This window comes from Psammomys obesus, unplaced genomic scaffold, assembly GCF_907164565.1.
Source record: "Psammomys obesus unplaced genomic scaffold, mPsaObe1.curated_primary_1811, whole genome shotgun sequence".
Lineage (NCBI taxonomy): Eukaryota > Metazoa > Chordata > Mammalia > Rodentia > Muridae > Psammomys > Psammomys obesus.
In genome coordinates this window covers 157,520-220,433 of record NW_026590341.1, presented here as the reverse complement: position 1 = coordinate 220,433, position 62,914 = coordinate 157,520, and the positions used below count along the sequence as shown (strand labels likewise).

The 62,914-nt window shown below is 47.0% G+C and overlaps 3 protein-coding genes and 1 non-coding gene across 4 annotated transcripts in view; 3 read left to right on the top strand and 1 right to left on the bottom strand.

Annotated features, from left to right (window-relative positions):
• The window catches only part of LOC129676484 (mucin-5B-like), a 29,677-nt gene extending 21,799 nt beyond the window's left edge, over positions 1-7,878 (top strand). The window contains exons 33-46 of the mRNA XM_055606860.1: positions 261-1,409; positions 1,615-1,796; positions 2,094-2,262; positions 2,940-3,196; positions 3,472-3,658; positions 3,765-3,990; positions 4,090-4,268; positions 4,362-4,431; positions 4,615-4,715; positions 6,177-6,214; positions 6,671-6,787; positions 7,359-7,445; positions 7,541-7,663; positions 7,807-7,878. Coding sequence (XP_055462835.1) covers positions 261-1,409; positions 1,615-1,796; positions 2,094-2,262; positions 2,940-3,196; positions 3,472-3,658; positions 3,765-3,990; positions 4,090-4,268; positions 4,362-4,431; positions 4,615-4,715; positions 6,177-6,214; positions 6,671-6,787; positions 7,359-7,445; positions 7,541-7,663; positions 7,807-7,878 — 2,957 coding nt within the window. The remainder of the gene's footprint in view (positions 1-260; positions 1,410-1,614; positions 1,797-2,093; positions 2,263-2,939; positions 3,197-3,471; positions 3,659-3,764; positions 3,991-4,089; positions 4,269-4,361; positions 4,432-4,614; positions 4,716-6,176; positions 6,215-6,670; positions 6,788-7,358; positions 7,446-7,540; positions 7,664-7,806) is intronic.
• Positions 7,879-8,099: 221 nt separating this feature from the next.
• Positions 8,100-9,307, top strand: LOC129676483 (bursicon-like). Its single transcript, XM_055606859.1, has 3 exons — positions 8,100-8,124; positions 8,410-8,518; positions 9,118-9,307. The coding sequence occupies exons 1-3, from the start codon at positions 8,100-8,102 to the stop codon at positions 9,305-9,307; spliced, it is 324 nt and encodes a 107-aa protein (XP_055462834.1).
• Positions 9,308-21,200: 11,893 nt separating this feature from the next.
• LOC129676521 (small nucleolar RNA SNORA17) lies at positions 21,201-21,328 on the top strand. Its single transcript, XR_008720089.1, has one exon. It is a non-coding gene; the product is annotated as a small nucleolar RNA SNORA17 (small nucleolar RNA).
• A 1,357-nt stretch (positions 21,329-22,685) lies between these two features.
• Positions 22,686-42,475, bottom strand: Tollip (toll interacting protein). The gene is made up of 6 exons (XM_055606856.1): positions 42,330-42,475; positions 34,241-34,390; positions 33,428-33,610; positions 32,142-32,294; positions 30,960-31,050; positions 22,686-25,659 (listed from the first exon to the last, which is right to left on the bottom strand). The coding sequence occupies exons 1-6, from the start codon at positions 42,360-42,362 to the stop codon at positions 25,445-25,447; spliced, it is 825 nt and encodes a 274-aa protein (XP_055462831.1). The 5' UTR covers positions 42,363-42,475; the 3' UTR covers positions 22,686-25,444.
• Between the last annotated feature and the right edge of the window lie 20,439 nt (positions 42,476-62,914).

Below are 62,914 nucleotides of genomic sequence, written 5' to 3'. Positions count from 1 at the left end.
CAGTACCAGCCACTGCCAGGGCCCCACCACCACTGGGCCGACCCCGGCGCCAGGAACGGCCACTACCCCAAGACTCTCTAGCGCTACCACAAACATTTCTTGGGCTACTTCCACAACCCTCACCAGCACTCCAGCTGCTTCCATGCCCACAAGTCCTCCCAAGGAATCTCAGACCTCATCTCTGTGGAGGACCAGAACCACAGACGTCCCCACTCTGTCTTCTACTTCCACCGGCTGCAAGCCTCGGTGTATCTGGACAGACTGGCTAGACCAGAGTTTCCCCATACCTGGGAGCTCTGGGGGCGAGTTTGAGACCTATGCCAATATTAGAGCAGCTGGAGTTGCCATATGTGAAAAGCCCCTGGACATAGAATGTGTCACTGTGGATCAGCCCAACGTGCCTCTGCAAGTGGTCAACTGCAGTCTGGAATTTGGCCTGGTGTGCAGGAACCTGGACCAGGAGGGGCCCCTTAGTACGTGCCCCAACTACCGTATCCGTGTGCTTTGCTGTAATGACTACAGCCACTGTCCTAGCACCTCTCCCAGCACCATCAAATCAGCCCTGCCCTGGTCTACCAACACTCCCCTGATCCCTTCCACAGCCTCAGTGTCCTTAAGCCCTGAGACCACCTTTCAGACCAACCGCCCCTTCAGCACTACAGCGCTAAGCACCCAAGCATTCACATGGACCACATCTCGTCACTCGGGCTGTGCGCCTCGGTGCACGTGGACAGACTGGTTCGACGCAGACTTCCCTAACCCTGGCCCCAGGGGCGGAGATTTCGAGGTCTACGCAGTGTTACGTGAGGTTGGCTTTGTCTTCTGTGAGCAGCCCAAGGACATCCAGTGCCGCTCCGAGAAGGAGCCAGACCGACCCCTGGAAACCCTAGAGCAGGTGGTCCTGTGTGACGTGCGATTCGGGCTGATATGCAAAAATATCAACCAATCGGGGCCTTTGCAGTACTGTGACAACTACCACGTGCGCTTCCTCTGCTGTGACAACTACAGCCACTGCACCACGTCACCTCTGGCCACCACCTCCATGGCTGCCACTCCTTCCACCTCTCACCTGTTGTCTAATCGCACCACCACAGTTTTGACTACCATGACTTCTTTACCTGTGGTCACTAGCTCCATCACGCTCCCCTCCTCCTCCCCGGTGTCTACTCACACCTCTCCAGTTTTGACCACCGAGACTTCGCCTGCAGCCACTGTCCCCACTGTGGTCCCCTCCTCTACCTCAGGGACCACTCACACCTCTGAAGTTTCCCCCGGCAGCCAGGTGACCTTCAGTGTGTCTACTGAGTTGCCCTCAAGCCTCAGTACCCTCAGGCCTACTGTCTTTTCCAGCCAAGCATCTTCCCCGTCCCCCTGTTTCTGCCAGGCATTTGGACAGCTGTTCTCACCTGGTGAGTAGACAAGTCGATGTTCTCCTCACCTCATATCCCCTGTGAACCTGAGTCTGTCAGCTTTGGGAGCTATGAGACCTCTCATGCATGCAAAGTTCAGTCCATGCCTCTCTCCCTCAGGCTACCCCTCGTGCCCTATGTCTCCCCTGGCCCTAGCCTGCCTCTTCAGCTGGGGTATATCTTCCTGTGACCTTCTCCTTCACAGGGGATGTCATCTACAATAAGACTGATGGGGCTGGCTGCCAATTCTATGCCATCTGCAACCAGGACTGTGATGCTGACCGCTTCCAGGGTACCTGCCCCTCCTCTTCACCTCCAGTGCCCTCTACCCCTTCGCCTTCGTCTCCCCTGCCTCCTGGCTGTGATGATGCCATCCCTCCCCGGAAGGTGGGCTTCCTTGTCCCTCAACGTTTCTCTGATGTGGTGTGGGTTTGGGTTGTCAGGCACATTTGGATTGTGCCACGGCTAATGGTCAGCACCATCCCAGCCCTGTGGTCTGTCTCAGTGACCTGTCTTCCAGTAGCTCCTGCTGAGAGAGGTCCCTGGGCTCTGGGGTCCTGATCAGCAGGCACACCGGCTGCCTTCTGGGATTCAAAGCTGTAGGGACCTGGGGCTCCAGGCAGGACAGGGCTTGGGGTCTCCACATGACCTCCAGGTGACCACCCTCCATATCTTCTGCCTCAGGTGAATGAGTCTTGGACCCTGGAGAACTGCACAGTGGCCGTGTGCCAGGGCAACAACCAAATCATCCTCCTAGAGCCCGAGCCTGTGGATAATGTCACCTGTGTCAACAAGCACTTGCCCATCAAAGTGTGGGACCAGGAGCCTTGCCACTTCCACTATGAGTGTGAATGTGAGCAGAGGGCAGGCACGGGACAGCTCAGCAAGATGGGACAGGACCAAGGCATTTGCTATCAGTGTCTGTCAGTCTCAGAAGGCACATGTAAATGCTGTGCTTGCCTGCAGGCATTGGGTGCACAGGGAGTCTAGGAACATGGGTGTAGCACGGACATGGACTATGACCAGGGAGGGGTAGGGTGCAAAAAGCCATGATATGAGTTCTTTCCAGTGGTCCTGATGACAACTTCCATTACTGAGTGTTAAATGACTCAAACTTGGGACTTAGAATAGCAAACTATTAGGGTCCCCAAGCTAGGTCAGATCAAAGCAGGCAAGGCCACACTCCCTATGGAGGCTGAGGAGGATCCTTTCTGCCTTTTCCAGCTAAGGGCTACAGGAGTCCTTGGCTTGTGGCTTCATTACTCCACTCTGCCTTCATCTTCTTATGGTCTTCTGCTCCATGTCTATCTCTCCTATCAGTTATAAGTACACCATCATTAGGTTCAAGGGACACCCAGGTACTTTGGAATGGTCCCATTTTAAGACCAGTGGTGACATTCACAGTAGATATGTATTGGGAGACAACCTATTTTATAAACGAAGCAACTGTGTTCCCCCGCGGTAACAGTTTGAGAGGTGGTGCTGGGTAACAGGGCTGGGAAGTGAGCTTACAACTGTAGTCTCCTGTAGGCTTCTGCAGTGGATGGGGGAACTCACACTACCTGACATTCGATGGCACCTCCTATACTTTCCTGGACAACTGTACCTCGGTGCTCATGAAGGAGATCCACCCTCGCCATGGCAACCTGAGCATTCTTGCTCATAGCTACTACTGTGGGGTTACCAGCAACGTCACCTTCTGTCCCCGTGCCCTCAGTGTGTACTACAACTCCATGGAGATTGTCCTCACCATCACCACCACTGTCAGTGGGAAGGAGGAGGGCCTGGTGAGTCTTGGGATAGGCAGAGCCCCCACACCACACTGCAAACACGAGGCCTGTGTGTGGTGTGACACAGGCAAAGGGGGGAAAAGCCCCGAGGACCAAGAACATTCTCGCCTCTGCAGAAATGGCCTGCAGGAGCCAGCCTAGGCAAAGAATAAACTCTCTCTAGATTGAGAACACAGGGAGTGGCCCTGGTGTTTGGGAGGCAGAACTCCCAAAGCACATGCCCTGCTGCCTAGCTGGCCTCCTGATTATTGTTCTCCTCTGGACATCCCCAGATTATCTGGGACCAAATGTGGATAAGTTCAGGCTTCAGTAAGAATGGTGTGACTGTGTCCTTGAGTGGGGCCACCACGATGAGTGTCAACATTTCCACCATTGGCGCCACCATCACCTTTGATGGGCACATCTTCCAGATATGGTTGCCCTACAGATACTTCAGCAACAATACTGAGGGCCAGTGTGGTGAGTGGGCATGACCTGGCTCATTCTGCTTCTATAGATGGGGTGGAGGTAACTGGTCTATGGAAAACAGTGAGAAGACGATTATAATCCCCACCCTACTCACCAGGTACCTGCACAAACAGCCAGCCAGACGACTGCCGCCGGCCTGACGGCACCATAGCTTCTAACTGCCAGGACATGGCCAAAGACTGGCTGGTGCCTGGGAAAAGCAACAATGACTGCTTAGCTCAGCCTAGCCCTTCCCCAAGCACCACTCCCCAGTCCCTAGTGTCCAGCACAGCCACCTCCACTCCATGCCCCTCTGTACCACTCTGTGAGCTGATGCTGAGCCAGTAAGTTGCCCTTTGGGGTGATGGGCCTGGGCAGCATTCCCCTTGGCTAGCCTACTTGCTGGGCTCTGAGATCTCAGCCCTTTCCACTTACTGTTATAGGGTTTTTGCCGAGTGCCACAGACTCATCCCTCCAGACACCTTCTTCAGAGCTTGTATCAGTGACCACTGCAATGACAACTCCACTGGCACACTCTGTCAGAGCCTGGAGGCCTATGCAGCACTCTGCCGGACCCAGGGCGTATGCACTGACTGGCGCAATGCCACTGGAGGGCTGTGTGGTAAGTTGGGAGCATCCAGCTTAGTCAGGGCTTCGGCCTCCTTGGTTCCTCCGAACCTGCAAACCTGTCTGATGACATTCTGTGTGCCCATAGACCTCTCCTGTCCATCCACTAAGGAGTACAGGCCTTGTGGACCTCTGCATCCAGTATCCTGCAGCTCCAGGTGAGTGCCATCTGCATGCCAGTGAGCATATTAAGTAGCAGCTGGCCTCCCAGGCAAGTCTGAAGGGCCCGAGCTGAGACTGTGGGTACCCCTAACTCAGGACCCCCTGTGACACCCACAACTGATTCTTGGAGGTACCACCTGATTTCTGACCCTACGCTCTGCTGCTCCTCCTCACACTAGGACCCTGAACATTTCAACTGAGATGCTGGCGGAAGGCTGCTTCTGCCCTGAGAATCAGCTCCTCTTCAACTCACGCATGGACATCTGTGTACCAGAGTGCCGTAAGTGCCATCCACCTACCACGGGACAAGCCCTGCCCCACCCCTGTCCCCCACAGGTCCATCCTCACCTGCCAGACCAGGATCTAACACATCTGCAGACCCTGTTCTGCCTGAGAGAGCATGAGAGAGGATCCTAGTGAGGCCACGAGTCCTGCAGATGTTGAAAGGCCTCCTGACAGCCTGCCACCATTAAGTCTAAACTCTACTGCTTGGGCCTGGTCAGAGAAGCTGCCTCCCCTTACTGCATGAAGAGCTAGCCTCTCAACAGCCAACCTCAAGCACTGTCTCAGAATTCCCTAGGACCTTCTGCTCCGTCCTAGAAGAAGATAGAGGTCTTGGCTGGGGGTGCATGTGGACAGGGCCAAGAGCACAGTTCTCTCAGCCAATGACCCCCTTCTGCTTGGCCTTGAGCCCCAACATCTTCAGTAACAACTTCACTCATTTCTTTCCAGCCTGCGTGGGACCAGATGGGCTACCCAAGTTTGTAAGTGGTGGTGTTCCCCTGGCCCCTGCTTGAGCTAAAGAAGAGCAGAAAGGAGGGAGGGAAGAAGGGTGGCTGGCTTTTCATAGCTCAGGAGGCTGAGGCAAGGCTCCTGGGCTCCTGTCCTGCTGTCACTCTGGGCAGCAGAAGGCTAACTTGCTCAGGGTAAATGATGACTTAATGTTGAGTTCAGTTAGACAGACCAGGATCTTGAGGGCCTCAGGGCCTTTAGAGATCCCAATTTGGCCTGTTTCAGCCTGGAGAACACTGGATCAGCAACTGCCAGACGTGTGTATGCGAGCCCAGCTCTGTGTCAGTACAGTGTAAGCCAGTGAAGTGCGAGAGCCAGGATGGGCTCACACAGTGCACAGAAGCTGGCTTTGTGACTGTGACCAGGCCAAGTGCAGACAATCCCTGCTGCCCTGAGACACTGTGTGGTGAGCATCTACTGGGGACATAGGAGAGTCAGACTCTAGATTAGCTACATTGGGCCACTTAGGTGGGGATGCTCTCAAAACACTTCAGCTTTTCACTGAAAAACAAAGCTGGTGGCCTCTGGTCTAACAAAGCAGAGGACTGGTGAGGACTAAGGGAATGAAGAGTGAGGGGTCTTGATGAAACCCAGAAAAGCCAGGAAGCGTACTGGGTCCCTAGGAAAAATGACACCAGAGGCCAGTATGTCCAGGAGGGAGGAGATAAGGGGTGGGCAAATGGGCAGTATTCTGACAGGACCACCTTCTCTCCAGTCTGCAATGTAAGCACCTGCCCCAATAATCTTCCCACGTGTGAGCCAGGCCATGAGCTGATCCACACCCATGAGAATGGCAGCTGCTGTCCCAACTCCAGCTGTCGTGAGTAGAAATGGGGCTCAAGTACCGGGGGAGGGTCGCTGAGACTGGCTGCAGTGGAGTTCAGGGACTGGGAGGAGCAAGGGGTTTTGCCCCACCGCCCAGATGCACACCAATGCCCTTTCCTTTCAGGACCCAAGCTGTGCACATACAATGACACCATGTATGGGGTAAGGCTCAGCCCAGGCAGGGTGGACAGCAGAGGTAGGTTGAGGTGGATGGGAAACCTGTGTCCCCCAGGTCCTGGTCCTTGTCTCAACATGATTGTCACAAGGACAGATCTGAAGAGGGGATCTGGGCCCTTAGAACACAAGACATAAGGGTGTGAGTGTGTGTGTGTGTGTGTGTGTGTGTGTGTGTGTGTGTGTGTATGCATGTGTGTAGCTGTGGAAAGAGGCTACCACATCTGCCACATCTGAGTGGTCAGCTTCTGGGTTTCCCAGCTTACTGCTGTCCCTGCCCCATGGGTAGCTGTGTTCAACTAGGGGAACAATCACATCTTGGTGAGGGTGGGGGGTAGATCTGGGCTCTATGGCCCCTGCCTGGATACAGTGACAGGTCTTGACCTGATGTGCTTGCCCCAACCCTTCACCTTCTCTCGGTGCCTCTCTTCTCTTCTGCTCTAGGTTGGTGCAGTCTTCCAAGGGAATGCTCCATGCCAGACATGCACCTGCTCCTCCGAGAGCAACCACGAACCAAAAGTAGAATGTAGAGAGATCCTTTGTAGCACCACCTGTCCCAAGGTGAGCCTGAGACCCATCAAACACCCCGAGAGGCTACCCATGGCACCCCATCGTTGAGAGTCCTCGAATTTACCATAATTTTGCGGTCTTGTTCATTTCCGAAGGGAAAAATAGGACTTGTGGGTTGATGAGCTGACTAGAAACAGGTCTAATACAGTACCAGTAGACCAGTGGTTCTCAACCACTGACGGTCAAGTGACCCTTTCACAGGGGTCATATATCAGATATCCTGCATATCAGATATTTACATTATGATTCATAACAGTAGCAAAATTACAGTTACGTAATTACAATGAAGTAGCAACGAAATGATCTTACGGTTGTGGGTCACCACAACAAGAGGAACTGTATTAAGAGGCTGCAGCATTATGAAGGTTGAGAACCACCACAGTAGACAAAGAGGGGCTCAGAAGCAGAGTGAGCTAAGCTGTGAGACCTGGGAAGGGTATACAACACAGCCAAGACATGACCTCTCTGCAGTTCCTGTTAGAGAGGCCCAGGACCCCTAGAGTGTGCTCAGAAGGGTGGCTGGGGTGAACGAGAGAGCCAACCACCTCTCCTGTCCCCACAGGGCTTCAACTACAAGCTGATGCCAGAGAAGTGCTGCGGGCAGTGTGTGCAGGATGCCTGCCTCACACCAGGGGGTCAGGCAGTACAGGTAATAGGCGTGGGCATAGGAAAACCTTCCCTTGAGCAGGCCTCAGCCACAATTGGATCCCTGCCCGGACCTCTGTCGTGTGATTTGCTTTTCAGCTCAATGAAACCTGGGTGAACAGTCAGGTGGACAACTGCACTGAGTACCACTGTAGGACTGAGAATGGAATCTATGTTCTGACCCCAACCCCTGCACCTTGCCCTGATGTATCCAACTGTAGGGTATGTGCCGGGGAGGCCTTGCCTTTGAGTGATCCACCCTTATCAAGCCCCTGGAAGGATCTTCCCCAAGGAATCTGTGTCTCTACGGCTTGTACCCCATATTCTGACTCTGCCCCAGTCCTGTTCTATTCTTGGCTCTGCAGGGAACCCTAAGGAAAACCGGTTGCTGTTACTCCTGTGAAAAAGAGGGTAAGTTGAAGACATCTCTCATCTAGTTCTCCAGCTCCACCCAGTTCCCACCAAAAGCGATACAAGTTGATCTCACTGAGTGGCAGATCCCACCAGAGTTTCAGGATAATAGAAAGGGTTTGGTCACCCACGAAAGGTCTGTCAGTTACTTCTCTCATTGCTGTGACCAAATACAAAATCAATTTAAGGAAGGAAGGATTTATCTGGCTCATGGTTTGAGTGTACAGTCCCACCATGGTGGGTAGACATGGCAAGAGGAGCAGAGGCAGATGGTGAGATGTGTCTGCAGCCAGGAGGCAGAGGGAGATGAACGCTGGTACTCAGTTCACTTTCTTCTTTTCATTTAGCCTGAGACCCTAGCCCATGGGAGGTTCTGCCACATTCAGGGTGGGTCTTCCCTCAACAATGAACTTAATCTCGAAAATCTCTCAGAGCTTTGTTGCTTAGGTGATTCAAGTTGACAGGCAATATTAACCATCATAGAGAGGCAGCTTTACCAGGTCTGGGGCCTCTGAGGGAGGGTCTAGGGTTTCTGTACTGGCCTGTCTTCTTTGTAGACTCAAGGACATGTCAAGTGCATGTAAACACAACCATCTTGCGGCATAAAGGCTGTGAAAAAACCGTCAACATCACCTTCTGCGAGGGTTCCTGCTCTGGAATGTCCAAGTGAGTGGGTGCCCCGCCTCCCCTGAGAGAAGAGCAAAACCAGTTGCTACCTTGCCACCTTGGGTCTCATGGAGACTGTCTCCTGCTCAGGATCAGGAGGCCGCACACAGCCATCTGACTAAAGCATATATAGCCCATCTCCCGGCCAAGCCAGGGACAAACCTGGTTTAGGTGCACAAAATAGGGTTTTGGCTGGGGGTGGAGGGACTCGTGTCCAGAAATCTAAATGTATTTAGGGGCTCAAGCAGCATCAGATCCCTCTGTGGGCCCCAGGTGATCCTGGGCTGTGGTCAGATGTGAACAGGAGTGGCCAGAAGGCTGACAGTTTGTGGTTAGAAAAGGCAGGGGTGGGGGGACGGTCTTCAGGGCTTAGGGAGGCTGTCCAGAGGGAAACTCTGAACAGGGTCAGAGGACGGATGGAAAGGGAAGAGAATCACAGGAGGCTATGAAAGATGGAATAGGATTTAAAAAGAGCCCAAGAAGGGTAAAATTTTATGTTCAAGAAAGTAGCCAAGGTGGACAGTCAGGTGGCTGTCAAGAGCCCAGAGAGGACCATGAATCATTATCTTGCTAAGATGAACACCCTCCCGTGTCCACAGGTACTCCATGGAGGCCCAGGCCGTGGAGCATCAGTGCACCTGCTGTCAGGAGAGCAAAGTCCATGACGTAGCTGTGACCATGCAGTGCCCCGATGGTACAGCCATCCAGCACACCTACTCCCACATCGATGAGTGCAGCTGTGTCCTGGCCTGCAGCTCCCTGCCCATGACTCCCAGGAGCACTCCCTAGAGCCCACTGCTGGAAGGCAATTGTGTCCCCCAACCCCTCACGTCCCTCCACCTGGAGCAGAACCTGCACAACTGACCATGAAAACCTTAGGTAGGCATTCTCCATGAGGCCCACAGCTGCCCTCTGTGGCTCCCACTGCCTCTGCTCCACCCTCTGCCTGCCACTCAGTGAAACCAGAATCACGGAGGGTAACGGGACAATTAAGATCCACTTGAGGAGGGGGCCAGGTGAGGATCTGGCCCTTGGAGGACCCTGTCTCAGCCTCATCTTCTGTGAGAGAGCCTGTGGCTATAGGGTTCCCCATAGCAAACCTGTGTGCCCTCTGTAACTCAAAGAAAGCCCTCTGACAGTCATCTCAAGTTCACAAAGGTAGATGGGACTGTCCAAGAAGGACCAGCTACCAGGGAGCTGTGTCAGGCAAGGTATCTTGCCTGCTAGAGGGGCCCTGGGATCTGGGGTTGGAGAGGGGCCTGTGCTCACCCATCCCTAAGCTGTAATAAACCCTGGCACTGTGTCTCCTCCTGGTGTCTTTTCCTGCCCTCTCTGTCTCCCTGTTTGTGGTTCTCAGTTTCCAGGAACAGAGCTGGAGCTATCAACAGGAACATGAGGGATGCAAAGGGAGCTAAGAGGAACAAATATGGGAGAGTTACTCACCACTGGCTGGACACTGAGAGCATGGGCAGGGGCAAGCCAGGGAACCACACACTAGCCTAGTGGTCGCTGAACCCAGGGGCATCATCAGGACAGACTAGACAGACAGAGGAGCCTGTGGGCTGAGGAAGCCATCCTAGCCCCCATCAGTGTGGTGGCTGCCATGGGCAGAAACATGAAGAAGGGGGCTCTGCACTGCTCAGATGCTGAGAGGCTGTGGCTGGAGGGGTGCGGGGTCTCAGGTCCTGCTCTGCCTCATTGGGTTAACTAGAATTAAGATACCTGTCACCGATTGGCTTACTACATAAGAGACTATCATTGGCTCCTTAACTTCTCCTCCCCCTGTCCAGAGTAGAGGACACTCCATAAGGGTGGCAGGGAGTCCTAAGGGACAGGGATTGGAAATGTGGAGCTCTATGGCTTGGATTCCAGAGGTAGGAGTGGCGGGAAGGAAGGCCGTCAAGGGGGAAGCTCTATGTGGGACAGATAATGTCCCGGCTTGACTGTGGAAGAAGGTACAGATGATCCCCAACTGTACAGAATGTGGTCAATGGTGAGGTTGGGACCTAGGAAGATAAAGACACAGTGGCTAGCTAAGGCCCCAAAAGCTTCTGGAGAAGTAAGCAGAGGGGTCCCGCTATGGGCTGTGGGCTACCCTCCTCCCCAGAAGTAGATGCAAACAGACCCAGTATGGCAGAGCTTCCGTGCCTGGGCTAGAAGGACCCAGCTCCTCACAGATGTGGCCAGGGAGCCTTCCTTTCCTATGCACTTGTTGAGGTGTGCCTGGCAGACAGCCCACTGGGGACCAGCAAACATGGTCCAGAGACTGATGAGGCCAGCAGGTGTGCTATGGGTTAGCAGGAGGCTACTGAAGCCAGCTTCTCTAAGCTCACCTTTGATCTCCGAGTGTGGCTTCTAGGACAAGAAATTCCATGTTCCTGTCCTCATGAAGCCACAGCAAAATGCTGTTTCCTCAACCCCAGTCACTCCCATGCACGCTCACTGGCAGTCAAGGGCATCACTTGGCAGGGACACTCTCAAATGTTGAGGTCTTTCATGTCAAGGGGTGCTCCTACTTATGGACAAATATATAGTGTCTGCTGTCACTGTCCCACTTTACCTATTGGGAAACAGAGGCACAGAGAGATGGAAAACCTTGACAAGGCCTGCTCCAGCCAGGGCAGCGGACTCAAAAGTCCAGTCTTAAAATATAAGGCCTGACCAGGGCCCAGGGAAAATCACAGTAAGACACAATGAGTAAACAAACAGCTCTAGGTACACTTTAAGTATATTCTAAGAGGGATTTCTGCTTCCTGGATGGGAGAGCGGATATCTCTTCCCCACAGGCAGTGACAAAAAGAAACTGCCATCACAAAGTGGATTATGTGGAAAGCAGACAGACATCTTTCTGAAAAGACATTAGCAACACACCAAAATGACAGGGAAACCCAGGGGTCCATGTCAGGGGGCCCAATACTCTTCCATATAGGGAGTGAGGGAGTGTGCACTTAGCTCCTAAATCACCACGCCTCTGGATCCCCAGCTGAGGAAGAGTCAAAACAAAAGGGATCAAGCAGCAGGCACTCAGGTTAACAGGTGAAGTAGGATAGTTTTAAAGAAATGATTTAAGATTATTGGTGATATATCTGAAGTCCCACCAAAGGAAAGAACTGAAAGGGAGCTGGGTGTGGTGGCATATACCTGTAATACCAACCCTCTAGAGGTAAAGGCATGAGGTCCACCAGCTGGAGTCCAGCCTGTGCTATATGGTGAGACCTTGTACAAAAGAGAGAGGGAGAGACAGAGAGACAGAGAGAGGCAGAGAGAGACACAGAGAGGGGAAGTGGGAAGGAGGGAGGGAGGGAGAGAGAGAGAGAGAGAGAGAGAGAGAGAGAGAGAGAGAGAGAGAAGAAGGCTGCCTGGGGATGAGTTCCAGGATGTTCTTGCTGGAGCTACAGTCATGAGGAAGGAGGGGTGATGCCCAGCCTGGGAAAAGCTGTATCCTACATGCTCCCCTTCTGTCTCCCCATTTCCACCCCATAGATTTTAAATAGATCTTGGCTGCAAGGGCCCTGTTTCCATAGATAGCACAACAGAAGTCTGCAGTTCAAAAAGATGCCGGTAGAATTGTCTTCAAAGAGGGGTTAGAAAGATGCCGCAGTGGTTAAGAGCATTTGCTGTTCTTCCAGAGGACCCAGGTTTGATTCCTAGCAACTATATGGCAGCTCACAGCCATTTTGGTGACTCATTCTTAGGGATCTGACGCCCTCTTCTGGCCTCTACAGGCACTAGGCATTTGCATGGTATACATGTGGGCAAAATATCCTTATACATAAAAATAAATAAAAGTGTAAAAACATATAAATGAGGGGCTGGGGCAGAGCTCAACAGGTAAAGATACTTGTCACTCAAGCCTGGCTACTTGAGTTCAATTCCTGGAACCTGAATAAAGGTGGCAGGAGAGGAATGACTGCAAAAATTGTCCTCTGACCTCCATATGCACAGGATGCCATGCCCATGACCACCCATACACCATACATTCACACACAATATTAAAAAGTGAAAGTTGAAACTACATGGGGGGGACTAGGGAGATGGCTTGGTTCTTAGAATGCTTGCTACATAAGCACAAGGATTTGGGTTGAACCCCGGAACCCACACGAGAAGCAGGACTTGTCCTGAGTGCTTGTAGTATTAGTACTGCAGAGGTGGAGAAGACAGGCAGATTCCTGGGACTCACTGGCTAGCCAGCCCATTCTACTTGGTGAGGTCCAGCCCAGTGAGAGAGACCCTGTCTCAAAAATCAAGGTGGGCAGTAACCTAAGGTTAATCACTAACCTTCACATGCATGTGTATAGCACACACATGTACACACACACACACACACACACACACACACCAAAAATAGAAATACAAGGAGTCGTGTTGATCTTTTGCCTGAACTTACAATGAATGTGCTTTCTCCTAAGCACCAGGGGAGTCTCAAGGGCCCAGCCTGCTAAGCAGGAAGGTAAGCACTCCAGGAAAGGGTGCTTGGCAACTCTGCCTTGTGTACCTGGGGGACCTGCCCAAGGCCCTGCAGTGGAAACAAAGTGGATACTGTTCCTCCCACAAATAGGACTTGGGGAATGTGATGACAAGGAGGCTGGTGTCTTGTGAGCTCACAGGCATGGCTGGGTAAGGTCTGCTCCACCAGAGGCAGGGAGGAGAGAAGGGAGGGAAGTGTCTTAATTACTGTTCTATTGCTGTGAAGAGACACTCTGACCAAGACAACTCTTAATAATGGAACATTTAATTGGAGGCTTGCTTCTTACTTATAGTTTCACAGAGTTGGTCTGTTATGATCACAAAAGGAAACAGATAGGCAGACTGCTATGCTGGAGCAGAAGCTGAGAACTACAGGCAGCAGTAGAGAAGAAACACAGGCATAAGCTTTTGAAACCTCAACATTCACCCTCTACACACACACACACACACACACACACTTCCTCCAAAGGTCATACCTACTCCAACAAGGCCATACCTCCTAATCCTCCTCAAATGGCTACCAACTGAGGACCAAGCATTCAAACTCATGAGCCTATGAGAGCTGTTCTCATTCTAACCAACATCTGAAGCTAGGCAGAAGGAGAAACTTGAGTAAGAAGGAGCCTAAGGTGGCCCTACAGGGACAAGTGAGCAAATTTAGAGGCCATGAGGACAGCGTGACAAGCACCCACATGCAGAGGATTGTCGGGATCTCTGCCAGCCACAGAGACGAAGAGACCAGGAACTCGGGCCATGAAGGATGTGGCACTGCCTGAATAGGTTCAGGATAAATGTGGAGCACAGAATGGGATATAGCTGTCAGAGGACAGAAACATGAAGCCAGCACCCCGACCTTAATACAGGCTCTTACTCTGCCTGTGGTCACAGGATATTCCCAGGAAGAACTGCCCTAGATCTCTGCTGCTCTCCGGCACTGTTTATTCTTCCCGATGTCCTGGATCCAGTGATGTCTAGCTCTCTGTGTCTCCACAATATCTGGCTGACTGTGCCCTGCCTCCTGGAACCTTCTTCCCAGATCCTCCACTGTGGATACTCTGGGCTGACACCTTGCTGAGCCTGCTCTGTACTTTAGAAGCCAGGTGGAAACTCTCCTTTTCTCTGGCATTTCAGCTGGAGCCTGAGGCACACAGTGACATGGTGAGTCATTTAGCCATCCTGTGAGGCAATGTGGCCTCTTTGGACGTGGCTGTTCCTGCCCTACTCTTGTTGCCCAAGCCTTGTCAGACCTCTGATCCTGTTGTGGTTTGAAATATTCTCTACAGACTTGAAATATTTCATGGACTCGTGTGTTCAAATACTTAATCTCCAGCTGTTAGCACTGCTCGGAAGGTTGTAGAATCTCTGGGAGGTAGACATTCAGAGAAAGGCACTGGATACGGGTCTTGAGGTTTTGCTCTCTGTGTGACTTGTGTGGCCAGCTTCCTTATGCTCACTTATGCCTCCCTCCATGATGGCCTTAAGCTACTTCTTGTCAAGTAGTTTGTCACGGCCATGAGACAATTAACAAATGTTAAGTCTTTTCTATTCTCTCCTGGTAATCTCATCCTGGCTTGGTGCTTGGAATGAACCGGTCATTATACCCCTTATGAGTGAACCAGTGAGAAATGGGTACCACCTCTAAATTCAGCTCATGGGATATGGCCACTTTCCAAGAATCTACAGAAAAGCCAGACAGAGAGACTAGAGGATGAGTGCAGAGAGCAGATGCAGATACTGCCAACAGGAGCCTGTGTTTTCACCTGCCCCAAGGCTAAACACTTAGGAAAGAAGATGAGGTTAAAACCTCCCAAGACAGCAAGATGAAAGTGTGATAAAAGTCTAGGTAACAATGGAAAACAAAGGTAACAGTGATGCTCAAAGCATGCTTGAGGATTGAATAAACAGAAGACTGTGTGCTGCAAAGGAGGGCTTGCTTCCTAACATGTTGATTATATAAATTCCAGCACAATGTCACCATGCTTTCCCTAGAAACTTATCTACTATGAAGTGTGTAGAGGAGTCTTTAACAATAGCTGTGTTAGGGTTTCTATTGCTGTGAAGAGACACCATGACCACAGCAACTCTTATAAAAGAAAATATTGAGACTGGCTTGCAGTCCATTATCATCATGGTGGGAAGCATGACATCATGCAAGCAGACATGGTGCTGGAGAAAGAATTGAGAGTTTTACATTTGGATTTTCAAGCAGCAAGAAGTAACAGCCACACTGGGTGTACAGAACGCCTGAGACCTTAAAGCTGGCCCCTACTGACACACCTTATCCAACAAAGCCACACCTACTCCAGCAAGGCCTAACAGTGCCACTCCCTACGGCCCTATGGGGGCCATTTTGCCCAAAGTACCACAATAGCTGAGCCAGAACAGTGAAAAGCAAAGTGATGGCACAGCCCAGGCCTGCTAGATGATAAGAAAGAAAATTAAAGTGGCAAGGGCCTGTAGACAGAGCACAGGCAAAGGAAAGATGCAGATCCTGTGTGTGTAGAGCTTCAGAGTACAATAACATGGAGGCTAAGGCAAAGGAGACTTGCAGCTAACTGGATAATGGCCAAGAAATGACACCGGGATCTATTCTTCCAATTCTGTCTTCTCGTTGTCATTTTTGCAGTGGGTGATGAATGGACAGGCTCATGCATGCTAGATGAGCACTCTGCTGCTGAACCACACATACTCTGGGGAACAGCAATTGGATTGGCAACTATGGAGATCTGAATTAGAATGGCCCCCATAGTATCATCTATTTGAATGTTTGGTTCCTGGTTGTTTACAAAGGATTAGGAGGTGAGGCCTTGTTGTAGGTGAAATGTTACTGAGGGTGGGCTTTGACATTTCCAAAGCCCACGCCAGGGCCAATCTCTCTTTTTCTCTACCTCCTGCTTTCAAATCAGGATGTAAGCCCTCAGCTACTGCTGTAGCACCAAGCCTGCTAGCCTTCTTGCCTATTACCACACTCTCCACCATAATGATGGTGGAACCTTCTGAAACTGCTCCTAGTTAAATATGTTGGTTTTTTGGTTTTGTTTGTTTGTTTGTTTGTTTGTTTTAATAAGCTGCCTTGGGCATGGTGTCTCTTATCAGCAATAGAACAGTAACGAAGACAGCAACTCAGACAGAGGTAAAAGAAGTTAAAAACTATGCATTAGGAGAAAAAAAATGTAAATTTCAAAACCTGAAAGTAGAAAATGCTTTTGCAATTGTGAATAAAAAATGTGGAATAACATAGAAAAGTTTAGTAAACTTGGCTATATACATATATACATATGTATGTATATGCTCCTTTTCATGAAATAAAATCAACAACAATGTAAAAAGATAAGAGATGGGAAGACAAAGCACCCATAGCCCCTGTCAGAGTTAATGCCTGTAGCATGGAGCTGTGGTTTGGTTTCTGTGGTGCTGAGGACTGAACCTAGGGCTTTGTGCAAGGCAAGTACTCTAGGACTGAGCTATTGCACCAGCCCAATGCCTGTGACACAGAAAAAGAAATTGAGAACAAAGGAGAGACCAACAGCCCCAAATGAGACATGACCTAAGGCAAGAAGAGACCTCACAAAAGAAAGCAAATGTTCCTCAAATGCACAGAACCTGCTCAGTCTTGCTCCAAGTCTGAGAAATTCAGGTGACAGCTGAGCTGCTGGAGCCCATCAGGAAACCACAGGACATGAACAGGTATGTACTTCCCAGGTCTATCCTGGGCTTAACATCTTGTCATCCAGAGATCTGTCCCAAAGGTAGACATGCCACAGTCATGTCACTAGGGAAAGATCCCCAGGAACAAACACTACAGTGGTGTGAGTTGCAACTGAAAGGAGGATGTCTGTGAGGCAGCTGGGGTCTTCTAATTAAATATGCAGGAGATGGAAAGAGGCTGAAATCTGTATGGCTTGCTATACTCAGCATATACTGTATCAAGGAAAGGCAAACAAAAAAGAGCTGAGATGGGCACCTATAGCATCTATGGCCTGAGCGATCGGTTAGAAGAAGTCAGTCTTTGTGAACCCACCTTGTTAAACTCTGAATCAAATAGTTTACATGATATAGAACAAAAGCAAAACTAAAACCAAGGAATATTTGACAATCAATATCCATAAATATACCTATGTCACCAAATACACAGTGTTTATAAAGATGAAGTGACTTCAAATGGCTTACATGCAGAGAAGGGATAGACTCCAGTGAAGTCATGTACCCCCAAAGAGCTAACTGCAAGACAGCCTGCTAAGGACCCTGACAGACAGCCATGTGTCCTGAGCCCCAATACTGTTCATACACTACCTGGTCCCTGCATTTTCCTTCCTGAGTCACACCTGGGAGAAACTTACTTAAGGGACTTTGCCCCCACATGCTAAGCTGGAAGTACCTAGAATGTCTCCCCTTAAGGAATCCTCAATCCAAGGGCTGGCTGGGATGGGCTCTTGCCTTGATCTGCAAATGGACAAACTGTGTCCCTGCTGAAAGGCCTGAGCAGAGCCTTTCTCTGAAGTAGCAGTTGGGCTGGGTGGTCCCCTTCCTCTCCCCATCCCTGTCCCCATCTCTAACATCTACTGGGAGAACATCCTTAATGACTCACAAGCCGAAGTCCCTTGTCTGGGTGTTTCTGGACAGTTGTCCTAGAGAGTAGGTGGTGGCAGTGGGGTTCTAGGAAGAACCTGGATTGCTTGCAGCCAGATGGCAACAAGGGCCTCAGGTGCTCCATCTGCAGGTTCCTGAGATGGCCACCTGTGCTGAGTCAGGACAAGATGAAATATGAGGAGGTGCAGCACGGTCCCCTGGCCCAAGGACACAGGTGGTATCATGGTATATAAGCCACAAGTCTCCCTATGAGGTTAAATATGCTACTATCTATATGTGGAGCAAGATGGTTCTAAATGCTGGATGGGTCTAGGATCAAGAGTCTAGACCCAAGAGTCCACTTGAAAGCCAAGAGCAAGTAGGACAAAGTACAAATGCCTCAGTGGGCCTCATTTAAGTTTCTGGGTGGGAGTACAGCAGGGTAGATCCAGGAGCTCGATGACAAAACAAATGCACTCAGCACTGACCTGGTGTGCTGCTGGCTCCTAGGAGCTGCGAACAGTGTCCCAGTAGAGACCCCAGAACTGCCTTACGATGGTGAGGAGAGAGACCTGTGGTCAGGTCTTGGAGTATGCTTTTCTTAAGAGAGCAGTGAAGAATTACGCAGAAGATGAGCTGTCTTATATAGGATGGTCTTTGAGAAGGCATTGCAAAATGAGGTTCTTGAAACAGTAGGGAACAAAGGGACACAGAGCTAGCAGAGAAATAGAAAACCTCTGCCAGAGGCCCTGTGATAAGCTCTAGGCCCAAAGGCATCCCTGGTGTCTGGCCAGCAGAATCTGTGGTGGCTGGTCCTGGACCATGTAATTTTCAAGGTCAAGTTGACAAGAACATGTACTCAGAGCCAAGCATCAAGACAGCAAAGGTTGAGGCCAACCTCCTTAGTGGAAAGCTCTGACTCTCACCCATTTGCAAGCCTCAGGTTGACATGGAAGCACAGCTGAAGGACAGGCTGGGCTCCTTTGAGAGACATCACAAGGCGTTGAGTCTCCAGCCTCCCAGGGCTGTGTATGCATGTGTGTCCTAGTGTATGCATGGGGTGAGAAGGCCAGATTAAGGGTGTTAGTGCAAAGGCGAACCATTGCTGACACTGGGGTCAGGTGACATAACACTGTCCCCATGCTAGGTAGGACTCTGTGGAGTTAGGTGCTAGGTCTACCTCTGTTCACTCTGACAGAACTCTGATCATTTCCCATGATTCTGGATGCTCAGCAGCTGTTGTGCATCCATGGGCATTTGGCCCGTTTAGTAAGTACTGCAGCTGACAGGCCCAAGCAGATAAACCAAGTCCACTTTGGGTCTGAGATGAACCAGAAGAGCTGAGCTCCAGAATCAAGATGTTCCAGTCCCTATACAGACCATAACTGAGGGTGCAGAATTGGAAGGCTGGAGTAGGGCCACCCTTGGGGTAGAAAGCTCAGAATCAGGTGGCCCTCACTTGTCTTGCATAGTTCATCTTTCAGGCCCCACAGAATCCACAGGGGACATGTAACCAAGACTGACCTTTAACCTTCTGTCTATAAGACGTCTGATGGTGTGGACACACACATTATAACCACTGTAGAGCCCTGAAATGGCAATGTTGGGATCTTGCCATTTCAGCAGCTGCTCTGAAAACTTAACATGCTAGCTCACACACTCAGGCCAGTCATCTCCTGTTTTGTCTCTAGTGATTCCCATTTTCATATTACTATTGCTAGACATTAAACACTATGGCTTTGTGCAGGTCACACAGGGTTTTTTTTTTTTTTTTTTTTTTTTTTTTTTTTTTTTTTTTTTTTTTTTAATGCTTTGGGCTTCTCTGAAACCCCTGCATCTAGTTTTCTGCCACTGTCTTTTAACATGCGGCTTCCCTCCCTAAACGCTGAGACCCCATGAAGGGCTAGGTATCTTCTGCTGGTCTCTTTTTTCATTTCCTTTTAATTTATCTAATCACATTACATCCCAAACCCAGCCTCTCCCTCCTCTCCTCCCAGTCCTGCTCTCACACCATCCCCCCTCTCCTTCTTCTCAGAGAAAGGGAGGCCCCTAAGGGGTGACAACCTTTTCTGGCACCTCAAGTCATAGCTGGAATAACGCATCTTCTCCCACTGTGCCTTTGAATCTTCTCCTCTACTCACACAGTCCCTCCTCTGGGTGACTCCATTTTCCAGCTCGTTATTCAGTCTTGACCAAGCTATGTAAGTGAACTGATCATGAAGCAGTTTATCCTACGGCTTAGTTTTCACCTCTCAATGTTCAACACAGTTCTTGCCATTGTTGTGTACTTTTAGTAGTCTGTTGATTTTTGCTTACAATGCTTTCTCTCTTGTTTTTAAAACATTAAAACAAAAACAAAACCAGCACACATCCTTCAGCAAGGATTCAGAGGCATTGCCTGCTTCCGCAGACCCCAGCTGACAGCTTGCTTCTCAGTGCTCCTAACTTTCCATTGCACTTACATATGGGCACTGCTGGATGCTGGTAGGTCTGCATCAGCCCCTGCTTCTCCGGAAAGAATGTTCCAGAAGGAATATTCCTATGCACCTCAGACAGATTCTGGACTACATGACTGTAGACCACAACTGAAGACAGAAGGGAGAAGTGAACCATGAATTCCTGTTGCTCATCCCTTGCGTTGTTCTTGTCCCTGTAAAGTCGGCTTTTCCCTAGCTTGAGCTGGGGATGAGAACATTACTCTTCTAACAACCGAGACTGACAACAGTTTCATTCTTGAGCCAAGGCTGCAGGGCTGCCATCAAACACCCTGACCCTGGGGCTTCAGACCTGCGTCCTTCTACACGTGCCCAGCACTGTGCTCCATTTTGAGGAAGAGCAGCAAACAGAATCCAAATCCTCTTGGCCTGCTGAAATCTTGTGCAATTTCCACTCCGCCCGGAAGGTGTCCCCACTTCCTGATGAGCACTTAGGGAAGTATCGTTTGTTATAGAAAAGCTTCTGAGAACAAGCACCCCTTATCAGCATCGTACCCAGTGCCAGCACACAACTTCTGCCAGCCGTCTGGAGCATAGAATAAGGGCTGAAGATGACACTGTGCAGTGTATTGCTTTCAGGATGAGGTCGGAGACCCTAGGTGGGACAGCAGTGGCACTCATTCCCCAGGGTGGCCTCACCTGTGGTGCTCACTGCCTAGGGTGCCTTCCCCATCTACTTACCTACTTCAGAGAGTGCACATATAGCTTACAGCTATCATGAAACAAACATCCAACATGACCATGAAGCACCATCAGGACCTTCCTACGTGGCCCAGTGTGAAAAGGGGCAGGTAAGCTGTATGCGCCCTACTTGCCCTCGGAGTTTAAAGACAGCTTGAGACAAATATCACATGGGGATGTGGGGAGATACAATGGGCCCTCTGACAAATGGTGGACACTCAGAATGGCCTGGAAAAGAAAAGCTTAGAAGTACAATAAAGCCAGGAAGTGATACTTTCACAGAGGAGCTGGTAACACAGCCAAAGCCCATGCCTGATGCCACCCCTGCCGAGCGTTGCTTCTCACTGGAAACACCCGCACTGAATGCCTGGTTCATGGTGAGCCTCAGGCTTGCCTTCTCAGTCACCATCAGTGCTACTCAGCCCAACCCTGTACTGGGTCATGAACTAAAAAAAAAAAAAAATTCAGGAGCTGCCCTTACAGGCATAGGTATAGCAGGTGTGGCTGCTGTGTCACTTGTGCATTAGCAGGTGGCAGAGAGGAGAGAGGCTATGTCTACCTTCAGTGTTCTGAACATCTGAACGATGGTCCTGAAAAAAGCAAGCCTGAGATGACCAACAGTCTGGCACCAGGGAGCCAGACAGGGATAGCCTGAGATAATGACCAGTTCAGCACCCTGTAGGCCTGGACAGGATCCCAGGGAGCGGCGCTGGCCAGGGAGATGAAACACACCAGGAGCTGTGTGGCCCAGCAGGAGCAAGCTGGAGAGTAGAAGAATCCTGCCCGGGACCATGGCCCCATGTGGGAGTGAGCTGGAGACAGGCAACCCCTGCATGGGGCTACATAGTCGAGCCTGGTGAGGAGTAAGCTTGGGACTACCACCAGTCCATTGCCATGGGGCCTGGACAGGAGCTAGCCCGAGATGACGACCTTAACACATAGATGGGGCATAGCACTCCTGAAACCACCCGAGAAGACCCCAGACACTCAGAAACCCTGAACGCCACTAAAAGGAGCAAGCAAGTGGTAGAGAAATGAAAGAGAAAGACGAACAGAAGGATATGGGCACAATGAAGAGAGGCAGAACTGGAGATTCCAGGGTAGTGAAGAACAGCCTGATATGAGTAGCCAGTGATGGCATCTGAGACCATGGTGGGGTCCTGGTCTATGCTGCCACTGGGCCCAATGTCTGGGTGCATGGCCTACAGCAGCAGGGGTCTGTTATTACCAAAGGCCAGGCAGATATCCTGGTCTGGGCTGCTGCCAGGGGACATACTGATATCAGAGGACTATTCAGAACTGGCCCCACCCCCAGTCTGGGCACAGGAGAGCTATCCCTTCCCCTCACCAGCTACAGCACTCATAAGAGTGAACCCTACACCTTGCCTGGGCAGCAGGGCCAGCCCTGATAGTGTGGGTGCAGATGAGTCAACCCCAAGGGCACGAGAGCAAGAGAGCTGGCTCTGCCCATTGCTGGCAGCAGCACTGGGTGAGCCAGTCAGGGCAGGGCAGGAGAGCTCACCTGGTGGTGTGGGTACAGGAGAGCTGGTGGGCTGACCAGTTCAGATACCTCCCAGGCTCAGATCCAGGGCTTTAGATCAGCTCAGCCCAAAATCTGTCCCATCATTGAACTGCTGCAATGCATGAAGGGGCCTAGAGAGCCACAACTACAGGGCAACAACAGAAGAGTTCCGGTAAGCCTGCAGTATCACAGAAGCCAGAGGCCTTGTACCAGACCAACAACTCACTGCAATGAACATTTGCAAGCAAAGAAGTGTGGACAAAAGGGTGTATTGTGGGACATACTGTGACACACTACACCTCTATTGGGGGGAGGTTGCAAGGGTAAAGAGCAGGTATGAAGGGAAGGAGAGATGAGTGGGACTGGGGTGCATAATGTGAAATTCACAAAGAACTAATAAAAAGTTTAAAAAAATACTCAGGGACAAAAATGGTAAACATTTCCTTAGAGGACTTTATTTTTCTATTTTATATAGACCACTTATTAAATTAGAAGGCTGAAAAGTAAAAATATATCATATAATCAAAGAAAATTCTGGACATGGATCTCATCTCCAAGATAACCATAGACACAGAGTTCTGAGAACCAATCCCATCAACCTCCAGACAGTGCTCAGATGACACCAGTGTCTGTAAAGAGTGGCCTGGGAGGGAGAGGGCAGAACCCAGTCACAAACATGTCTCTCAGTCAGGTAGGCATCACTCACATAGTGAGATGAAAGCCACAGGCCATGTCACACCACAGGCGTGCAGTGCGTTACAACTTCAGCCAACCACAATGTCCAGAGAAGAAAATAGCCCAGGCCATCCCCAGACCCATGGCCACTAGAGCTGGCTTGAGAGCAGGCGCTCTGAGTGGCCACCTCATGAAACGTTGCTACCAACTGAATCTTCAAATTTGGCAAGAGCAGCAGTGACACCCAGTGAGAGCCTGGCCTTCACCCGGAAGCCTATTACATCTGCTGTGGCCTCAGCCTTTGAGCTACTCCTTCCAGGTGTGCCAACTTCTCATCTCAAGAAGACCCAGGATGGGATGGAAGGCCAAGCAAGCCATGCTCTTGATGCCTAGGCACCTAGACGAGCATGACAAGCACTGTCTCTTTCCTTGCACTAGATGGACTCTGACATGAAATTCCAAGACAAAACAGCACAAAACTTAGGAGAGTGAGGTGTCACTCAGGCCTTATAAAGTGTGATCTTTCTTCAATCTAAAAAAATAAAATGCTCATGGTAAAGGGAAGAGTCTCTGTTCAAACCTTAAATCTGTCTTGAAATCATCACTCTTCCACATCTAAACAAGCGCAAGTTTGAGAACGCTGCCTCTGAGTGCTATGGAAGATGCTCAGGGGCTGCCAGCAAATGTTGATGCTCCCTCCAGAACCTCATCCGAACAAAGTGCTGTGCTCAGCCCATACCTCTTGAAGGCAGAAGCTGATGCACAGCCATACCTGAGACCTAGAGACAGGGGCTCCAGTCTTTAGTGTGCTGGTAACACTAAGTGGCCCCCTTATGGAGGTCCTGTTCTGCTTGGCTCATCCACCCTGGAAGAGGGCCTCTGCTTACCAAGCACAAGACCACACAACAGTCTAGAATGGAGACTCCAGTGTCTGCTGCGTTAAAGTGAGTGGTTGAATCTGTTTAACAAACATTGGTCTTTCTTCTCCATTTTGCAGTTAAAAGGTTTAAAGACCTACAACTAAAGAAAAGTGCTTGTTACCACATCCCGTGCTCGCCATCAGCACATACTGCCTTTAGGCTTACAAAAATAAACACTTATGGACAATACATTTGACAAAAAGCACCCCCCATGAATGACAGAAAGTAGTATATTTTAGCTGACATTAAAACTTAACCTGCATTTTGAGAGGGGAAAGGTCAAAACCGAATCATTAACTTTCATATTTTAGGTCCTTCACAAAAATCCAAACTGCTAGGAGCTACCTACATGCCATATTTGTGGGTCACATATTCAAAGGCTGGGTGCAAACTCTCGGAAAAACAAAAAGCAACTGCAATGTAAGGCAAAACTGTAACACCACAAATGTGTGACAATGCTTGATAGCTTCTTAATGGAACCTGTTCAGTGTATCGATTCTGAGAAAGCTTTCAAGGTTCTGGATCTTAGGATAAGGTGTCAGCCATTCTCTCTCTTAACATATGTACAGCCACCTCAGCCCAAAGGTTTGCAACCCCAAATACAACACACAATATCCACTAGGCACATCTAACTCAATGGAGTTTTAATTTAAGCATGGGATTTTTAATCACTCAAGCCAAGCTACAGTATGGGTCCACACAGTCTGCTGCAGGTCAGTAGTGTCACGACGGCTGAATGCCTTTTAATAGTAAACACACAGTGCCATACCAGCCCATCTCCTTCACTTGACTGGGCTCTGTGATGAAGACCTATTAGCAAGAACAGCCCTGGGAGCAAGTCCCACAGTGCTGGTACTAAACAAGAGGAGGTGGAAAGGAACCTCCAGCTTTGAGGGCCAAGGAGGGGCCTGGCCAGCCAAGCACCAGATCTGGACACCTTCAGTATTCAAGTTGGATTTCTGTAGCTGAAGCCTAGCCAGACAGTGGCAGGTGAGCTAGACAAAGAGGTCGGACCTGCTGGATATGGCTGGAAAGTATATCTCACTGGCCCAGGACTAAGTGAGGGGCCCAGGTTCACACACAACATCAGAGGAAGGAAGGAGCTTTTAGCTTAAAAGTTCCAAAAATAACCTGCAAGTAGGTGCACATGAACTCAGTGCACCTTCAACAACCATCCCAGTTAGGCTGAGTAACTTCATGCCATCCATTGACTCAGAAGGATGCTGTACAAATTCTAATATCCTGACAGATGCTGCTGCTTTCTGTTAGAATGCTTTCCAGAACAGGGTAAGGAATGGAGATGCAGGTCCTCAAACAATAGGACCACTAGTCTGTCCAGTAATAGGGCCATGCCATCATCACCCAGCTAGAGACAAGGAGAGAGATGTCTCCCCACCTTGTCCCTCACCAACAATGAAGAAGACTGCCTGCCAGAACCAAAAATCCACATGCATCCCCGAAATATGTGGGAAGGGGTGGTACTAATGTCCAAGGAAGGGGTACGTGGATGGTCTTTCATTGGAATCTTGTGGGGATGGTAACCCTGGGTGGGCAATTCCAAGGGTCAGTGGTGTGAAGCCAAGGGCCACAGGTGGATCTAGGATTCTTCACCCATCTGTAGCAAGGAATTGATGGCAGCATCCTTGTTCCCTCTCTGGGCTTCGAGCACAGAGCGGATTACTTCCCTGTCCATGTTGGGAAACATGTCCTGGATAGCCTTGAGGTCCTCCTCATTACAGCGGGGCTGAGGAGCCACAGCTGGTGGGGGCATGGCCACAGGCACCATACCAGGGCTGCAGACAGCAGGCATCCCTGAAAACAGAAGATGAAGTTTGGTTAAAAAGAGTGGGATCAGCCAGGTGTGGTGGTGCATGCCTTTAATCCCATACTTGGGAGGCAGTAGGAGAATCTCTAAGTTCAAGGCCAGCCTGGTCTACAGAGTGAGTTCTAAGACAAAAACAGTGGAGTCACAAAGCTGTAGTGCCAAAGGAAGAAATAATGCATCTGACTGGCCTTATGGGGAAAGGCTACCTTAAGTCTGACTTAAAAACAGACTCCTCAAGGATGCCCATGGTAGATGGGCTGGGTCATCCTCCTCACTACTGAGGTCCCCTCTCCTGAGGTATTTTCTTTCTGACCAAAAATTTAAGTTGGATCTTTATATTAAAAATTTACAGGGAGCAAGATGAATATTTGGTAACCATATGTGCTACTTTAAGAACTTAGGAGACGCATCATAGACATGAGTCTTTACTGAGAATAGGGACAGCAAAGTATTATACTTGTTTCACCCAATACTCTAAAGTCTGTTTGTGTCAATATTCTAGAATTTACTTTCACAGCCTAGCAAAGACATTACAGTAACGTGCATATCTTGGTAAGGTAGAGCTACATACAGCATGCTCTAAATACTTCAGAAAGGCTGCATACTAGCCTTTTACAATGAAGACAATACACATCAATTTTCAGCAGCCCGAGGCACCAGGGCCCTCAGAGGGCCTTAGGAGCCAATCCTTTTGCCATATGAGTAATGAAAAGCTGCTGGCAGAGGGCTCAGCACTGATGCTATACAGCTCCCTGAACCCTGTGCTAGATGAAGAGGTTCGAACTAAGAAGCAGAGCTTTCCAAAGTACCCTCTGGGCCAGACCTTCACTTTGGTGTCTTTGTCCTGACTGACCTGGACAGGTTGTCATCAGACATCTCACAAGTTGTCACCATAATGCCACACTGCTCAGCCTTTCGGTGATAAAGGAAGGATGGAACAATGGACTGTATGTTGCCTGGCCCAGGCCTAAGACAGCAGCCTGTTCTTAAAAGGGCTCAAACCACCTCAACTGGATGGATTCAGTGCCTGTGCACACACACAGCCACTGTAGCAACACAAGGAATGGTGCATGACTATATCCAAGGAAAGGGTACATGGATGGTCTTTCCATGTACCAGGGCCAGGCAGCTTCCCTTGAGTCCTGTTCAGTGTTCCAACATTTTTCAGCCTGGCTGGGTACAGGGAAGAGAGGACTGGACACTGCTGCAAAACCTGAAGATCAACTGCATGGGGTCAGCATAGGAGAACTGTCTGCAGTCATCTGCTTTCATAAACCAGCTCCTTTGGGAGCAGACCAATACATACAAAGAAGACTGACCCTGGTGTCTTCCATCCTCCAGAGTGGATACCATATTCCCAGTCCAAGTCTGACCTGTCATTATGACCAAGTGTGGACTAACTTATCAAAACTTCCTAGAATTTGTGAGAGCCACTTTGGAGGGCAAAGGATGAATAGGAGCCCTGCAGCCTTGGTACCAAACAAGGTCCTCTCAGGTCTAAGTGGGTACAGTGAGGAGGCATGCAGGTAGAATGAACCCATAGCTTACACTAAAGTACCATGTTGAATAAAGGCAGCTCAATGGCATCACCCTGCAAGCCCTCCTCTTCATAAGCTGACAAACTGATGGAATAGGACCAATTTATTTCTTCTGGCAGGACACTTAGCTACAATGCACTCACTATAAACAGTGGGCAAGCCCAATTCAATGGAACAAAAGTCTCTTCACCAATAGACTTCCACTCATAAAACAAAAGCAAGGGAGTTCTCCATTCAAAAAAAAAACTGGGGCCTTAGTATAGCAGCACAGACAACCTGGGTCCTGCCTCACAGCAACAGTCCACAACGGACTGACACAGACAGCAAAACGCCTCTGAGGCTACCTCCACCAGCAATATGAGCCCAGAATCAGGCTGCATATTATGGGATATTTCTAAGCGCTCAAATTAGTGGACTCATAAACACACAGCTAACCCTTGATCCCCAACCTTCAGCTTCAGCTCTGCAAAGAAGCAGCTGTGATCCTGAATCCAAAACCTCAGACATAGACAACAGGGTTTATGCCTCCTGCGATGCAGAAGCAGCTGGCATCTACTGGCTATGCACTTCCCTTGGGCATATGGCAGGGGTGACCAGTGAGTAATGCGAACAGGCTAACACGTGACTCTCCTCATTCCTGTCCTACTGCTCACAGACTTATCTCACCCACTGTCAGGTGCTGGAGTGCAGTCTTCTTTAATGCATGGTCTGTCCAAATGTACCTTGTACCCTGAATAGTCAAGGGTATAAGTCTTTCCCAACTGAGCAAACTCTGCAGCACAACTGTGGAGCTGATATGAAGCAAGAAATACCATGTGACTTGACCTCACTTTTGAGGAGCCAGAGAACAGCAACAGGAATAAAAATGCCCCAGTGAACTGCTGTTCTTGACTCTGTGGCCTGAGATGCCCTGAAAACAACCCCTATCTGTCTCTGCACAGGACACCCCAAGTACTCTGGTAGGATGGCTCTGCCATCACAGACATAGGAATTATAAGAACCAAAGCTGGGCATCAGGTTTCAATGAAGCAGCATGCTTATTAATGCCCCCAAATGATTACAATAAATTAAAAAAAAAAAAAAAAATTCAAGAACTTTTCTAGAACTGATTATCCATTGGTGGAAACCTGGGTTCAGGAAGAAGTAGCTAATTCTGGGGTAGAAGAAGGAAATGCCAAGATGGCCAGAGGCTTCCTATGCCAAAATCAGGAAGCTCGCATAGCACGTGAGACATCAAACAGCACACAATTCAGTCTAAAGGGCTGTCCAATCTGGGACCACTGAGTGATAAAACAATACAGTAACAAATTAATAGCTCAGAAAATAAAACAAACCTCGAGCCCACACTGCTAGAGCTATCAGTGGACAGCACAGTCTGACAACAAACAGGCAGCAACTGTGACCTTGAATATAATCCTTGAGTAGATACAAAGGGGTTCTCAAGAGACTGAAAAGGTGTATTGTGGCACCTTACCAAATAGTAAGGTGTGAGCAGCAGTAATGAACGAGAGCAGCTTTCTAAGCATTATCTAGATAGTGGACAGGGCAATACAAATAGCTACAGGGCCTGTCACAGGTTCTAGGAAGACCCAGCTCCACCAGGCCCATGGCCGGAGCTGCTGCACAGAACAAGTGGGGATAAACCTGGCTGCAGTCCTGCAGAAGGGCCCCTTGGGAAGTGTCCTCAGGAAGCATGCTTACATGGGGACAGAGCAGACATCAGAGGCTGGTCTCCAAAGGAAAAACATCCTTTTATTTCTGTGGCAGCTTTTCTGTCAGTAGATTGTTTCTAACTTTCAAAATGTACATCAAAAGTGAGGATCAAAGTCTATTTATAGAGGGATCTCCCCTAAAATACACATTCTAGAGCAGTCTAGAGGCACTGCCAAGAATGCAGGACAAGAGCCAAGAGTACACTGGTCAACAACTTTTATAATTTGTTTTAGAAGTAGTTCTGGTGCTGGCAACTAGACAGAAGTTTGTCTTTGTTGCCTCCCCACCCCCTCTGTCACCACCCAATGATATGCTCAAGTCCAATCCCAGTGCCTGGAAAGAGGGTACCCTTGTTAGGATCAGATCCTGAAGGAGCAGAAAAGCCCTAGTCCAGTGACCTTACAGGACAGAAACACACAAAGAGGGTGGTGACCATAGAGTATGAAGACAGACTAGGGAGATGTGGCCAGAAACCAAGACCTGGAAAAAGTAGAACATTCAGAGCATCAGAAGGGATTGCAGCTTTTGTTTTAGACTTCTGGCCTCCGAAGCTGAGGGAACAGATTTCTGCTGCACTGCCCCATCTGTGACACTGCTTCTGCTATGCTGGGGTACCCTTTGTGCTCACTGCGTTCTACTTGTTTCTCCCTCCTCACACCTCCAATTCAGGACAGCTCAATGACAAATTCCATACATTCCAGTGATACATTTGAACAGAGAACTGATGAGACTGCAGTTTGAAGAAAAGAAACCTGGAGCCATTTTGGGAATGCAATCCTCAGACCTCAGGATCCATTCACTGAACTAGACAGGTCAGGATCTTGTACTGGGGACTCCAGAGAACACACATCCCAAAACCCCACTCTCATATTTCTAAGGTTCTCTTGGTGAACAATCACACTGCTTTAAGGCTGAAGGTCTTGGGTCACTCTGCATTTGACTGGTTTGCCCTCTACTGCAGGCTGTACTTTCTGGTCTCTGCTGATCTGGTAACAACCTACTCCATTCCAAATACTGCAGGGGCATGGCCTGTGGACTCCCTCTCATTTGCAAAGTGCTGCCCTTTGTTCCTGCAGGCAGATCTGTCACAGACAGAAGGCCCAAGTTCTATCTGCCAGGGCTGTTGTCAGAATATGTGTGGGTGGATTTCATTCCAAAGTCCTGCACTGTCTTCCCTAGCTTAACTGGTATAGAGGCTGAAAAGCTAATGAGTCACTCAATTGTGGCTATGTGGGAACCTCAGACCCCATACTGTTGAGCCACTGTACCTCTGTGCTGTCCCAGATCCAAGACAACACCCACCCTGAGCACTGGTAACCAGGAACCACAAAGACCAAGTTCCACCCAGGACCTCACATTCCTTTTGCCCTATAGACCTGGCCATTCCCACTGCCTTAGCCTTGGAGTTTCCTGGGACAGTAGGACTACCATAGTCTGCTTGGACTCCAGTTCCTTGGACCCTGGAAGAGAATGGGGGACCTGCAGGCCTGCTCTGGTGTCTTCTACTCTCAGAGCCACAGTTGTTCCTTTTGGCTAAAGCCAGGAAAGCAGCTGTGATCTCATCTAGCTTGCACTGTTCTGGTAGAAGGGCCAGGTGGACATTAGGCACTGTGAAAGCCACAGGGAAGTTGGAAAACTAAAAAAATATATAAAAGCCATATCTTGACTGTATGACCCAAGCATACATTAATTTAAATGAGTAAATACTTTCAATGAAAGCCTTGTTTTTTAAGATGCAGTATAACATCTTGCCTACCAGGAACCAGGTTCTCTTATTCCAGTGATTCATACATAAATATGTCCAAGGACATTTCCACACTTCCAAAAACTCCTCAGTTCACCTCAGTTGTGCCAGCAATTAGGGAAAACACCATTTTCTATGTATACATAATTCAAGTACGACACTGTTTTAGAAGGATCTTTAATAAGATCCTTGTTAAATAAGATCCCTAGTCATGCTTCATAGGAATGCTGGGCCCTTCCCTCCTCCAGTCCTACTCTGTCCCAAAATTGCCTAATAAAGCAGCAGCACACACCTGCAATGGGCACATAGCCGACACCCTGCTGGTACACAGTTGGCATCAGGACCACAGGCTGAGGTGGCATCATCATGGCAGCTGGAAGGGACTGAAACACAACAAAGAAAAACATGGGTGTCAAGGAGGACCGTCATACCATATGTCAATCTTGTTACTTTCAGTATCACAGGAATAAGTCCTAGCCATAGTCCAGACATTAACACCCAAGACATGTCAGCAAGAATGTAGTGGCCTTGGCCACTGGCTGCATCTGTACCAACACTCCAGCATACCATCCTCAGCTGTAAGACTCACAAAATTACAGCTATTGAAATGTGATCAAAAGAAGGACTGGGCTAGGGAGACAGCTCAGTTAGGAAAGTGTTTGATACACAAGCATGAGGACCTTAGTTCAATCCCCAGCACCCATATAACATTATCTTAGGGCTGGGAAGGCAGAGACAGGAAGATCCCTGAAGTTCATTAGCCCAATAGAATGAATGAGTTCCAGTTTCAGTGAGAACAAAAATTAGGGTAAAGATTAAAGAGGACAAACATGAGCTGCAACCATCACGTCTCACAGAGGACTCACGAAGCTCCCTTCGGGATCTGTTTTGGAGAATGCATCATCAGTATCAGTACTTCTCAAAGAAGTACTAAACTGTTTTGTTTTTTAAATTTATTTATTTAATGTGTCTTAATGTTCTGCCTGCAAGTGTGTGTGTGCCTGGTGCCAGTGAAGGTTAGATAAGGATATTGAATCCCCTGGAACTGGAGATAAGAGTTCATTGTGAGCTGCCATACGGGTGCTGGGAATCAAACCTGGGACTTTTCACAAGAGAAGCCAGTGCTCTTACCTGCTGAGCCACCTCTCCAGCCCCACTCAAATAATCTTGAACTGTAGGTGAGCTAGTATAAAATGAACCTGTGCTACATAAAGTGCCTGTTGAAGACAGGCAACACTAAATGCCAGAAGGAGAGACATGCAGGATGGTCAAGCTGAGGAGGCCTGTACACAAGGTGCTTTATACTCCCCTTCTCAAAGGCTCAAGAACTAAAAAGAAGAGGCCTAAATAATACAAAGAGCCGGTGGAAGCCCAGACCCCCAATCCTGTCTCCCACAAATTCCCAAGGTTCTTAGAACCACAGGTGCCTCAAGGAGCTGCTCAAGAAGGTGGCCTCTCCAGACAGTGAACTCACCGTGTAGGACATGACCAGGTTAATCATGCCCTCCTTGTCGTCGCCCTGCCTTCCACTCAGACTATACCACTCATCCTCCACTTGGCCTTGCTTCAGAGACTCAGGGATGGTGATGTGGGTCCAAGCTATGCGGTCGTCCATGGAGAAGGCTCGCTAAGGAGGACAAGAGAAAAGTGATCTCATCATGACCCACAATGACCCATCTTATAGAGACCAACTTTTCCTAAGGCTGTGACTCCACCTGGACTGCCACCTGCATCTACCGTCTGCCTTCTTGGCAGGACCGGGTCTTCCTCATTGCTCTGGCTTCCTTTAAGGAGCTTCCCATTAAACCACAATCCCAGACCTCCATGGATCACCTGCAACCTGACCACCACCACTTCTGCACCTTCTGAGCAACCACCATAAGGCCAGGGCAAAGGACAGGAAAGAATCTCTGGGCTGCCATTCTGGCTTAGGGATGAACACTGTCCCCCTCGGTCCTTGTGGCCCTACACCTAATCCACCAGATATAAGCTTCAAGTTTGAAGCCCAGTAGATACAGATGAGGACAAGGGGACCAAGCAGCTACCCACAGCCCCAAACCTCCTCCTCATATGTTCCTACTATTCTGAGAACACAGAAGAGGGAGAAAGGGACAAATAAATAAATAACAAAACAAAACAGGAAGAGGCAGAGGGACAAGACAAGGAGGAGGCTGTGTCCTCCTGGCTGGGCAGCCCACGTCCAACTCCTCTTTGGCCCTCACTGTCCCCATTCTCTATCCTCTGCTCTTTACTCTGGTTTAAGAAGGCAGGCATGTGGTCTCCAGAACATGTGCTATCAGGTGAAGCTATCAGGAGACAGCTTCAGCCTCTGAAGTTTCCTGACTGCCCTCAAAAACCTGCATGCCTTACTGCTGGTAGAGCCACGGAACATTACTGGCAGAGCCTATAACTCATGCCTGCAAGAACAGTGTTCTCACCACTAGTGGAGCCTGACTTGCTTGAAATTTGACCTACCCATGAACAGCTATTTTCACACTCTCCTCACACCCATATCACTGGTGATGGTTCCCAACAGACCCTGTCAAAGAAGCTGAGACAAAAAAGCTATACTTTATCATTCAGCCACTAAATGCCAGGTCTCCAGGCAGGTCACACCCTGTTACCCGGCCACTAAATGCCAGTACACAGGCCTGAGCACCAGTAGACTAGCCTAATAGCTACAACTGCAAGGCACACTGCAGCACACCCATACCTATCTGCCTCAGCTTGGCAGATCTGTGACACTGGGGCATCCCTCACCTCATCGAAGATCTCAAGGTAGAACGAGTCCACACCTGGGGGTACTGTGCACTGGATGACCTTGTTCCAGCGAGGGTTCTTGGCGCCATTGTGTGCTGTGGGAGTTTCATAAACAGCATAGCCCAGACGCAGGCGGCAATAAGGGTCCATACGAGTCATGCCATAATTCTTTGCCAATTTTGCCTGAAATAACACCAAATTAAAAAAAAAAAAAAAAAAAAAAAGGCATCCACCAGCAGAGTTCCTCTCTGCTTACCTCGTAGATATTTCACAGTACATGAAAAAACAGCCTTCAAGTTTACCTAACTGTGTCGGTAACCTGCTCTTGAACATGATGCCAGTCACTGCTGGACTCATACAATTCTGGGAACCTGGCCATACTCGGCAGTAAGCAACAAAGACAAGACCTCTAATCTGACACTGTTCACTAACTATGCACATCCTAGGCCTCAGCATGGAGTTGAGGTTGAGAAGGATCCATGGTTTGCAGGACAGTTGTGGAGGACTGAGTAGCTTAGCCTGAGTAGCAGGACCTCAGCTGCTACAAAGGGGTCAGAGAAGGCATCCTCATTGAGGATAGTGGCCAGCATGAACCAATAGTGGATGTAAGTATCTTAGGCAGATCCCTGGGAAATCAACAGGTATCACTAGTTATTTTCAAGAATAGCTAGAATAACAAATAAATAAATAGATAGATAGATAAATAAATAAATAAATAAATAAATAAATAAATAAATAAGGATCTACTTGTTCAATGGGAAATGTGATGCAAAGGATGAAATCACCAGTCTTCAATAGGAAACTGAGACCCACCTGTACAACAGTGATGCTGAGGCGACCCACAGTGCCAACTGCTCCTCCATACTGCAGCTGCTGGGCTGCCTGGGCATCCAGCTGGATCTGCTGCTGCTGCTGTGTGGGCGTTATGCGGAGGAAGTCCTGAGGGAGCTCACCAATGTACACCTTCCAGTGAGGAGAGAAAAAAAGTAGAGTCAAAGCAGGTAGCTGAGCAATCTTAAGAGTACTATCCGGCTTGCCCTGGAGCAGTGTTCACTCAGACCCAGTCCAGCTTACCCTCACCTCACCAAGGCCTAGAGAGTGCTTGGTCTTTTGTTTGTTTGTTTGCTTCCACCTTTAAGTTTCCAGCTTGCCCTCATCAGAGCCTCCTTCCCCTGAAGATTCACGCCTTCTTATTCAGGAGGTGCTAAAGGTGAACCAGCACCCTTAGAAGGTTTAGAACATGTCTCAGTCACTGAAAAGCCTGACTACTAGGGCTGGAGGGAGACCTGAAGGGCTCTAAAAAATACAGCTTTTCAAGGAAAATAAGAAAGCAAAGGAAAGGTTAACCAAGACTCCTAATGATAGCCCTGGCTAAAAATCATTCTGGGGATAACCATAGCAACCTACCACAGAGGGAAACCACAGGAATACATGCTGACCAGGGCTTCCCAGCAAGAAAATACCAGTTGGAAATGGCACACCTGCCTGGGACCCGAGATGGAAGGGCCAAGGACTCAAGGACCAGTGAGGACAACCCTGGGAGCAAGCATCTACAGTTTCAACCAGGATGGCCCCAAAGAAGGCTGCTCAGTGGGTACAGGTCTAAGGGTTACAGAGAGGAAGTGCTCACAATTAAGGATCAGCTGATGAAGCTCTGAAGGCTGCAAACCCACTAGAGGGAGGACCTGAGCATGAAACAGGTGTCTACGGTGGTCCCCAAGTCCCCAGGTCCCTGTGCATGGCTTCCCAGGCCAGCATATAAGCTTTCAATGAAGCATCGATGTCATAAATGAGCTGTGGCAAAGTGAATTTACTGAGAGCTGCTGGGAGTGCTTGGGTATCAAGGTTCTGTGATGCCCTGACTGTCTCTACCGTAAACACTACTGCCTATCCCACCTGGCTGTGGGCTCCCACTGATAATGCACCATGTAGACTTCCAGTTTGTGTAGGTTTATCAGTTCCAGCACCTAGAAAGCATCTGTCTCTCAGGAGTTTCGGTGCTCTTTTCAAAGGTCCCTGAGAAAAGTAGGCATGCTGGCTCACTCCTGCAATCCCAGCACTTAAAAGGCAGAGGCAGGGGAGTACTGTGAGTTCAAAGCCAAACTAGGCTACATAGTGAGTTCCAGGCATGCCTGGGCTATTCAGCAAGACCCTGCTCAAAAAATAAATCAAATTAATTAATAAAGCAAGCAAGCGAGCGAAAGTCACTGGATCCTTGAGTTTTGCTCCTTATCATCTTCCCATTTCTGTGTTTCCAGAAAATATAGACTAGTCAGGAGTTGAGGACCAACCAAGGATATAGCCCAGAGTTTTCTGTGGGTTACCCTTGAGCAGTTGGCCTGATGATAGTGGTACTACTGTCTTCTAACTTGAAAAAAAAAAACAAAAACAAAAAAACATATCACATACATCTCAAAGTGGTGACAACTCAGCAGCATGCCCCTCTGCACCTCTGGGGTCACTCAGCCCAGAGCCAGGAGGAAGACCAGCCCTCATAGGCAGAAGCTTCCTGGAAAGTAGCTGTGGCCAGTGAGGCCCATGATTACCAAGAAAGGGATAGCCAAGAACCAGTGTCTATCACATACAGGAAACACCCTCCCAGAGAAACTCCCAGCCTATACCTATGTTAGTCTGAAATGAATTTAGAGGGTGTACCTCCAAGATGCATAATTAGCTTTATCTATGTATCATAAATGGATTATTAGGCAAAAGTAGACTTTCTTCATCTAGGTTCTTGGGGTTAACCTACATAGACCAAGTTCTCACTTGTCACAGGAACAACTGCTAATTGTATGCCACAAGCAGCAGGGCACACTTGTGCCTCCTAGGGACAGACCCAGGACAGGCCAGCAGGTATCACAGTGATAGGTCAGGGTGAAGGCAGTCATGGGGGTTGCTTCAGCATGGAGGTCAGGAAGGCCATATGTGGAACAAGTGAGGGCTGTTTTTTAATTTTAATTATCTCTTATCTGTTCCCTTCTTAGGAGTGGAAACTTCAAACACTGAGATTTCATATTACACTCTTCCAGGCTTTCATTAAAGAGAAAGAGACTATTAGAGTTGGGGTGGAGTTAAGATAAAGTGCGGCTAGGGGTCTAGCTCTGTGGTAGAGCACTTGCTCAGCATGCACAGTGAACTAGGTTCACTCCCCAGCAACTTCCCCCAAAGAAGATCAAATTCTGCGCTGTTTTCAACAAAGATTTAACCATAAGATTATAAATAAGAAAGGAAAGTTTTAACAATGTGAGCTTAACAGTGTTACTGAAGAATAGAAAAGCAAACATGGTAGAAAAAGCTAATCCACTCTGTCCCAGCTAGGTGATCCTTCATCTAACCCAGGGATGTGATACAACATTCTCAACAATGTACCTCTTCCAAAATAAGAACCAAGGGCAACCTGAGAGATGGTCTAAGGCTAAGCAAGGGGCTGGGAGGAACCCACAGCAGGGAAGGGAACAAGCTGAATCTGGAGCATGGACTGAAGCCAGTTTCATGGCAGTGACAATGGTCTGTGACAATGACATCAGGGGAAATAGAGTGATACAAGGGAGAACTTTTTTTTCTATAGCTTTTCCTTAAATATAAAACTATTCTAAAGTCATAATATACTAGGAAAAGTTTCACCTTAACCCAAGGAGGGAACAGGAAGGGATAGGAAATACTTCAGCCCAAACCAGACAACAAACAAGCTGCTGCAGGTCCCTGATGATTTGACTAAATGAGGACACCTTATGATATACCTAAAGAGCCACCACTTTTAGCATAGTGAGGAATGCTTCAAGAGCAAGATGTATCAGGCATTGGTGCAAATTCTATAAAGACAATGACAGCACAGGAAAATACCATTAATAAAAAGATATTTTTAGAAAAGTTGTAAAATACAGGGATAATTATAGAATGTATTTTTGCTGTATATTGGTAGAAGAATTTTTTGCCATACACTGGCCATATGAAAATATACATTTTTTTTTTTATCACAGCTTAAAGACTTAGAAACATTAAATCATGAATCTGTTAAAAGACTCACAATGGCTCTTTTTTTTTTTTTTACAGTTTTACTTAAGAGTACAAGATAAATACACATATTGAATTCAATACTACTAAATGACTTTAAACATGTGGGTTAAGACCCACCAATTTCATTTCCAGGCACCAGTCCAATGGAAAAGCTGCAGGAATGTAAGCATAAGTAGGCTCACTCCTTATGGCCTGGGAAAAAGGGAGAGCCACCAAGCAATGTCTGACTTCCCTAGACAGAAGCATTTGTGTGGCTCACACTCACAGCCCTCAAAAGGAATGGGGTATTTCTGTGTCCCTAGAATGCAAGGAGCCCCAGAATGCTGACAAAAACACACACATACACAAAAAAAGCAAACAAAAGCAGGCCAGTAGGCAGGGTACACTGGGCTTTACCCTTGGCAAGTAAAAGTAGAAACAGGCAGACTAACATAGTGAGTGAAGGCACATATGAACCCAACCCTTACAATCTGTTATACAGCCCATGAGATTTCCCCATGGACAGAGAAGCACGGTGTCTCTCCGAGGGTTGTCCAAAGGCTTCTGACCTGCCCAGCATGGAGGACCTACCTGCTAGCATGTCTAGGACACTGTAAAAAAAAAAGGCAAGAAGCTGCTAGTCTAGAATTCAGGAAAAAAAGGGAGGGGGGAGACAGAGACACAGTTACTTACTTCCACAGGTACATGAGTGAGTTGCATGTGTGCATCCATGCATGTAAGGCTGTGGCACCAGCAATGCTAAAGGGAGCAAGGGAGACCCTGAAGCACCAGCTCATAGTTTAGTGTATCTGTGGAAGCCGTGTCTCTGTTGCCCAATGTGAAGGCCTGGACAGCCTTCCAGACTCAGTGATCACAGGGATAGTCTTGTGGGATTCCTACCCACAAGACTAGCTGCTGCTGTGTCTCCCCACAGTCACCACAGCCGACGCCATCCTGCCTGCAACAGGTACCTGGCAACTGCACAACCTACCTGCACCCAGCTCCACTGTTTCTCTGCTGTCAAAGCAGAAATAGTATCTGAAAAGGATTTGATCACAGAAAGTGTCATGTGTTCTAAGAAATGAAAGTAATTCATAAGGACCTAGTACCTCTTTAGTTCATTATTTCCCATGGGCTGGGCCTGCTGCACTCTCCATGCGTAAACTTGGTGCATCCTCACAAGCCCTGACAACAATTCTTTAAACAGTGACTTGGCCCTCAGTCAGGACTGAAACTGCACTTTAAGGCTTTCAGTGGTTTACAATGAAACTCCAAAGAGAAGCAAAGTAGTGACTGGGATGACAGCAAGGCAGACTGACAGTGGACTGAGAAGCCACTGTCCACTTCAACTCTACACAGCTCTCAGGAGCTACAGTGAAGGATTCCAAAAGAGAAACTTGAAAGTAAGGCAAAGAAATCCCAACAAATAGACACAAAGAGGATTAGGAAGAAAATTATGCATCTCAGATCTGAACAAGCATTGACATAAAAATGCTGTTACTCAAAGGAAAGTAGAACTGTCATATATGGCACAATAGCACTTGGTGGGACGAGGCCACTGACTCACCACCAGCTCTCTATGGTCTTTGCACAGACTGGGAAAGACAGAGATGCAATCAACTTCAGATTTGCAATGTGTTAAAATTCCTAGGGTAACTCCCAAGAGAGAAGGAATACACCATGTATTTACCAAACTGGTAAAGAATTTACTATGATTACATATATTTAAAAATGTATTTCTGATAAAACGCATTTTAAAAAAATCAATGTTTTATGAATCAAAGCAAGAATAAAAACATGTAGGACAAACAGAAGCCTAAAACTGTTAAATACATGTTTATATATTTGTGCTATGTAAAATAAAGCTATTTAAAAGATTCCAACAGAAACTTGTACTTCTTAGATTTGTCTTCTAAGGATAAAGCTACATGTTGCTGTGGGTAGATCCTTCCTAAACACGTTGAATACAATGTAAAGTCAAAAAGTAAATGAATAAAAGAAAGAAAAACCCTGTAAATACTTTCTAAAAGAAAAAGTAGAGTAACCATGCTGTCATACAAAGTAAAAGGCAAGAAGCCAGTAGAAGTCACTATCTGGTGGCCACAGCCTGATGCAGGAATGCTAGACTTGTACTCGGGTATAACCTCACCTCAGACTCCAGAGCAAACATTCCAGGGACCCAGAGATAAAGGCCTAGTGGCCAGCTAGTGAACACAACCTCTTGCTCAGGTTCTGCCTGTTGAGAATGCATGGACAGAGGATGCTAACTCACACAGGAGGTCAGAAAGCTATGAGTATGCAGTAACACTCCAAAAGAAAACCAAATACACCCTAAAGAAATCAACTCCTTCCTCTATGACTAGAAAATAAGAAGCCCGCATTTTGCCTTACTTTAGAAAATGTTTAGAGACAGCCAAGGCCCCTCTGGCTGATGGGAAAAGCTTATCTTTAACAACAGACCCAGTTACCAAGTGTAGAACATATGAGCAAATTTAAAAGATCACTCTTTTGGGGCTGGAAAGATGTTTCATTGGGTAAGAACAGTGGCTGCTCTTCCAGAGGACCTGGATTCAATTCCCAACACCCACATGGTTCACAACCATATGAAACTTCAGTTCTGGCAAATCTGAACCCCTCTTCCGACTTCCATTGGCACCAAAAATGAGCACGGTATATTTACATATACATGGGTAAAATATTAATTCACATAAAATAAAAAATATGTATATACCTTTTGCCATCCCTAAACAAGTCACTTGCTCAACCACAATCATCAGAAAAGAACAAGACTGGTGCGGTTCCAACTAGGCATAGGCACTAAGGCTCACCCACAGAATGAGGAGGGGCAAAGCCAGCACCAGTGGCCTCTGGAAAAGCTCAGGTTAACCAGCACCTGCTGGACTCCCCACAACACGTCTATGAAAGAGGACCTTCAAATGCCGACTGGCGCAGCCTCCCGCCGGCAAGACCTCCTGCATGTATCCCCGCAGGAATAGGATCCCCAAAGTCACTGACTGTAGGAAAGGAGCAGGTGTGTGGATTCGAGAGCAAAAGGGTTTGCCAATTTCCAAATATCAACATTTTCAGAAATGAGAAAGGTATAGCATTGGGTATAGTGCCCTGTGGTGGCTATTAAAAATCAAAACTAAACCAAACTAAACTAAAAGCTAAAAACATAAAATACTGCATGTCCTAGGGAAGAACTTATTCCTTCACAACTATTTGGGTGTCGGCTGTCCTCATACTCACCCTCCTAAACCCCCAAACAGCATAGAGACCCCTCCTAGCCCAGATGAGAGTATCCTCTGCTTTTTATAGCCTGCCAAGACACTCTTTGTCAGTTCTTCCCCATTCATCAGAGGTGAAGGTGAGCTGCAGAGTCACCTGCTCAAGCCTAAGTCCAGGCTCCTGGGATGGGGATTCTGGGCCACGGCCTAACCTCTGCTTGGGCTACCAAAAGAAGGCTGCCTGCGGGACCCAGCACTGCCCAAATGCATGTACTTTATCTATGTTTGGAAGCCAGCGCTCTTTATCTTTACACTCCACACCCCAAGTATGACATGAATAAGAGGGAAGCCCTGAGACACTGAGGATGAAGAAGAACTGCTGAACATGAAGGTAAGTCCAATCCCGGAACACTCCATACCAAGTCTGACAGTAGTTCAGGAGGTCTGCCTTCAAAGCCCTCTGAAAAAGCATCTAACCAAACCTGGGGCTTTCTTCAAAGACAGAAAATCAGTCACCTACCCCAACAAATTATCTGTTACATGCACATACACACACAAGTCAACACCAAGCTGTCAGAGTGAGGACCTGGGAAAACAGGCTTTTCAGGCACATTCAGTATTAACTTCAAGGGAAAGACACTGGTGCCATCAGACTTCGGTTGTACTACACCTAGCTGCTGTTAAGCAACAGCATCCCAGCCGCAACAGTCCCAGGAAGCTACTAGGAGGACATCCACACTAAGGGGAGGAGAAACAGGCATTATCACGGAACCCAAGAGAACTCTTAGGAGACATCCCTGTTGGGTCTTCCAAGTTCTCTGCTCCGTCTCATTTATAAAGAGGAAATTGAGGCTTGGGAAGATAGCCATTAACTGGGCTGAAAAGGTGCTCCTCTGTTCTCTCCAGATGCTAGAGAGGGGAGGAAACTGACACAACTAAGGACTGACTACAAAGTGGGAACTTTCACCATCTCTGAAACCAAGGAGTTCAGGACATCTTTCCTTCTGGAGGACCAATAGTGCCCAGCCCCACTCCTCTGAGAAACTACGGGAGCCAACACTCCTCTCAGCTTGGGCAATTAATGGGGCCAGGACCACTCTCCATCTGGGAGACCAAGAAAGTCAGGGCTCATGTCCATCTGGGACATGAATAGGAGAGAAGCACTACCACACTGTGGCAGTTCTACTAGACCCAGCTAAAAAGCCTTTGCAAATATTAGTGAATCCAGAGGTATTCCGGGGTGGTAGGTACATCAGGGGAAGTAAGGGATTCAGGGTCCTTTTCTATCTAAGAAACTAAGGGGACTCGAGGTCTCTCTCCGTCTGGGGAACCAAGGAGGGTGGAAGTCCCTCTCCCTCCCGCTGGCCAATGGGTTAAGGGTTCCTCTCTATAGAGGACTGAGGGACTCATGGCTTCCTCCCTCTGGAGGACCAAGGGAGTCAGAACCCTTCTCCATCTAGGGGCCAGGAGCTTCCAGGGCCCGTGAGCGTCCAGGAAACCATCAAGTTCTGCCCTCCTCTACCCGAGAGACCCTCAGAAGCAGAATCGCTACCCGAAGATGGGACCCGCGCAGCCCCGGGACCGCCGAGCAATCCGCGAGGGCCCCCGCAAGAGGCTGAAAAGAAGAACCCGACCCCAGGCTCCGCTGCCCCGGTCCGGCTCTCGTCGAGGGGACTCACCGGCCCGCGCTGCGTGCTGACGGTGGTCGCCATGGTGCTGCGGCGGCCCTGTGCCTCGCCGACAGCACAGAGACCCGCCGGGAGAGCTCGTCCACCTCCACCACAACCTGCGTCGCCGACCGTTGTCCCGCGAGGCAATCTGCGCCTCGGTCAGCTGACAGTCGCCCCGCCCCGGCCCCCCCCCCCCAATCCCACCCCGGCGTTACCAAAGCGCAGGCGCTTGGCAATGGCTGACCCCTCCCCTTCCGGCTAGTCAGCGCATGCGTGTTCTAAGCTCGGGCCGAGGTTGGGGAGGAAAGTGGGAGGGGCGGAGAGGCGAGGGGAGACCGGGCGGGTTAAGGTTTTCGTGTACGCCTGCGCAGTGGCGCACTTCATGAGCTCAGTAGCCCATTAAAATGGCTGCCAGACTGTCTGCGCATGCCTAAACCTGAGCGCTTCCTTGACGGCGCAATCCTGTTCATCTAGCAGGACGCAACCATAACAGGGAGGTTCATCTGTCGAGTCGCCACAGCGTCTAGTTATCTGACGGGAGGTGGCTATGAGACCACCGGCTGCACGTGCCTGAACCGCTTGAAGAAAGGAGAAAACTGATATTTGGCAACTTGGGGAAAAACAGATGGCACTAGAACCAGCTACTCTCAAGCCCTTGAATTACCTCAAAGTGCTGTGGGAGGAAGAACATTTATATTTAAATTTTAAAAAAAGAAACTAAGCTGATAGAGAGACAAGAGTAGGCAGGAGTACTTCCACAGGCCTTGGATTTGCTAAATGAATGAAGAAATGTCCCTAGGAAACCCAGGCCACCCACTCTTGCCTCTTCAAAGCACTCTCTTCAGAAGTACCTTTGGCCAGATAGACTCAGGGTAGTTCCCATAAGGAGTTTACCCTATAGTGGACACCAATCTGTAGGGTCCCCTTTCACTTGTGCTTCAGTAGACTTGGTACTGTCGTTACTCCTAGAACAGTTCTTCACACACAACCTTGTTCCCTTGTGTTCCTTTCATCTCTAAGACCACACATTTCACCTTCATTGCAAGTGTCTGGATGCAACATGACACTGCATCTGGGCATCTGTCCCTGGACAGCTGTCTATCCAGTTCTCCTATCTCCAGCTCCTTTTGCTCAAACTGTCATTTCTATGCTGAGGAAACTAAGACAGGCCAAGACAAAAGAGTCAACATCCAGTGTGGCAGACATAGTTTTAAAAAGACCCATGAACCTCTCCTGGCATTTACATCCCTGTACAATCCCCTCCTTTTGGTTATAGAGAAAAACTGACTTGTGTATAAAAATGCAGCAGACAACCTGTTGTGTAAGATAATATCTGGATAGCAGACTAGGAATCCCCTGTAACTAAGACCAGCTAAAGTTGACTGAGTTTGAGATATCCACACTTATAGCCTCTAATGAATCCCAAATCCTTCAATATTTAGGAGGTAAGACAAACAACAAAGGGGAGGGGAATTGTTACTGAGGAAAACTTTATACCATAAAATGTCCCATTAAGTCCTGAAGTCAGTTCAAGTGACACAGTCTGTCATAGCAGAATCACTGCATTTGCTCTCTAATAGTGTTGGCCACATGATTGGACATGTGGTTTTGCTACAGGTAGCAACTCTGGTGTATGTGGGCAATGATAGAATTTGTCTAGGTTACTTTGCAGAAACCTGAAAACTACCTCTGCTGTGAGTACTGACTCTCCACTTGGCAGAGATGTTATGAATAACAGAACATGGATGAAAAGTTTAGCATGTCTGTATTCATCATCTTTTATTTGTCCTCTTTGCTACCTTCACTCTTGACTCAGATTTGTAGTACTTTTCTATTGATATGATAAGACAAGACAACTTACAGAAGAGTTTATTTTGGACTTAGGGTTTCAGAGTCCACAATGGTGGCTGGAGGCTAGAAAGGCAACCAGGAGACAGAGAGCACATGACAATGGCATCAGTGTTTTGAAACCTCAGAGCCTGCCTCCAGTGACATACCTCCTCCAACAAGGCCATACCTAACTTTTCTTAAATAGTTATACCAACTGAGGAACAAGTATTCAAACATAAGCCTAAGGGCTCAACTGCCACAAGATCCTACTCAACTCTGCATGTACACACAGAAACTCTGAGAAATGTATTGTTATTGAGTACAGTATCAAATATTTATAGTCCTGACACTCAGAAGGCAGAGGCAGGAAAAGGATTAGGAATTTGAGGCCATCCTGAGCTATAACACAAGGGGGGGGACAGTTATGTCCAAGACCACAGGGCTAACTTGGCCATTGGAGCTAGTATGTGCTTCTTGCCAACCATAGTGTGTAGTTGTACTTTTTAATCTACTTTATTTAGTTTCTTATATGTTTACCTCCTTCCAACCCCTCCACCTAGGTAGGAAAGAAAGAAGGTTAGAAGGGATAGAGGATGTAGATCTCTTTAGACTTAGTTCCTGCTGATTAGTATTGTCAGGTTCTTTGGGGCAATACCAATCTCTGTCATCAGGATCTCTAGGAGTCCAGCAAAACAGCAACAGCAAACACAGCAGAAGGATGAACCGGGAGCACCACAAATAGCAGCAGCCTTCTTGTTTCTCAGAGTTTGCCTCTTCGGATCATCCTTTAAAGCATCCTTCTCCTCTCTCTGGGCTCTGGTATTTATATCCTCTCAGAGTTCTCAAAACTAAACTACAGCTGGCAAAACCACACCCCTCTCTGTGGCACATGAGGCAATTATCTGCTGTGGACAAACCAAAAGCAGCTCCATATCCACTTGATATTAAAACAAAAACATAACATAATTTTTTTTTTAAGAAACCAAAACTTCCACTACAAGAGTGACTCAATTATCTAAGGTCCCAAGTCCTTTTAAGGCTCAAACCAAATCTAAAGGCCAGGGTGTTTAAGCAAGACACTGAGGCCAGCTCTAAACATAACTGATGACCTCTTGGAGTAAGTCAACTCAGTAAACTGCAAGGCCAGAATACTTTTTCACAAGAAGGAAAACATGCCCATGGACAATGAAAATTACAAAACTTCCCCAGAAAAATCAATAGAAGCCTACTGCTTTCTCAGTTGAGCAAGCAGCCAGGCCATCTTTTCAACTGGCATTACATTCTTCTGTTCATAAGTTTCAAGAAAGCTTTGCCTGTCTTGTTTATCATACTGGGTTTGGTCCCATTTCTTTTGCTTCCATACTTTAAGATCCAATTATCTGATAACTGGTGATTGTTATATAAATGTATAAGAGTATCAAAACTTATTCAGTGGTGTACTTGTGATCTGTGTGTTATGATGTGTACAAGTTTTGCCTCAATAATTTTAAGTGACAAAACATCTCCTATGTATCTGATAGGGTTGCTAGTCTCGATTTTTAAAAAACCTGACAAGTTTATTAAAAAAAGAAGTAAAATAAATAAATAAAGGAAGAAAGGAAGAAAAGAAGGAAGGAAGAAAGGAAGAGACTAGTTGAAAGTAACATGATTGCCCACATATGCATTGTGAAATATTTCCTATGGGCTCATGTGTTTAGGCATTTGGTCCTCAGTTGGTGGAAGGTTGGAAGGTTGCTGAACTGTCAGGAGGTGGAGGAAGTGGGTCATTGGAACTAGGCTTTTAAGATTCTAACCTGATCTCACTTCCTGTCCACTTTCTTCTATCAACTGGCTCACTCTTCTGCTGCCCCCCCGCCCCCCCAACATGAACTGTGCTTTCAAATGTGGGCAGAAATGAGCCCTTCCTATCTTAAGTTGTTTTCTGTCAGGTACATGGTCACAATAATAACAACAGTAACTAATACACAAAACTATAAATTTTTAGAAATAAGGACTTATTAAGGGGGGAAAGGGGAAGCCAAAGAGAGGTGCCTGGGTTCAACTGAATTGTCAGCCTGCTTCCTCCAGAGAGACGTACTTTGTGAGAACTAACAGAGAGGTGCTTGAATTGTTGAAGCCCATTCTCTATGAATTCATGGTTTAAATACAAAAAGACCTAGACTATAGAGAGTTTTTCTTTAAAAAAATAAATAAATAAGAAGGCCTTTAAAAAGTCTTAAAATGCAGGGTACAAGTAGGTGCCAAGTGTCACACTTAAGCATAGTTTAAGATACTTTAACTAAATACTTTTTTTTTTAACCAGGATGTGGGCAGGGATAAAGAAATGATGAGGTGGTTGGTCATACTGATCACTAGCACTTGGGAGGCAGAAGCAGGCTGATCTCTGTGACTTGGATGTCAGCCTGGTTTACATAGTGAGTTTTAAGCCAGCCAGTGCTACAGAATGAGAGGAGAAAGAAAAGAAAAACAACAACAACAACAACAAAACACGAGGCACTAAAAACAAGGTACATAGGGATAAAAGCAGCCACAGCCACATCTGCTTCCACTTGACGAGCCGACTCAGGGCGTGGATAACAGACATAGTAGGAGTTGGGTTTTGGTTAGAAAGGTGTATTGAGGACCATGCTGAGCTGAAACCCAGGGATATTTTAGAATTCACCCATGACTGGGTGGTGAGGCTGATGCTGCCTAGTGTTAACTGACCCTCCTTTTATATGATCCAAGCATAAGAAATAGATTATGTAGTTCATGTTCAACATCAGCTGTGCTTCGAGTTCATTGGAATTATAGGAGGCACCAGCCAGCCCCTTCCCTTCCTAGCGGGCATCTCAGGACTCTGAAATTTAGAAAGTTCTACTTGACTGAGCCCAGGATACAAAAGGTAGAGGGTCAGTCTCAAGCCCCAAATTTCTCTTTGAATGAGACTTCGTGTTCTAGGCCACTGAAATGGAGAGTCTGGCAGGGTATGAGTTCTGACCTAAGGAGAAGATGACAGGAATTTCTAGTAACTGAAGGATTTTTAAAAACCACGGTCTTGTGACAAATTTGCTTTCTGGCAGGAGCTTCTGCTGGCAACCCTTCTGCAGAACTATATATTAGCGACTGTTTTCTTTTCGTGAGTATCTTGAGTTTGTATTATCTTATTTCCAACACGAAGTTGGGGAGTTCATCCTTTGTTAGTCTAGTATGTTCAGTAAGTCTACAGGCCTGTTTTTTTTTTTTTTAATATGTACATGGATGTTTTCCTGCATGTGTGACTGGTGCCTGAGAAGGCCAGAAAAGGGCGTTAGATTCTCTGGTATTGGAGACAGTTGTGAGCCATAGTATAGGTGCTGGGAAATAGTGCCTGGGTCCTCAGGAAGAGCAGCCAGTGTGTATAACCACTAAGCCATCTCTCCAGTTCTCTCTAATGTTGTTTTAATACATTGTGGTGGTTTGGATAAGAATGGCCCCCATAGACTCATATATGTGAATGCTTGGCCCGGCTAGGAAGTGTGGCCTTTTCGGAGTTGGTGTGGCTTTGTTGGAGGACATTTGTCACCGTCTGGGCAGACTTTGAGGTCTCATATACTCAAGCTATGTCCAGTGTGGCACACAGTGGATTCTACCACCTCAGTTAAGATGTATACTTTCAACTTCTTCTCCAGCACTATGTCTGCCTGCACACCGCCACGACAATAATGGACTAACCCTCCGAAACAGTAAACCAGCCCCAATTAAATGTTTCCCTTTACAAGAATTGCCATGGTCATAGTGTTTCTTCACAGCATTAGAAACCCTAATAGACCCACGTTGTCTATGTGTCCCTAATCTGCTTTGATAAATTCATAGGTGGTACTCTTTTACTTTCATAAACAAGTAACTTGAAGTCTGTGTTAGAGATGGTGCTGGGCAGGTAGTATTGTCTGTGTACTCGAAATGTAAAGAGTTCTCCTGTCCATTTGCACTCCAAATGGAGCAGAATGCTGATTGTGAGTGGAGTCACCCAGGGCACAGCCTGAAAGCCGGGCTCCCAGCAATATAGGGTATCTTAGGGCACATAGACCACTGTTCCCACCTGTAGAGAAATTTTCATTCAGAACATGGCTGTTCTGGCAAGAGATCACATCCAAAGTCCTTTTAGGTCTGTGTGATCTGGCTGGAATACAACATACCTTTAATCCAGGAGACAGAGAAAAGCAGGTCTGAGTTCAAGGCCAGACAGGTATAGAAAAAGTTTCAGATAAAGAAAAGCTTAGTTCCAGGCATGGTGGTGTGTGTCTTTAATCAAAAATAATGAAAGTAAAGTTAGTTTGTAGAAGGAAGCACTCATGTTTCAAAGTCATGTTTAATTGAGTGGCAGAATAAGTGATGGATCAGAGAAAGATGTGACAGAATAGGATATTCCCAGCTCTCCCAGGAACAAGGAAGACAGGGAAGCTACTTAAGGGAGCAACACAGAATGAGAGAGAGAGAGGGGAGGCAGTTTTATAAGGAAGAGTTTTACAGAGAGAGGTTGCATAAGAGAACAAGCTAGACACAGGTTAAGACAGAATGAGCCAGAGAATGAGAAGGAGCCAGAAGATTAGAAAAGAAAAGATTGCTAGAGCAATTCAGAGGCTGAGAGAAAAGCCAGATTGAATAAGTTAGTTGGAAAGGAGTTTGAACCAGAACAGCTGAGGTGAGCCAGCCAGATATGAGTTTAGAAAGAACAGGAAAGGGTGAGTTTATTAAGCAGTAAGTCTCAGAGGCTGAAAACATTCTAGGCCTGGGTTAGATTGTACGAAAGCTAGAAGCTTCCAGGACTAGACCTAGTCTAGCAGACCGAGGCAGTAATCCTCTGAGACAACAATTGAAACAGACAAGTAAAAGTTCCTTTTACACCCACTGCGGTATCCTGGCAAGCCATGAGCAAGCTAGCTGAGCAAGGCCACTGTGTGACCATGAGGCAGTGACATGAGAACAATCGCTATGAATACTGTTTGTGCTGGTTGATTTTGTTTAGTTGTTGTTTGTCAACATGAGAGAAGCTAAAGTCATCTGGGAAGATAACTCAGCTGAGAAAATCTTCCATCAGATTGGCCCATAGACAAATCTGTGGTACATTTTCTTGGTTGTCGATTGATAGTGTGTGGGAGGCAGCCGCCAGCTGTGGGTAAGCCCTAAGTCGTATAAGAAAGGAAACTTAGCAAGCCAGTAAAGCAGTGTTCTCTGCTGCCTCTGCTTCAGTTCCTGCCTCCAAGTCCCCACCTTGCTTGAGTTCCTGAGATGGATTCTGTCAATGTCGGAATATGATCGGGACATATAAATCAAATAATCTCTATCTTTCTCAATTTGCTTTTGGCCATAGTATTTATCAAAGCAATAGAAAGCAACTAGAATACCATCCAAGCCAAAAAAGCAGGCCTCCTATCCCAGGTAGTATGACAGTTATGTGGTCAGGTTAGCCTCAGTCTCATATTCTTCTTCCTACATGAGAATTTCTGGAAGTCTGATGATAGACTTGCCTCTTCTTCCCAGTAGCATCCAATCCAGACAAAACTCCACTACCCAAATCCTCTCCCCTATGTACCTGTGCTGTCCTCTTTATGGGGAAAAGAACAGTTGTTGGTGTTGCACAAAGGAGCACATGAACAGAGTGAAAGAATTTGGCAAGGTGATTTCTTTTTGCAAAAAGAATGTGTCAGAATGCAAACAGGGATCTTGAACACACTTACCAAAATGCTTTCTCTATTTCATTCCTGACATAGGGATTATTTCATTGGTGGGAGCTCAATGGCACACTCTAATGCAGTTAGTTAACAGATGCAAAGGGGGAAAGAGGATTTTAGGAAGTAATGAATTTTTATTGGGATGACTACTTTTGACAGAAAAAAATGTTTTATATCTTTGTTATTTGTTATGTTCTATTTATTTTGCGTGTGTGCACATGCATGCTTGTCTGTTGTATGACAGTTTCCTATGAATTAAAACATTCTCTCATAGCCTCAGGAGGTCCTAGGTCTGGGAGAATAGAAACTTTATTCCCACAGTTCATCCCCAGCAATATAAAAAGAAGTAAGTAACTTCTGGGAGAGTAGACTCTAACCAGCTGAGCTTCAATGAAGACAGAAAGGATTCTTGGACTGTTGGTCCACGTGCAAGTTGTGCAGAAAGCTCCAGCTTGCATCCTTTGTGTTGGGGTGGGCTGTTCAGTGATGTGACTGCTTTTGAGTTGTCTTTTATCCTTGTAAGTAATCCAACACCCATCTTGCTGTAAGTTCATCAGGTCACCAAATTGGTCTTTGGTCTTTGTTTCCATTTTAACTTTGTTCTGTTTAGGGCTCCTCTTTTAGTGCAAGCATGTGTGTGTGTGTGTGTGTGTGTGTGTGTGTGTGTGTGTGTGTGTGTTTGTGTGTGTGTGTGTTGCATCTCCCAGGGGAAATTTTGTCACACAGTAGTATCTGTCTACCTGTCTGTGTGTGTATGCTTGCCACACAACATGAGTGTATGTATCATAGGACAACATGTGGGAGTTGGTTCTCTCCTTCTACCACAATGGTCCCAGGGATCAAACTCAGGTCAGGCTTGGCGGCAGCCACCTTTCCCAGCTGAGACATCTGGTCAGCTCACTATACTACCCTTTTGAAGTCACTCTTCAGTTTCTATGAGATGTATTCTCCTGCTGAGCTGCAGGTGTGCTCTTGGAAGCATTTGGCCAGAGGGCTTTGACATACCCAAGACTACAACTGCCGAGTCTTGTGTGTACAGTTTCCAGAAATGTCACAAGTGGCCACCCCATTCTCTGAAATAGACATTTTCTGTCATAGCAACTACGTGTCTTAGCCCCTGTCTGCTCTATCTATTAGCTCTCTCTTATTCGGAATCCCATGCCATCACTGAAGGCAGTCTGTCGCCATGTGATGTCAACTCCCAATGTTTCACTCACCAAAACAAGGAGTATCCACGTGCTCATCACTCTGTACTAGAATCCCACTCCAAAAGTCTGTTTCCTGGGACCGCTTCTGTTTCCAATTATTGTGTTAGTTGGGATCCCAGCAGGGAACAGATGGCATGCTTAAAAAGATAATTAATGGGGACACTTCGTCCTAGCAACCACAAGTAATATGCTGATAAAACACCTACAGAAATCAGCATATCTTAGGATCTGTCAGAGAAGGGAGGTCACAGGGCTAATGCCTGCTCCAGATAAACTAGAGAGACAGACAGAAGAAAACAAAGAATCATAACTCAGCAAAGCAGAAACCATGGCAGAGCAAGCTGGTACCTAGTTGATGAAGTGCAAGAGGTTCAGTACACCAAGAGATGAACCGAAGTGAAACTGCGTGCTTTGTGAGACTCACCCTTAAGGGCTCTACCACGCTCTCTCAGAGAAGATCTGAGAAGCACCTCCTCAAGAATCCACTGAGGGAAAGAGGCTGCTGTGAACTGTGCCGCATGTTCTGCTTTTCTTAAGAAAGCTCGTCCTCAAGAGAGACCAGCACCAACCAAACCAGGCTGTTAGCACTCCAGCTGACCTGGGGACAAACCCTGCTCTTCCTAGTTTCCTATGCAACAAGGGAGACACCCAATTTCAGACCTGTCTCTCTCACACAGCCAGAAAGTTGTGTGGAAACCCAAGAAATGGTTCAAAGTCACTGACGCAGAGCCCTCAGCACAGGACAGGCCTCCTGGACAGGGTCCTTTCCCTCAATACAGCATGTCAGCTTTTTGATCAAAGATTACAGGGCACACTAGAAGGCAGATAAAACCACCTAGAGAGAGAGACACACACACACAGAGACACACAGAGAGGATCAGAGAGACAGAGAGACAGAACAAGAACAAAACACCAGACCCAGACCCCATAGGAATGTTGGAACACTCAGAACCAGAGTTCAGAACAACTGTGGCTAATCCTCTCGGGATTGTAAACAGGGCATCAGGAAACCTAAAAGAGATGTGGTAAAATTAGGCAGAGAGATGACAAAGGATCAAAAGATAATGACAGTGAGGAGAAAAAAAAATGTCATGGAGATGAAGACTGCCCTTGTGAGCTCATTAGGAGACTGTACTTAGCCAGGAAAAGGAGCTCCTACCCCCACAATGAATTGGTAGAAACTTCTAAGGTTAGAAAAATAGAGCAGAGAGGCCTGACTGGAACAGAGATGAACAGAGAGCTGTGGGAGCAACTGAGGTGTGAATACTTCTGACGCGAGTACCAGAAAAAGAATACATAGAAAGGGACAGAAGCTTCAGAGGATCTGAAGCACATGACTGAGAATTCCACCAAATTACTGTCAGATGTCAAACCACAGGCACAGGAAGCTCAGGAAACTTTAGGCAGGGTATGGCAAAACAAAACCAAATTCTTGAAAGGGAAGGGAAATCTTTCACACAGAGAGCAAAAATGATAATTATATACAGCTTTGTTTCAGGAACTGTACAAACAAGAAGACAGTGATGTGGAATGAAATGTCCAGGACACAGTCAACCCCATGCCGGGGTTGACTATGTCCCTAAAAACTCTCTCAAAGCAACATGAACACACGCAGTGGACCCGCCCTGCCAGGGACACTGAACGTAGGCTTAGTTTAGTTTAAAAGTGCTGGGGAATCTGACCCTGGCTTGCACGCATGGGGGATAAGCACTCTACCAACTGAACTATATCTCCAGTCCCAAAATACTGAAGCAAGTTCTTCAGGTGGGGGTAGTGATAAAGTCGGGAATCCAGACCCATGTAAAGGAAGAACACCAGAGAAGAAACCACTGAAGGCAAAAATAAAATAAGATAAAATAAAATAAAATAAAATAAAATAAAATAAAATAAAATAAAAAACAATTTATTTTTTCTTATTTTGAGTCAACATTTAGTTTAGGTAACAGTTGCCAGTCCTGATGATGCACACTAGTAATCCTTGCACTTGGGAAACTGAGGATTGTGAGCTTGGGGTCAGCCTGGTCAGCAAGGAAGGAAGGAAGGGAAAGAGAAAGAGAAAGAGAGGGAAGAAGAAAGGAAGAGAGGGAGGGAGGAGGGGAGGAAGGGAGAGTAAAAAAAAAAAAGAAAGAAAGAAAAAAAATGACAAGCCTAGACAGAACCAAAGCAAGACAGGTAAGTTTCTTCAAATGCACTCATGATGTTGTCTTTGAGGATTTCCTCCTATATGTGGCTTTGATGAATGGCAGCATCCATACACGGGCAGGAAGGAGAATTACAATTATTTTGTTTATTGTTTTTATGCCACCAGTGAAGCTATGTCATGTTAGCTGTAGATACTTATCTATTACAAACTATAAGGCAACCACTAGGAGTTTTTTCTAAGTATAATATGCATCTTAATTTTTCTCATTGTTGTGACAAATACATAACAAAAGTGAATAAGGGGGGGGGGAACCAAACTATTTTGGCTTCAAGTTTAAGGGGAGAAGGTCCATCATGGTGGAAGGCTCCATTTGAGAAATTTGTCAGTTCTCCCCAAACTGCTCTATAAAACTCAATTTTCTCAAAAGGGCTTATATTTATTAGAAATAGACTATATATATTAAAAGGTATATCTGTACATATGTACACATACACTAAAAATAAATATTTTAATTTAAAAACAGACCAGAAATTCCTAATATAGTTGGTCCAATAAACATTGTTGAATTCAGTATCTGTATCCTGCTTACAAGGAACAGTAAGGGAGTCACCTCTTCAGTGATTCATTTGGGAAGGCTGGGGCAGGAGCTGGGGTGTTGAGAAACAACGAGGATGTTGAAAGCGGGGCTATTTAGTAAGCCAAGCATGGCAGAAAGGTGCCCGGCAGAGTTAGACAGCCTGACAGGGCAGAGTAGCAGTACATGAGAAGGTGGGGTTCAGGAGGAGGAAAAACGAGCTAGGTGAGCCAGAAAGGGAGTTTTCTACCTAGGGATGGCCAAGGCCATGAGGAGCCAATACAGGCACAATGATATGTTCATTACAGATTCTTGGAAGTGGAGAGGTGTAAGGAAAAATGTATCCCTGTCTAAGTGAGCAAGGAAGTGTCTTTCCATCCAGGTAAGTAGGTAAGATGTCTTTCTGTTTAGGTGAATCAGTAAAATATTACCCCATCCAGATGAGCAGGGAAGATGTCACACTTTACAGTTTGTTGGAAAAGAAGATTCTTGGTGTCTTTAAAAACAAAACAAAACAGATAAGCAAAGTGAAAGTAACTTGGCAAGGGCAATTTTACTTTTGCAAGAGGGTGCATCAACACCCAAACCAGATGAACAAGCCCAGTGGGGGTAGGAAGCTCACATACTTGTCCTAACCCAACTAGTTGCTGTGTCTCACTCCATTGGTGGATGTTCTACCTCACAGTCTAAAACAATTACCTAATTCACAATCAGCATGGAGGGGAAGGGTGTGTTAGAGAGTCAACTTTCAGGAATGTCTAGCATCCTGGACAAACAGGAATGTGCACAAGAGTTTCACAAGATGGGGACATTGGTAGGTTCTGGGCCCTTGGTGGATTAGCCACTGTTGATTTAAAAAGGAAAACAAACAAACAAACAAACAAATAAAAAAGACTTTCCCACAAGGTGAATAGGGAGGAGGTCATCACGTCATTAAGTTAAGGAGGATGTCACCTCATCCTGATAAACAAGGATGATATTCTCCCGTTGTGGTAAGCAGAGATGGTGTCTTTAGCAGGAAAACTACAAAAGGTGGTTTGGTGGATGTAGTGAGCATTTTTGTTTTTTCTTAAAAACACAGAAATGTTATGGGAATGTGTTTTTGTTTTAATCCCAGGTGTGGGATATGGAGCTGCTTGAGATTGTCCACAACAGCTGACTATGATTTGCCTCATGCTCTAGCAGGGGCACAATTTTTCCAGCTGCAGATAGTTTACGTTTGGAATTCTGGGGACTCTTGAGAGGGTCTATAAATGTGAGAACCCCGAGATAGGCTGTGGTGGCTGCTCCTCCTTCTGTTGCTGGTTGCTGTTTTTGGTTGCAGTTTGTTGTGGTTTGTCAAGCGGTCATCTGCAAAAGAGAAGAAGAAATTGGATATTCTGCCAGCAAAGATCAACCATGCCCCAAGGAACTTGGGAAATAGTCTAACAATAATGACACCGTCTTCCCCCTCAATCCTTTTTTCTCTCCTACCTATTGTTGGGGGATTGGAAGGGTGGAGAAGGGTGAAACCACTGCAGGTGGAGACCAGGAATCCAGCCAAATGCATGTCTGTCCTTAGTGCAGACTCTGTAAGGCATTCCAACTTGAACGACCATTGCTCCTGTGAATTGCCTACAATCCCTTAAATATCTGATGCCAGTACTCAGAGCCTAATATTCAAGGAGATGATCTCTATGTTGCCTGCAGAAGTCTACTCTGCCTCAATTTTCTGTTTCCAGCTCAGGCTCACAATAGCATAGGTGCCTTCATGTTCATTGGACATTGTAAGTATTCAGAGAGCCCAGATAGGTTTCCTGCACATCTTTAGGCTGTATTACTTTTGTTGTTGTCGTTATTGCTGTTTTTTTTAAAGACAGGGTCTCACTACATAGCCCAGGTTGATCTTATGCTCAAGATCCTCAGCCTTCCCACTGCTAGGATTACATGCCTGTGACCCCTTGTCTAGAGCAGTGGACCTCTTGATCACTGAAAATGTTACATGATATATTTGAACACTTAATGTGTTCCAGACATTGCTCTAAGTCAGGCCTATCATCTCCGTGAATGGGCAGCACAATCCTGAAGGGTGTAGTTTGGGAGTCATCTGCATCAAGCTGAGGGTAACAGATGGAAGATGAAATGTTTACAATGTCCAGATCCAATAAATAATTCATATTCATACAACATATAAATAACTACTAAATATCAAAAGGTATAAAGAAGCTATAGGTAAATGAATCTGCGTTATAAATTGGTAACATAAAAGTAAATCCCAAATGCTTCCCAAATACATCAAGGGGGTCTCAAAATCACCAATAAGAAAAGAAATTAAACAACATTGAGATTTCTACTTGTGTTTATCAGAATAACATTAGAAAGGGAGGATACAAGTGCAGGTGATTGCTGTGGCGAGGGGAAACTCTGAATGGGAGACAGACGGTATAGGATCTCTGAGACATGATGTAGGCTTGCTCAAGGAAGTCAAAAGACACTCCTAATGAGCTCCCTTGAAGTCTGTTCAGTAAACACTCTCACAGGGGCTCACAAGGGAACACACTTCAGACTGTTACACAGTTGTTTGTGTAGCAGGAGTTGGTAGCTTAATTATTCCTCTTTAGAGGAATGAATAAGCAAACTGTGATGGGTATTCACTATGGAACACTGTGCGGCAGGGAGAAGCAACAAAGCAGATGTTTACAGAACAACTTGCATACTTTTATTTTTAATCCAGAAAAAATAGGTTAGGCAGCAGTTTTCAGGGCACTGGGTGCCAGGGGAGGAAAGCCAGCTCACCCTGTGAGGAAAGCAGCAAGTTATGGGAGACCTATAACTGTCTCTGTTTACTGCTAGGAGAGTGTCCAGGCTGCAGCACAAGGAAGGGAAACTGAGGCAAAGACCAGGACTTCCTAAGCTGAGAAGACCACAAAGGCTTGGATTTTCAGAGAACAAAACCAGGGAGGAGAGATCTGCACAGAGAACAAGAAACAGAGATCTGCAGAGACTGAGCCTCGGTACAGATCAATTCAGGCGTCTCATGCAGCTGCTGCAAGAAAGAAATGGAGTTAACCCAGCTCATAAGGGGCAGGAATAGCTTCTCCACTGCCAGTGAGAATAGGAGACCACGGAACTGTCAGGATCTCCTAGAAGGTTCTCAGAAGGGTAATAGGTACCTTCCCAGGGATATGTGAGTCATTTCATAAATGTAGGTAAAAATCCTGAAAGTTTATACACTAGTTTCAGAGCTTTTAAAAATACTTGAAGCCAAAATTGATGGAACCACAAGAAATAAAACATATACCAAGTTATACCTGGAGATCTTTACATTCCTCTCTTGACATTCAGTAGAAAAATAAAAAGGTGTGAGAGACTCTAGATCCATCCAATTAATGTTTATTTAAATAAAAAGTCAGTTGTAAGTTGAGTATCAAACATTTACAACAATAGACCATATTCTGGACTAGAAAACAAGTCTGAAATTATTAAGATAATGGAAAGTATGTTTTCTGGTAAAAATGGAATCAGAAATCAGAGTGCAAAAGAGGAGTCTGGGGATCCAAAAGATGGCTCCGTGGTTGAGAGTGCTCGCTGCTCTTGCAGAGAACCTGAGTTCTGTTCCCAGCACCTGTAACAGGTAGCTCACAAACGCTTGTAACTCCAGATCTAGGGGAATCTGATACCCTCTTTTGGCCTCCATGAGCACTGGACTTGTGCACATACCCACACAAAGACAAGCTCATATGTACTAGATCTTGAAATTTCTCATAATCTTTGTGGACCAAATACAACTAAATAACACATGCTTCGGAGAGGAAATTATATAGTCCTTTGTAGTGAATAAAATAAAAACATATAATGTTTTGTAAAATGAAGCTGAAGCAACATTTAGGGGAAACGATTACACATCTATATCAGAAAACAAAGAAAGCAGCATTCTCCTTTAGAAGTCAGAAAATTGGTGGAAAATTAATTTTAAGTAAGCAGGGTGGGGGAGGAAAGATACAGAAAGAAGTCAACCAAATCACCTTGAGAAGTGAAGTTACTATACATCTGGCATATTGGGAACAAGAGACAGAAGACACACAAGCTATCAGTGCCAGGAGTGAACAAGGAGACATCACTACAGCTCTACAGAGTTAAAACTCTGTAAGAAATGTCAGGGACAACTTCCTTTGATTAAATGTAGCAAATTCTTTGTTGTCACCATTGCTTGTTTTATTGTGAAACAGGGTCTTAGGAAGCCCAGTCTGTCTCCTCAAAATCTCTATATAGCTGAGAATGGCCTTGAACTCATGAACATCCTGTCTGCACCTTCTGAGTGCCGTGATTACAGGTCTGTTCCACCATGCCTGGCTCAGACAAATTCTGTGAAAGAAGCAAATGACTAAAGCTTTCTCAAAGGGGAAAATTGACAACCTGAACAGTCCTTGCTTATTAAAGCACTCTAAAACTTTTCTACTGAGAAACCTCAGGCTCAAATTGCTCCACTGGCAAGTTCTAGAAAGAGTTTAGAAAGAACACCAGTTCTACAGGATAAGCAGAGAGAACGCTTTGCCAACTCGATCTATGAAGCCAACAAGCCAGTATCACTTGTGAACCTAGATGCAAAGCTATTATTTTTTGAGATAGGGTCTTGCTATGCTTGTTGTGTGTTTCAGGCTGACCACCAGCTTAAGGGAAGATTCCTAAGTGCTGTATCACAGGTGTTTGCTACTACAACTGGCTAGACAAAAGTTTTTAGCAAAAATTGGCTGGATGTGGTATCATATGCCTTTAATCCCAGCATGTAGGAGGCAGAAGTAGGTGGAGTTCAGTCTTGTCTACCTAGTGAGTTCCAGGCCAGGCAGAGCTACTGCCTTTTTTTTTTTTTTTTTTTTTTTTAAAAGCATTTTGGGGCTGGAGAGATGGCCCAGCAGTTAAAAGAACCAAAGACCTGGATTTGGTTCCTAGCACCCACTCACAATTAGCTTTAAATCCAATTTCAGGCTATCCATTGCCCTCTTCTGGCCTCTGGAGGTGCCACATCCATGCAGGCAAAACCCTCATACACATACAAATATTAGCCATAAAGTACAGGATAACCAGGCTTCAGTCCGAAGACCCAAAAATGCTAAGTAATAAGGGAGGATGCTTAAATCTCACTCAGAAAGGGAAGTAAAATAAAAATCTGACGTAGACAGAGGGAGGAAACTGGGTGGGAGATGGGGTGGGGAGTAGAGAGGGGATCAGAGGTGGAGAGATTGGGGGGACTGAATGAGAGAAATCAGTGTGTAGGGGGGAGACCTATGAGGGTGATCCTAGCCAAGGCTTCTAACTGTGGGGATATGAAGCCTGAAGTCAACACTTCCTGTAGCCAGGCGGGAATTCCAGTGGAGGGAACTCAACCAACCTACCCATAAAACCATAAAACCTTGGAGCCCAAACTTATCCTGCCTGAAAGATGGAGCAGAGATTGAGGGAACGGCCAACCAATGACTGGCCCAACTTGAGACCTGCCCCATGGGAGACCCAACCCCTGACGCTATTAATGATACTCTGCTATGCTTGCAGACAGGAGCCTCACATAACTATCTTCTGAGAGGCTTCATCCAGCAGCCAAACAATAGGCAGAGCTCAGGAGTCTTGTGGAAGAGAAGGAAGAACTAAAGGAGCCAGAGGGGTTAAGGACACAAGAAAACCCACAGAGTCAACTAACCTGGGCCCATGGTGGCTCACAGAGACTGAACCACCAACCAAAGAGCATGCATGGGCTGGACCTAGGCCTTCTACACATATATAGCAGATGTGCATCTTGGTTATCATGTGAGTCCCCTAACAATTGGAATACAGGCTTTCTCTGACTCTGTTGCCTGCCTATGGATCCCTTCCCCCTAGCTGGGCTGCCTTGTCTGGCCTCAGTGGGAGAGGATGTGCTTAGTCCTGATGCAGCTTGATGTGCCAGAGTTGAGTGGTACTCACGGGGACCTCTTTTTCTCCTCAGAAAAGGGGAGGCAGTGTGGGGGAGGGGCACAAGGGTGGGACTGAGAGGAGAGGAGGGAGGGGATTTCACTCACGCTGTAAGTGATTAAATAGATAAATTAATGAAAACAAAAACAAAACATGATAACCTTCCCAATTCTCTCTTTCTCTCTTCCCACTTCTCCCCTTCTCCCCCCCCCCCCACTCTGTGCTTTGTTCTTGCAGTTTCCTGTTCCTGTCATGCCTTCCCACTGCTATCATAGACTTTTACACCTCTGGAAACAGAAGCTGAAATAAACTCTCTCTTCCTTAGGTTGCCTTGGTCACACTGTTTTATCGCAGTAACAGAAAAGTAACCTATACACATGTACACATCCTTCCTCCCTCCCTTCTTTTCTTTCTTTCTTCCTTCCTTTCTTGTGGTCCATGCCTCTTTGTGGGCTCCTTCATCAGCTGGCTCTTGTACATCATCTGCATTGTAAAAAGGCCAAAACAAATGCCCAGGACAATGACTGAGGCACAGGGTCATTACAAGAATGGCCCTGAGGGGTGTTACAAGACTTCTTTCCCTGGGGAGATGTGAACAACTATCTACTCTGTCTTCATAGGAGACAAATGACAAACCAAAGTATAATTTGACTGGAGTCCAGCTTGGTGAGCCTGTGAGTTTATTGGACTTACAGAGCATGGGTGAGAGGTTACGAGAGTATGGATGACCCCAAAGCAGCCGCACCACTAAAACGTCTCACCTTGGTATGGGTGAGGATGTCCTCTTAGCCGAATAAATGGGGTCCTCACTGCAGGTGATCTCTCACAGTGTGTTCTAGTACCTTCAGAGACACAGACCAGGAGCAGAGCTATGTACAGCTGTCTGGGAGGTTCAGGAAAGCATGGCTAGGATTCGGTAAGGGTCCGGTGACTCTCCCCACCAGCCCTCTTATATTGGAAATGTCAATAGTCAACAAACCCATCGGGTCTCCTGTGAGCACTCACAGATGCTCTGATGAAGACGGTGTCTGCTCTGCTTAGAGAAAAAGTGAACAAGGGGCCAGGTCAGCACCGGGCAGGGATCCTGAAATTAGCCCAACTTGAAGGAGCATAAGTAGGTGAAGGGGTAAGTTTAGGGCACCAGCCAAGCTCAGCAGGAACCACAGGGACAAGAAATGTCCTTTCAACTGTCCTGTTTGCCAGCCATGGAAGGACAGGCTACAGGGGAATTTTTGCCTCTAGGAGTTGGTCCCAAGGGAATAGACTCATTCTGTTTTTAAATTAAGAAACAAGAGACAGCAAGGTGGAAAATTACAACTGCACCTCTTTAAAAGGGTTCAGTGCCCATCTGGGCTGTTATCTGGGGCCAAGCCCAGGGAATCTCTCTCTCTCTCTCTCTCTCCTCTCTCCTCTCTCCTCTCTCCTCTCTCCTCTCTCCTCTCTTTCTCTGAGACAGGGCCTCACTCTGTAGCCCAAGCACACCTGATACTCATGGTAATCCTCCTGCCTCTGTCTGAGTTCTGGGATTACAATTATGAACCACCACTCCTGGGTTTTTTGTTCGTTTGTTTTGTTTTGTTTTTGTCTTGTAAACCTGGTCTTGCTGTGTATAATCTTGTCAGGCCTGATGCTCACTCTGCAGACAAAGCTAAGCTTGTCTTACAGCAATCCCCCTGCTTTAGCCCCTTGAGTGGTGGAACTGTAAGTATGTAGCAATAAGCCCAGCTTTGTGGGTTTCTCTCAAGGGTGGGTTTGCCTTGCAGGTGGAAGCTGCTGTGAGACCCTGTGCAGCTCAAGCTCTTCTGGTGTGTGGAGAAGGGTCAGCTTTGTAGGTGTAGGAAGAAGCAAGGGGGAACCACTCTGCTCCTTCTTGGCTTCTGTACTCCCCCTTTTGTGCATATAGGGTCCAGGGCCCATGCTTGGCCCCACAGCAAGGTGCCCCAGGAGCTTCAGCTCAAGCAAGATAATAAGGTCTTTTTCTTTCAAGGATAAGGCTAGATATCTTCTCTTGGTCCCCAAGTCTCTTTTCCTCTAGCTGACCTTCCCACCCAGAAAAGGAGAGAGAGGCCAAGAACTCCTGCTCCAGCAGAGACACTGCTGTCCCCTCTTCTTGGGGTTTAGTCTCATGGCCTGAAGGGATGGGATGCATATTTGTGCCTACTTACAAGAGGCATTTTGTAATTAAGGGGAAGCACAGATCCAGGCAACTTTCTGAAGTTTCCTTAGCCAGCCTCTCTAGAGCGGCTAGGCCTGGTGGGGAGGGAACCTGCAGCTGGTCATTGTGGAAGCAGAGAGCTTGAGATGGATGTGGAGTGTGGCTATAGGCCTGTGACGCTTAATACTGTCAGCTTCACAGTTTGGAATCACCTAGGAGACAAAGCTCTGGGTATGCCTGTGAGGGACTCTAGATCAGGTTAGCTGAAGTGGGAAGATCACCCTATGTGTGTGATATACCACTCCATGCGCTGAGGTCCCGAGCTGAAGAAATAAGAGAAAGTTCCTGACTGTGGGGACAATGTGACCAACCGCCTTGACCTTCTGCCATCATGGCTTCTCTGTCATCATGGACTGCGTCCTCAAACTGTGAGCCAAGATAACTTTCCTTTCCAAAGACTTTTGTCAGGTATTTTGTCATAGCAACAAGACAAGTAGTGAATATAACACCTAAGGCTCATCCAAAGACCCCACAACCTCCCCAAACACACCACCAGCAGGGGACCAAAAGTTCCCGCATGAGGCTACGGGACCATTTTACATTCAAACCATAGCACGTCCCTTTGTCCTTCACGGGGTTTTCCAGATGCATTCTAACATTAGAAACATGACTTTGTAATTCAAATGATATGGCAATGACAGGGTTACCAAGCAAATGACAGAATGTGGTCATCCCGTGAGTGGTGCTGATCCTGGCCAGTTTCAGGTGGCTCAGCTGTCACGAAGCTTTGCAGACAGACCAGCTTCCAGATGCCTTTCGGTTTGCACCGTTTCCCTCTGCCTGTCTAGCTTGCCTCACTTTTGTGCTGAGTTTCACCTGTGGCCTGAGGTGCCTGTCCCTTTCTAGTGACCATTAAACTCTTGTTTATTTCTCTGCCTGTAAGTCCTTTTTCCAGCACCTTCATTCAGCAAGATCCAGCCTTGGTGGCTGTCAGCACAGCTCGAGGGATAAAAAAATAAAATAAAATAAAATAAAATAAAATAAAATAAAATAAAATAAAATAAAA

Excerpts from the sequence above, each read along its gene's own strand:
- LOC129676483 (XM_055606859.1), top strand. The coding sequence starts at position 8,100 with ATGGCAAGAGGAGCAGAGGCAGATG. Across the intron at positions 8,125-8,409 it reads AAGAGGAGCAGAGGCAGATG|ACTCAAGGACATGTCAAGTG; the intron begins GTGAGATGTGTC and ends TCTTCTTTGTAG. Across the intron at positions 8,519-9,117 it reads TCCTGCTCTGGAATGTCCAA|GTACTCCATGGAGGCCCAGG; the intron begins GTGAGTGGGTGC and ends CCGTGTCCACAG.
- Tollip (XM_055606856.1), bottom strand. The coding sequence starts at position 42,362 with ATGGCGACCACCGTCAGCACGCAGCGCGGGCCG. Across the intron at positions 33,611-34,240 it reads TCAGCATCACTGTTGTACAG|GCAAAATTGGCAAAGAATTA; the intron begins GTGGGTCTCAGT and ends GTGTTATTTCAG. Across the intron at positions 25,660-30,959 it reads CGGCTATGTGCCCATTGCAG|GGATGCCTGCTGTCTGCAGC; the intron begins GTGTGTGCTGCT and ends TTCTGTTTTCAG.